We start from the raw sequence: 72089 nt of genomic DNA on the forward strand, positions 1-72089 counted from the left end.
TTCTCCGTACCTAGCGTAACCTCTGAGCTTGAATTGTGACTTTTTCATTATGTGCCAGATGCACCATCGGTGGACAGTATCCGGTAGGACCTTCCTAATAGCACCGGCCATGGCCTTGCACTGGTCAGTGATGATCCCCCTTGGCGCAGTCCCGACGCATTTCACCGATTGAATGAACACCCACTCAAAACTAGGGATCTCCTCGCTCCCAAGTAAAGCACAACTAAGAAGAGCAGACTTTTCATGGTGGTTTACACCGACAAAGGATGCAAACGGTAGACCATGCCTGCGAAAACACCAAGTCACCAACAACAAATGAGAGACAGAAAAACAAATTTAAAAAATAACTGCTTTTGCAATTCACCAATAAGTATACAGACCTGTTTCTTCTGTAAGTGGTGTCGAACGACACCACATCTCCGTAATATTCATACGAAGCCTTGCACCTTGCATCTACCCAGAGTGCGCTCCTAAATTTATTAGCATCATCAACATCTATGGCATAAAAGAAGTTGGGATTGATCTCCTTCATTCAAACGAAATAATTCATCATCCCCTTAAAGTTCGATTGTCATCAGCATATCGGAGTTTCATTATGATGTAATTTCTGACATCTTTTTCTGAAAAACTCAGGTTTGAAGACCCACCAACCTCGTTTTCTAGTGCTAGATATGTCTTGTTGGGTCTTATGCCAGTCTCATGGTCAACTCCCTATACTCATGAGTGGACAGCTTTCTTGGCTGAACAGGGGTGAGAATGCCTCAATTCTAATCTAGACACAACCCAACTATCCTTCTCCTTGTCCAGCATGACATACATCATTGCTCTACATCTTGTGGCTGTAATTCTGTTTGTCCAAGTTGTTGCGTTCACCAGAGACTCTCGATAACCTTCTCGCGTGTAGTGAATAGATTGATTAACCGGTATCTTTGATTCCTTCGGCGTTTTGTCAAAATTCGTGTTCCTGATTTTAGTCACGAACCCAACTTTCTTTGCATAATTTAAATAAAAAGTCTGAGCCAGAGGCAACGAACCAAAACTCATTCCTATGACTGGGATTTCCTCTCCGCTGACCTCACTATGATCCAGCAACTGTAACGTCAATACACAAAACCAAATACAAATTAAAACTAGCATTAACAAAGTCACTATAATGCAATAACAAACAATAAGGAATAATTCAAACCTCGTGTCTCGAGTCCAATTCATCCTTTCTAGTCACAATGACGTCGGTAATTTCGTCGACCTTCAATTAAAGACACCGGAAAAAACTTTCATCAATTTAAGGTCCTTACTATATAATGAATGACTCCAATAAAAAACATCAAAAAAATATTGCAAACATATATGGGAGTCAAGCATACTTTAATAATAGCAATTCTAGGATCAGAACATGTTAGGTAATTCTTTAATCAATAATGCTAAGGAACCACGAGGGTTTCCAGCCAAAAACCTGCCAACTCCAGTTGGGCTGGGACCACGAAGCCCAATCCACTTTAGCAACATCCAAAATTAAACTAGGTAAACATAATTAACCTAACTAAAACCTCTCTTCTATTTTCACCATTTCACTGTATCAGAGTGCCAAAACCATCCACGAAAGTGCCACTGACGAACAGATTTTTGCTAGTAAAGAAATCCACAAATAATATCTCGTTGCAAGTATAGTTTCTAAACCAACAAAGAATTCTTTTATACAAAAACTTTGGTTGTCACTAAAGCAAACCCAATAAAAATTGACCGAACTATTTAAACATCGGGTCGTCTTTCAAGGAATTGCAGGGAGGTGTATTTATTATTGGTTATGGAAGATTATCTTTTTGGGGTTTTTGGATAAGGAATAAGAAAAATAAATTGCAGGAAAGTAAATTAATAATTAAGAAAAACTCTTAGCAAAGTATGAGAACTGGGCGTCCTATCCTAGTTATCCTTATCAATTGTGATGAGAATTGTTCATTGCTCCGACTTGGTTATCCTTTAACTATGAAGGAAGGTCAAGTGGATAAATCAATATGAATCCTCAAGTCCTAGTCAACTCCCAAGGAAAGACTAGAGTTAGTGGAATTCAAGTCAATTAGCAACTCTCAATTATCAATCAACAAAGGAGTTTGATAACTCAAGAGTCTCCAATTACTCAATTCAAGCTAAGAATATAAAAAGCTAAATTAAAATCATAAATATGAAATACCTCAAATTGCATTAAATAAAGAAATCAAATCTAACATGGACTTCATAAACCAAATTGGGGAAATAAATAAACTAGAATGATTGAATAAATAAAAGTAAAGGAGAAACTAAAGTAAAGAAATATTGAACCTGAACCAAAGGAGAAATTGAAAGAAGAAATCCTAAATCCTAAAACCTAGAGAGAGGAGAGAGCCTCTCTCTCTAGAATCTACATCTAAAACCTAAATTGTGAATAATGAGAAGTGTGTGTATGAATGAATGGATTTCTCCACTCTGTAGCCTATAATTTGTATTTTTTAGGCCAAAAACTGGGTCAAAAACAGCTCAGAAATCGCCCCCAGTGATTTTTGATACGTCCAGCACGTGGCTCTGTCACGCGTACGCGTCATCCATGCGTGCGCGTGGATTGAATTTCTCCAAGTCATGCGTACGCGTGATCTACACGTTCGCATCACCTAACAGTGTGGCAACTATAGCAAATTATATATCGTTTTGAAGCCCCGGATGTTAGCTTTCCAATGCAACTGGAACTGCCTCAATTGGACCTCTGTAGCTCAAGTTATAGTTGACTTAGTACCAAGAGGTCAGGCTGGACAGCTTTAGCAATTCCTTCAATTTCTTGTATTCCTTCCACTATTGCATGCTTCCTTTCCATCCTCTAAGCCATTCCTGCCCTATAAACCCTGAAATCCCTTAACACACACATCAAGGCATCGAATGGTAATAAGAGAGGATTAAACATAGCAAATTTAAGGCCAAAGAAGCATGTTTTCAATCATAGCACAGAATTAGAAAGAAAAATGTAAAACATGCGAATTATATGAATAAGTGAGTTTAGTGGATAAAATCCACTCAATTAAGCATAAGATGTACCACGAAATAGTGGTGTATCAAATCTCCCCACACTTAAATATTAGCATATCCTCATGCTAAGCTCAGGAGAACCAAAAGAGTGAAGGTAGAATGGTAGAACTTATGCAATGCATCCTATCTGTATGAATGCAACTAAATGCAAAATGCTCTTACGTACTTGGTTAAAAGTAAGCAAATCTTTCAAGATGAAATATGAATTGGATATCACTAATTCAAATCATAAAATAGAGTACAAGTAAACTTGCAGAAGAAAATAGCTCATGAAAGCCGGGAACAAAGAATCAAGCATCGAACCCTCACCGGAAGTGTATACACTCTAATCACTCAAGTATTTAATGTTCGATTCTCTCAATTCTCTACTAACCTTGCTTTCTAAGACTTGCTCTTCTTCTACCAATCAACAAAAATTTAATGCACAAAATACACATATCAACAGGTCTTTTAAGGGTTGTAATGGGGTTAGGGTCAAGGTAGGATTGTATTTGGTTAAGTGGACTAAAATTTGAATTCTTAATTAACTTAAATTTCCCACCTAACTTAAGACAATCCATGTAATCACAATACAAAATCTAACTACCCATTTACTCTGTTTACCACATATTCATGCATCTTAATTCGAGTATAGTACATATGCATTGCTATCACCATTTACTTGGGGCATTTTGTCCCCTTTTATTATTTGTTCTTTTTTTTCTCTTTTTTTCTTTTTAAATATTTTTTTTTCATTTTTTTCTCAATGCATACTATTAAGATATTGAATGCAAGAATATACTATTAAGGACAATATTATTTTCCACTTAGAGTTAATGATGTGCTAAAGTAAAGAACAAATGGGATAAATAGGCTCAACATTGGTTTACAAAGGAGAATGAAAAGGTTAAGGCCATATGAGTATGTAAGCTCAGTAAAACAAGGCCTCAATCATATAAGTGCATGTATACATTAAATAATGGAAATATAGAATTAAGCAAGACAAAGATCACAATTTTAGAGAGAAAAATACACACTAAAACAGAATATTGGTTGATAAAATGCAACCAATCAAATAGGCTCAAAATCTCACTGGTTTTGTATGTTCGAGCTCTAAACCATGTTCCAAAATAAAATTCTTCAAGCAAGTTTAACAAAAAAAAGTTTTAATTTAAATTAGTGAAATGCTATAAAAAGTTTCTTGAAAAAAAAATTATTACTTCAACCAAGTAGTGGTAAAATATGCACAAAATCAAACAATCATGCAATCAAACATACAAATGCGACAATGAACTAACAAAGAAAATAAAACATTGGTGTTGAGAAGAAAATAACTAACCCACGGAAGTCAGTATCGACCTCCCTACACTTAAAGATTGCACCGTCCTCGGTGCATGCTAAGATGTGCAAGTGGACGGGCTGCTATAACTGATGCTTTTCTTCAAAGATTATGCAGATGGACTTGTCTGTCGCTCCATATAGACCCTTTCCCTTTTCCTTCTTGGTGACCATCCTGAAAGAAGAAGAAAAAGAAGAAAAGTAACCCAGAAATAAAAATAAGAAAACAAATAAGGTATGGGTGGGTTAATGCCAAATAATGAGGGTCTCAATTACATGGTAGTTACAACATGCAAGTAAGAAAACAGTAGAAGCAAATGGCATGTGAATAGTGCAAAAATTGCAACAATGGGGAAGAGATAGTAGCTATAAAAGACAATATAAATTCATGTCAATGTAATTGGGATACAAGTGTCATAAAAATTTAACATTGACTTATGAAAAATATTACCCAACAGTATAAAACAAGTCACGAAGCATCGGAATAATGGAAGAAAAGATGCAACAGTTGAATAAGAACATTTAACACCAAAGGAAAAATAATAAACTTAGAAAAGAGAATAAAAATATGCATAAAATTAAAATGCAGTGAATGAAAATATGCAAATGCAATAGAAAAAATAGAAGGAAAGAGAATAAGGATGAGAAGTTAAAGAAATGAAGAAGAAAGTAAGAAAGGGGAAAGAAAGAAGGTGAAAGGAGAGAAGAAAGAAGAAGAAAATGAAAATCAGGACGCGACGCGCGCGCCCAGGGCACGCGTGCGCGTGAAAACTGCACTAGCCATGCGACGCATACGCGTATGGCATGTGCACACGTGGGTGATCTAAAAGCGAAAGGACGCGCAAGCGTCGATCACGCGTACGCGTGAGAACTTGCGCGGCTCCAGCACCATGGCATCATAACTCTCTGTTCAAGCACCTTTTTACGCCGATTCGCAATCCCACGCGTACGCGTCAGGGACGCTTACGCGTGGATTGGCAAAAACGCAGGGGACGCGTACGCGTGCAGCACGCATACGCGTGGGTTGGCTTGTGCGCCAGGCACGCCTCCCATGTCGTTCCAGCAGAACTCTCTGCCTATTTGCGCATACACATACGACGCGTGCGCGTCAATCCCCCCTCTTTTTTTTCATGAACAGTGCAAAGGTACAGAATGCAGATGAATATGCAGATATTATGAATGAACACTAATAAAAATAAAATAAAATAAAACTAAGAATAAAAATGAAAGATCATACCATAGTGGGTTGTCTCCCACCTAGCACTTTTAGTTAAAGTCCTTAAGTTGGACATTAGGTGAGCTCCTTGTCATGGTGGCTTGTACTTGAACTCATCCAGGAATCTACACCAATGTTTGTAATTCCAATGGCCTCCGGGATCCCAAACTATGCGCAAAGAGCCTTCAAGCAAGTTAAAGCAAGTGACATGGCCCTGAGAGTGTTGATTGCTAGAATGAATTCCAGGGTCCCAAACCTTGCTTTTGCACCCGTCTTCTTGTTAATCATTATTTTTCCAACCGGGTGGCAAGTAATTTGAATTCTTACTGAAGCATCCAAACAACTTCCTAGACCCATTCAATTGAGAATTATACCAACCTTTGTACTTTAATTTGGCGTGTGGAACCATATTGAACCTGGCATGCCAACTCCTACCACTAACCATCTCCCTCTTATTCATAAAGCCACAAGAGCTCTAAGTTGCCCATCCATCTCAAGAAAAGCATATTCAAGTGGGATAATTAAGCTTAGAGATGAAAGATTTACCCACTTGAATGAAGGAATGGATGGTGATGGCTTTGGGGGAGAGGTCTCCAACAATTTTGGCAAGGTGATTTCCAGCTCCATTCTCTTGAGCTCTTCCTTGACAACTTCCACCTCTTTGCAAGATTCTTCAATTTCAACCTCTTCCTCTTGGTAGCTTTCTTCCAATTGAATTTCTTCTTCATTACTTACCAAGGGCATGGGAGGTTGTGCTTCTTCTTCTTTAATCTCCATCTCTTGATCGACCTCTGCATAGTCTTCAATCATGGTATGCCTTGGAGGTTGTACACCCTCCTCAACATCAACTTCAAACTTCTTAGAAAGAGGCTCTATGACTCAAGGTTCCCATGGAGGTTCAGCATCTCCTAAGTCTGCAACTACTTCCACATCTTCTCTGGCAAGCGTAGCTTCTTCCAATTGTTCCAATACAAAATCTTGCCTCTCACTGTCCACCGGAGTTTCTGGTGTCTCCTTCCTGCAACGTTCTTCATTAGATTCTCCACATGAAGCCATGGGGGTTCCTTGAGTGTCCAAACATTGGGAAGCTAATCGGTTTATCGCTTACTCCAATTGATGAACAGTTGCATGAAATTGATCCAATGTTTTCTTAAGATGATTCTTTGATTCTTTTTGTGCTCAGATTGCATGATTAGGATCATATGGCTCTTAGATGGATGGATATGGACATGGTGTAGTTGGGTTGGAAGTGGGGTGGCTCTATGTATGGTTCATATGGCTCATAGGGTGGTTGGTATGGTGGATAAGGATTAGGGTTATATGGGGGTGTTTGGTGGTAAGAGGCTTATGGGTATGGTGGTTCAAAGTTATGTTGAAGAGGGGGTTTATAAGCATATGGTGGGGCTTGTTGGTAACTACAAGGGGGTCCACCATATTCATCATCTTGGTACGCACCCTGGAATGGCTCTTGACCATAGTAATTTAGTGGAGGTTGGTTGTCACGAGGAGGTCCACCATAACTATTGTCTTGGTATGCATCATAGAATGGTTGTTGGTTATAACGCATTGGAGGGGGTTGTTGCCGAAAGGGTTGATCAGATCCTCGTGGCTCCTCCCATGTTTGATTATTCCGACCTCGATGCATGTTCTCATTATAGCGTCCATTCCCTGCAACATAATTTGAACTAAACTCATAGCAATAGGGGTGAGAATTCATAGTAGCAAGTAAAAACAAAAACTAATAAAAATTAATGAAAATAAACTCCTAAAACTAGAAACACTAACAAAGAGACGAAAAAACAAATATTTACAATAACCAATAATAAGGCACACGTTTGCAAGTCCCCGGCAACGGCTCCATTTTGACGAACGGATTTTTGCTAGTAAAGAAATCCACAAATAATATCTCGTTGCAAGTATAGTTTCTAAACCAACAAAGAATCCTTTCGTACAAAAACTTTGGTTGTCACTAAAGCAAACACAATAAAAATTAACCGAAGTATTTAAATATCGGGTCGTCTCTCAAGAAATTGCAGGGAGGTGTATTTATTATTGGTTATGGAAGATTATCTTTTTGGGGTTTTTGGATAAGGAATAAGAAAAATAAATTGTAGGAAAGTAATTTAATAACTAAGAAAAACTCTTAGCAAAGTATGAGAACTGGGCGTCCTATCCTAGTTATCCTTATCAATTGTGATGAGAATTATTCATTGCTCCCACTTGGTTATCCTCTAACTATGAAGGAAGGTCAAGTGGATAAATCAGTATAAATCCTCAAGTCCTAGTCAACTTTCAAGGAAAGACTAGAGTTAGTGGAATTCAAGTCAATTAGCAACTCTCAATTATCAATCAACAAAGGAGTTTGATAACTCAAGAGTCTCCAATTACTCAATTCAAGCTAAGAATATAAAAAGCTAAATTAAAATCATAAATATGAAATACCTCAAATTTCATTAAATAAAGAAATCAAATCTAACATGGAGTTCATAAACCAAATTGGGGAAATAAATAAACTAGAATGATAGAATAAATAAAAGTAAAGGAGAAACTAAAGTAAAGGAACATTGAACCTGAACCAAAGGAGAAATTGAAAGAAGAAATCCTAAATCCTAAAACCTAGAGAGATGAGAGAGACTCTCTCTCTAGAATCTACATCTAAAACCTAAATTTTAAATAATGAGAAGTGTGTGTATGAATGAATGGATTTCCCCACTCTGTAGCCTCTAATCTGTGTTTTCTGGGCCAAAAACTAGGTCAAAAATAGCCCAGAAATCTCCCCTCAGTGATTTCTGATACGTCCAGCACATGACTCTGTCACGCGTACGTGTCATCCACGCGTGCGCATGGATTGAATTTTCTCCAAGTCACACGTACGCGTGATCCATGCGTGCGCATCGCCTAACAACGTGGCAACTATGGCAAATTATATATCATTTCGAAACCCTGGATGTTAGCTTTCTAATGCAACTGAAACCGCCTCATTTTGACCTCTGTAGCTCAAGTTATGATCGATTTAGTACCAAGAGGTCAGGCTGGACAGCTTTAGCAATTCCTTCAATTTCTTGTATTCCTTCCACTTTTGTATGCTTCCTTTCTATTCTCTAAGCCATTCCTGCCCTATAAACCCTGAAATCCCTTAACACACACATCAAGGCATCGAATAGTAATAAGAGAGGATTAAACATAGCAAATTTAAGGCCAAAGAAGCATGTTTTCAATCATAGCACAGAATTAGGAAGGAAAATGTAAAACTTGCGAATTATATGAATAAGTGTGAGTTTAGTGGATAAAATCCACTCAATTAAGCATAAAATGTACCATGAAATAGTGGTGCATCAAATCTCTCCACACTTAAATATTAGCATGTCCTCATGCTAAGCTCAGGAGAACCAAAAGAGTGAAGGTAGAATGGTAGAACTTATGCAATGCATCCTATCTATATGAATACAACTAAATGCAAAATACTCTTACGTACTTGGTTAAAAGTAAGCAAATCTTTCAAGATAAAATATGAATTGGATATCACTAATTCAAATCATAAGTACAAGTAAACTTGCAGAAGAAAATAGCTCATGAAAGCCGGGAACAAAGAATCGAGCATCGAACCCTCACCGGAAGTGTATACACTCTAATCACTCAAGTATTTAATGTTCGATTCTCTCAATTCTCTACTAACCTTGCTTTCTAAGACTTGCTCTTCTTTTACCAATCAACAAAAATTTAATGCACAAAATACATATATCAACAGGTCTTTTAAGGGTTGTAATGGGGTTAGGGTCAAGGTAGGATTGTATTTGGTTAAGTGGACTAAAATTTGAATCCTTAATTAACTTAAATTTCCCACCAAACTTAAGATAATCCATGTAATCACAATACAAAATCTAACTACCCATTTACTCTGTTTACCACATATTCATGCATCTTAATTCGAGTATAGTACATATGCATTGCTATCACCATTTACTTGGGGCATTTTGTCCCCTTTTATTATTTGCTCTTTTTTTTTCTTTTCTTTTTTTTCTCTTTTTTTCTTTTTAAATATTTTTTTTCATTTTTTTTCTCAATGCATACTATTAAGATATTGAATGCAAGAATATATGCTTAACTATTATTTTGCACATTTTCACAAGAATATACAACACCCAATTCTGAAACCAAATGTTTCCAAACCTAACTTTCCCACACTTAAATCACAAACACTCTCACTAGTCTAAGCTAACCAAGGATTCAAATTAAGGACAATATTGTTTTCCGCTTAGAGTTAACGATGTTCTAAAGTAAAGAACAAATGGGATAAGTAGGCTCAACATTGGTTTACAAAGGAGAATGAAAAGGTTAAGGCCATATGGGTATGTAAGCTCAGTGAAACAAGACCTCAATCATATAAGTGCATGTATACATTAAATAATGGAAATATAGAATTAAGCGAGACAAAGATCACAATTTTAGAGAGAAAAATACACACTAAAACAGAATATTGGTTGATAAAATGCAACCAATCAAATAGGCTCAAAATCTCACTGGTTTTGTATGTTCGAGCTCTAAATCATGTTCCAAAATAAAATTCTTCAAGCAAGTTTAACAAAAAAAATTTTAATTTAAATTAGTGAATGCTACAAAAAGTTTCTTGAAAAAGAAATTATTACTTCAACCAAGTAGTGGTAAAATATGCACAAAATCAAACAATCATGCAATCAAACATACAAATGCGACAATGAACTAACAAAGAAAATAAAACATTGGTGTTGAGAAGAAAATAACTAACCCACGGAAGTCGGTATCGACCTCCCCACACTTAAATATTGCACTGTCCTCGGTGCATACTAAGATGTGCAAGTGGACAGGCTGTTACAACTGATGCTTTTCTCCAAAGATTGTGCAGATGGACTTGTCTGTCACTCCATATAGACGCTTTCCCTTTTCCTTCTTGGTGGCTATCCTGAAAGAAGAAGAAAAAGAAGAAAAGTAACCCAGAAATAAAGATAAGAAAACAAATAAGATATGGGTGGGTTAATGCCAAATAATGAGGGTCTCAATTACATGGTAGCTACAACATGCAAGTGAGAAAACAGTAGAAGCAAATGGTATATGAATAGTGCAAAAATTGCAACAAATGGGAAGAGATAGTAGGTAATGAAAGACAATATAAATTCATGTCAATGTAATTGGGATACAAGTGTCATAAAAATTTAACATTGACCTATGAAAAATTACCCAACAGTATAAAATAAGTCATGAAGCATCGGAATAATAGAAGAAAAGATGCAACAGTTGAATAAGAACATTTAACACCAAAGGAAAAATAATAAACTTAGAAAAGAGAATAAAAATATGCACAAAATTAAAATGTAGTGAATGAAAATATGCAAATGCAATAGGAAAAATAGAAGGAAAGAGAATAAGGATGAGAAGTTAAAGAAATAAAGAAGAAAGTAAGAAAGGGGAAAGAAAGAAGGAGAAAGGAGAGAAGAAAGAAGAAGAAAATGAAAATCAGGGCGCGACGCTCGCGCACAGGGTTTAATTTTGTTTGCTTATCTATACCAAGGTTCAGGAACTGTGGTTGTAGTCGATGTAATTTATCCTTGCTAAATTGTTGGATGTTGTTGAATTGCTGTAACTAGAGATTGGATATTGCTGAAATTAGAGAGCGAAAGATGCTGTTATTAGGAGTTGGATTTTGCTTAATTGCATGTGATTAGAGCTTGAATGTTGCTATTCTGTTAATAGTGGTATGGAATTTTGATGACGAATTTATATTAAATTTAGTCTAATTTTGGTCGAATTTAATTTTGATCTTAATCATGGTCCGAGAGTCATTTTATTTGGAGCTCTGAAATCGATTCTCCTTCTCTTCTTTTATCTTACTACTTGTTAAGTCATTGTTTCTATATGCCAAATTTACCTGGTTGCTTTCCAACCTTGCACAATCCTGAACCCATATCTAATTCAAACTGTTTAACTTAAGAATCTCTTCATGCTATTTTTTCTTCATGTTGGACATATGCTCTAATTTTGGAAGTGATTCAAAATGAACATCTTGCAATTTGATAGATGTTGCTTCTAATTTGGGTTTTATATGGTATTAATTGATATGGGTTTTGTATAGCAGCATCAACAATGTTTAATTGAGAACTCTTTTGATGTTGGTTCTGATTTCATATGCAGTTTTACTTAAAGGATTTGGGCCTGTTTCTTATGAACGCACACCAGGATTGTGTTGCAGAAAAGCCAATTAAGATGGGAAAAAAGGTACAATGATATTTACCGTTATCGACCTGTCATTGCACATGATCCTATTTGTGACTTACAGCTACTGTTACCATTGCCAAAAATTGTTATAGTCGCGATGCTCGCCCAGCTACATTCATGACATGATGAGCACGCTAACTAAAACAACTCCATTGAGAAACTTGCGGAGATTGATGAAATCGGATTCAGATTCTTGAGGCTTGTTCCGAATTGGTCAGTGAAGCAGGCCATCATGGTTCACCTGGCCGAGTCGTATGAGGTTAAGCCAAGAACTTTTATACTCGACGTTGGCAACATCTGCCTCAATGCCGAGTTAATCGGGCGGGTTTTCAACATTCCGTCTAGTGTTAAGTTCCACTTTCTGAATTACTTAGTGTGTCATAGGCATATTCGCACAAATATCATTGGGTATATATATTTTACCTTGCACTGACGCATTGACATGATGTAGGTGATCCATTCCTATCCCTGGATGATCATAATCCGTCCCACGTGGCCATCAAAAAGAGGTTCCATAGACGGACAACAAATGAACTCCGAGATTTAGTTTACAACTGTCCAATTGCAACATAATCAGATAGGATGGATTTCAGGATATATTTCATACTGGTGGTAATGAAAATGTTCCTGTGCCCTACAACACAACAGGTAATTTCGCCATGGCACATTTATCCCGTCTAGGATGTTTTAGATCCCAAAAGATTCAACTAGCCATTGCAAACTCTAAAGTGGTTCGACACGGCAATCGAGAAGTATAAGCTCAAAGGGAATAAAACTTCTGAGGGCTGCATGTTCGTCATGCTGGTAGGACGCATTCAATGACTATTAATAAATTGAGAATGTCATTTTTGTTGTAGAGTATAACTTGTCACCTTCTTATGTCCAGGTACTCTATTTTCAGCGGTTGCAATACGATTAGCTTGGCAACTGTCATGAACCTGAGCCATAGCTCGCTACGTGGACCTCAGAAAGTCTAGAAAAAAGGAACAATATATTATTTCCGAGGTATTCACTTCTTTATAGAAAGCGGTTACTTTATGCCAGTATGTCAGTGGATGATGCTTTTGAGAGGCAGCATGATGTTTCTTTTCTGTGCTGAATGGTTATTTCTACATATCTTTTCTGATTTCAGATGTGTTAGGTAGTTGGGGATGACTTCATTTTTTTAAGATGTCCAGGGTTCTTTTGTTGCGTTTTTGGTTTTTGTGTTAGTGATACATGGGCATGTGATTTTGATACCTGGATCTCTTCATTTCTTAAATCAGGGGCGCCTCTTGACTAGAAAGGGAAAAAGTGAAGACGTAGAAGGCAGATCAACTGAAACTGAAAGGAGAAAGATAGCTAAAAAAACACAACGAAAGCGTGCACGAAAAGCTTCGGTTGCACAAAGGGTAAGCACGTATTCACGACTCAGCATGTTAATAAATTGACTTATGTTATGCCTATTTGATTCATGCTATTTCTACAAACAGGGAAGCTCAGTCGGTAGACAGAGGGAGCAGGAAGCAATGGAAAGACGACCTACTGGAAGCACAACAAATCCACCTCCAAAAAGCAAACGCTCACAGCGCGCGGATAGGTTGAAAACTAGCCCGAAAGTGAGTTTACATTCATGGTTGTGGGCCGGGTTAAATTCTGTACTAGCTTAAGTATTTTCAGAAGGTTGATTTCAATGTTGGATGTTTCTTTAAGTAACATATCCGATGGGCATAATACAGATAAGCAGGTCAGTTACCAAGAAAAATGAGGGGGTTAAAAAGGACCGACCACGTAGGTCCACCCCGAATTCACCTGAAGAAAAAGATCTCCCACTATGCATAGATGATGACGAGGATAATGAGCCCCTTGCTAAGAGGAGGCTCCGATTTTTTAACTAGGGAGGTTTCCCACAGAAAACAAGTTCGGAGACCCCTGACGACAACCTCAGTCAGGAAAACACACCCCATGAAACAACTGACTCCAAAGCTCTCGATGCAGGCCCACTCTCCGTAGCACTAGTGCAGCATCAAGAATGGGAATTCGACGGGCAAGTTTCCTATGCAACACTCTTTTTTTTGTCTATTTTAGTCGTCAGGAAATTAGGAAATATAAACATAAAAAATTTACTTTTCTCTAACATGGATTGATTTTGACGCAGTAACCCAGATTTCTTGTCGATGTGAGACCCGGAGAGCAAAAGAATATGGGAATACCTTGAGCAACCACAGTACATGGAGCCCCTGCAGACCGTTATGCCAACCACTCCATCTTGCAAGGCACCTAGTCCACCGAGCAACTAGAATTCACCCAGAATGACTCAGATGAAAAAGAACCCTACCCAGTGTACTCCTATAAAGGTGAATCCGTTGCTAAATGGGCAAAAGCTCGATGAGGATGATGAGGATGGAGTGCGTTGATGGGCTGTCAATACGTCGTTAGGGGAAGAGCAGGCCGTGGCGTCGTATGAAGGAAGGCCACATCTAGTACTGCTCCGAGAGGACCTGTGCACACAGCGACCCTGTTGTTAGGTGAACAGCAACATAAGTAGAACATACTAACACCTTGTTAGAATGAACGGAGTTCTTAATAAGTATAATCTCTCATAAAGATGTCCCTAACCATTTAAATTTAACATTGCAGATCGTTTAGTGGATGTGTTTCACTTTTAATGACTCGGAATCATCACGGTTTAAGGATGACTTCTACTGCATTCCTCTAGGAATTTCGGTATGAATGATTTTGTCGATGTTTAGTGTTTAAGATTTGTGTACTGAAACTAAATAGGGTTATTTTTACAGGAAACGGTGTTGTAAAAGAGGAAGCTGGATTCTTTCAGGGAGGTCCCGAGCTTGAGTTATGTAGGGCTGGGTCCTCAATTCAGTGCTGATTCTAGATACTTTCACAAAGTAGCAGCATCTAGGAGAAAATGGGTAAGTCATGCGCTAGATGAGTGGAAACCGTATGGTTCTTGCATCTTATTCTTCGACAATAGGAACTAACTAAGCCTACATGCTATTGATTAGATACGGTTGTTTACAACGCTGTGGTTTCTACTTGGATGTTGCTTATGATAGACATTAGGATGTTTCTTTCGTTGCCAATTCGATGGTTCTGTATATGTTTCTGAGTTTTCATGTCTTATGCACTTGCAATTACATGTACTTAATTGAGATATGATTTGCTTTTGTTTCCTTAGATATTCCGCAATAGGTTCTAGGTGTTAAGAATTTTGCAACTATCTATATCTAGTGATGAAATTGTGGATGTCTCTGGTTGATTAAGCATTGCATTTTCTTATTATACTAAATATTGTATGGTTCTTACCTTTTATACTAGGTGTTTGATGCCACTGAATGCACTAATGCTTGCGTGTTACTATTTTGATTATTTTGTTTACAACGCAGTGGTTTTTACTCGGATGTTACTTATGATAGGTATTAGGATGTTTCTTTTCATTGCCAATTGGATGGTTTTGTATATTTTTCTGAGTTTTCATGTATTAGGCACTTGCGACTACATGTACTTAATTGAGATATGATTTGCTTTTATTTCCTTAGATATTCCGCAACAGGTTCCATGTGTTAAGAATTTTGCGAGTATCTGTATTTAGTGAGGAAGTTGTGGTTGTCTCTAGTTTATTAAGCATTGCATTGACTTATTATAATAAACACTGTATGGTTCTTGCCTGTAATTCTAGGTGTTTGATACCGTGAACAGACTAATGCTTGCATGTTAATGTTTTTATAATTTTGTTTACAACGCAGTGATTTTTCCCCGTCTGTATCGATCGTCATTGGTAGCTGCCTTTGAGATTCCTCAAAAAAGGTTGTGGGTACTGCATAGTATGCATTCTGGAGAGCATAATGATGAAAGGTCAAAAATACATGCTTATGCAGTAAGCATATATCACCCAATTATTGCAACAACATCCTTAGTCGTTAAAAATGTAGTATTGTTAAAGTGTAGTTGCTTTATAGGGGAGAATTATTGAAGACATAGCTAAAGTGTCGATACCCGCATACGAGCCCACGGATAAGGGCCTGACTCGTTTCTATCCCAGCATCCCAAAACAACATAACGGGTCAGTTGAAAATGCCGCCTATTAATAAGTTTACTAGCAATTCACTTAATAATGATACCTAGTCCCATGGTTAAAAGTAATATTTCTATTTATACATGTAGCTGTGATTGTGGTGTATACGTGATCAAGTTCATGCAGTATTGGAGTCTAGATAAACCCTTGCAATTTTGGGACAAGGTGAATTTAAAAATCCTATCACAATTAAGTTACACCTCTTTCTGATCTATTTCTTTCATGCTACCAAAATTTCCCTCTCACACACGATTTTGCCATTCAGAGCATTCTGCAGGAATTTCAGAAGGAAATTATACTAGACATAGTGATGGGTTCGCATAATTCAGTCATAGGAAAGGCTCTAGATGCATTTGACAGCCATCTTGTGTACCGCAACCAACAAAGAAACAAGACTAAGGCAGTGAGATCATCCTTCACAGCACCAAGCACGAAGACCATGCTGCAGCTTGTGGGGTTACCCATGAGAAAGCCAAGCAAGGGGGAAGACAATGGAAGAAGATAGATGCCAAGGTAAAAATCATGAAAACGTGTACTTGCCGTACTATTTATATAGTTTCCCTGTTTTAGATTTGTGGACATTTATATGGCATTTTTTGCCTTATATCAGTTCCGTGTGAGCCTGAGAAATCCTGTTCCACTGCAGTTTTTGATTTTCTATTGCTGAAATTGTGAAGTTGTTGGTGACTTTATCCAAACTTTTACGTGAATGGTGCTTCTAATATGCATTAGGATGTTTCTTTTCTTTGAGAATTGGATGGTTCTTGATATGTTTTCCGAGTTATCACGTGCAACGCATTTGCGGATGCGTGTACTTCACTTAGAAGCGAATGGCTTTTGTTTTCTTAGCTATTACTCAGCAGGTTTCATGTGTTAAGAATTTGCGATTGTCAAGTAATTTGTTCTCAAATTGTGGATTTCTCTAGTTCATTAAGCAATGCATTGCCTTATTATACTAGTTAGTCTACTCTGATCGGTGTATATACCCCATTTGTTTATGACTACATATAAGTGGCACTTCTTTCCATTAAGTAGCATGGTGTTAACTAAATGAAAGTTTATTTATTTTTTTATCCTTGTTTTCTATTGCTAAAATTGTGAAGTTGCCGGTACTTTAAGCATTGCACGGCCTTCTGTCGTAATCAGAAGACTCGGCAGGTTCGTTTGTGTTGGCACCGGTGACTTTAACCAAGTTTTTAAGTGGATGGTGCTTCTGATAGGCATTGTGATATTTTTTTCATTGCGAATTGGATGGTTTAGGGAACGGTTTCTTTGTTTCCTGTGTTAAGCATTCGTGAATGCGTGTACCTCATTGAAAAGTGAATGCCTTTTGTTTTTTTAGATATTTTGTTCTTCAGCAGGTTTCATGACGGATGTAATCTATTTGTATTTTGCCAACAAATAAGTGACACTTTGTGATCTTAAAACAATAACAGTCTTGTCACTATAATAATTAATAATTAGATAAAAGATAACCACAGTTGTGCTATTATTTCTTTTACTGAATACGTCATAACAGTATCAATGCAAGTGACAAAGCAAAAATAGTCAGAGTTTATTCAGTTGTGTCTAAAGAACCACGAAATCTATCTAAGTATGAAAAATCACCCACACCAAAAAATGAACAACCAAAACGAAAAGATAACTATCTATGCCTAAAAGAGTTCAACAGGGACATGAATCCGCAACCATCTGATGCATTCCAAGTAGTAGAATCCTCAAATCTTTTAGTTACAGAACCATCATGATCATTATCTGTATGAAGGTCAACAACATCCTACAAAATGCACAACACAAAAAACAAAACAGCATAGATGAATCAACAACACCATTCCAACAAAAAAAATTGAAATATACCTCACTTCTAGCACATACCGGATGCGATTTTCTCTTCCTTTTTGCATCTATTTCTTAATTGACTTGTCCAACTCTGCTCCAAGTCTCTTACTCTTCGGCCGTCCTTTAGTCTTAACTCTTGAGGGTCCCTGTATGTCATGTACAACAACACCGCCTGCGCTCTGTGTGGGATGGTATTCTGAGTCGCAGCAAAAGTAGTGGAACGCATGCTGGCACGGTAATCAGTCATCTTGGACTTTGCGTCCCAAAGGGCAGACCACAAGATGGCTGCTTCCTCATCACAAGCAACAAACTCCTGAGCAACGTTATAGAACTCTGAACACAAACGCCTGAACAGGTTGTGGCTTTCATCGGTCCGAGCCACATCATGGATACTCTTAATATAAGTGTGCTTGCGGATGACGTTCTTACTCCATCGAGGAAGAACATAGCAGCTCGGTACTGTGCCAACTCTATAGTATGACCACACAGCAAAGGTGTGGCAACATAATATACCAGGGGATTCAAACTTGTTGCACTCACACCGAACCTTTTGACCCAATGGGTCAAACTCTACTGTGAAAGTGTGGTAGACAGCCTTCTCCCAAAATACCTTCTGCTCGTCCACTTTAACAGAAATTGAATCACCCTGTTGTTCTGTTGACCGAACCACGCAATCGGTTTTTTTTTCTTACCTCTAGCTGAAGGATCCTGAACATATTACTGGTGTATTTCTGCTGAAACTCTCTCTCAATGCATGTGCTCCCTATGCATGGGATGACTCCTTTCAAGTCCGCAACATCATCTTCCAGCTCCTTTTGCTCATTGTTTCCAAGCACATTGTCGTATTCATTCACAAACTGAACCAACCCACTCTTGCAATGCAGAAACCCACCGTAAAATACGTGCATACTTTCACTCCGCTGTGTACTCCACATACTGGCCCAAAATTCACTCTTGAAGAATATTGGAACCCACTTCCTTTGATTCGCATACAAGTCTACATAAGAAAACAAAGCATAAGAGTGTCGCTTAGACACAACATGATGACCACTTCTAAAGGACTGATACAACAAATAAAAAAACATCCAACTTTACTATGAGAAAGACCATCTATTTGTGTATTGAAAAGAACATCCACTGACTAGGTAAAATAGAAAAATCGACTACACTTCTAAAAAAACACAACAACCGAATCAAATCTAAAGAACTACCAACAGTGAATAAATAGGCAATATGCAACCAATAGATGGGAGTTAAGTTAACGATAACGGACTTGCTAACCATTTGTTCTGGCCTAGGTCAAATTCTTTGATGAATACAGCCCAATCAACTTCAAAAGAGTCAACAGAAGGAGAATTCCACACAATGTGATTCATCTTAGCAATCAATTCTCCGTACCTAGTATAACCTCCGAGCTTGAATTGTAACTTCTTCATTATGTGCTAGATGCACCATAAGTGGACAGTATCCGGTAGGACCTTCCTAATAGTACCGGCCATGGCTTTGCACTAGTTAGTGATGATCCCCCTTGGCGTAGTCCCGATGAATCTCACCCATTGTGTGAACACCCACTCAAAATTACCGGTCTCCTCGCTCCCAAGTAAAGCACAACCAAGAAGAGTAGACTTCCCATGGTGGTTTACACCGACAAAGGATGCAAACGGTAGACCATGCCTGCGAAAACACCAACAACAAATGAGAGACAGAAAAACAAATTTAAAAGATAACTACTTTTGCAATTCACCAATAAGTATACAGACCTGTTTCTTATGTAAGTGGTGTCGAACGACACCACATCTCCGTAATATTCATACGAAGCCCTGCACCTTGCATCTACCCAAAGTGTGCTCCTGAATTTATTAGCATCGTCAACATCTATGGCATAAAAGAAGTTGGGATTGATCTCCTTCATTCGAACGAAATAATTCATCATCCCCTTAAAGTCTAATTGTCATCAGCACATCGGAGTTTGCTTGTGATATAATTTCTGACATCCTTTTCTGAAAAACTCAAGTTTGAAGACCCACCAACCTTGTTTGCCAGTGCTAGATATGTCTTGTTGGGTCTTATGCCAGCCTCATTGTTATCCGTAATGACGCACTTAGCATGCATGGTCAACTCCTTGTACTCATGATAGTGGACAGCTTTCTTGGCCGAACAGGGGTGAGAATGCCTCAATTCTAATCTAGACATAACCCAACTTTCCTTCTCCTTGTCCAGCATGATATACATCCTTTCTTTGCATCTCGTACCTGTAATTATGTTTGCCTGAGTTGTTGCTTTCACTAGAGACTCTCAATAACCTTCTAACGTGTAGTGAATAGATTGATTAATCGGTATCTTTGATTCCTTCCACATTTTGTCAAAATTTGTGTTTCTGATTTTAGTCACGAACCCAACTTTTTTTGCATAATTTGCATGAAGAGTCTGAGCCAGAAGTAACGAACTAAAACTCATTCCTATGACTGGGATTTCTTCTTCACTGACCGTACTATGATCTGGCAACTGTAACGTCAATACACAAAACCAAATACAAATTAAAACTAGCATTAACACAGTCACTATAACACGATAACAAACAATAAGGAATAATTCAAATCTCGTGTCTCGAGTCCAACTCATCCTTTCTAGTCACAATGACATCGGTAATTTCGTCGACCTTCAATTAAAGACATCGGAAAAAACTTTTATCAACTTAAGATCCTTACTATATAATGAATGACTCCAATAAAAAATATCAAAAAAATATTGCAAACACATATGAGAGTCAAGCATACTTTAATAATAGCAATTCTTAGGATCAGAACATGCTGGGTAATTCTTTAATAGCAATTCCTAGCATACTTTAATAATATCTCAACTAAATATATCAGTGTACCAGAATTTTCCAAATAAATAAACTTAAAAAATATCTAATTAGCATGAATAAGAAACATTCACATAACACATTGTCATAAAATTACCTACAATGCAAGACCAGCCTATGAAACATACCTTAGACCCTTTTTGCTCTTGAATAACAACTTTACCCACACTCAATTCTTCATCGCCTTGGGTTGAATTGATCAATGTGCTATTCGATCCGCCTTCCGGGATTGAAAACTCCATGGACGATGCTCTCTTCTGGAAGCCTTGCACCGCGACAGCAGCTTCTTTATGAAGGAAACACTTGGTGTGATAGTCTTTTGGGAGTTCCGGTTATCGAGTCAGGAACACAACTTGAACCACGATCACGAATGTCACCGTCAATGGTGGCACACACCGGGAAGAAGCAACGAGGGAGATTTAAAGTGAATGATTTGATGGAGAGAATGGTGGCAATCGATGAGCAGAAGATGAAAAGGTTACACCGCAATCGAAAACAACATGCACGACGGTCAAACGTAACACCGCTAATGGCGGCACAGATCGAGGAGTACCGAGAAGGGAGCGCCGCTTGGATGGTTGGATGGAGGAGGTTGGCACCTTTGATACTAGGAAGAGAGAACCGATGCACCGTAGCCGCCGAGAAGGAGAGAGGGTGAAGAATCGGGAGCCTTGATTCACTTCCGTGATCCCCGTCGCAGATTTTGGAACGTATCATTCAAAAATTTATTTTGGCATAAAAAATAATTAATAACAAATATTTTGAATTAAAAAAGAATAAAAGTAATTAAGAAATTATAATTAATTAAGTTATTCAATTATTGACTGGTTAAGAGTTGGTCCATATACTTTTCCTATGTAATGGTTATGGGAGCAATTAAATGTTACTCGTAATAGTTAATTGACGCGAACACTTTTTTTATTTAGGTTTAGCTCATTTGTATTCTAAAAGTACATGCTAAAATTATAAATTAAATTTTTTTATTAAAAATTGTAGAGGATAATAAACAAACCAAGATCAAAGATTATTGAATGATAATTCTTGTTCTTGTAAGAGTCTTGATTAGTTAGTATTGTTATTACTGCTGATTAGTTAGTTTAGGGGTGAGCACGGGTCGGTTTGGTTTGGGTTTATGGTAAAATTAGAACCAAATTGATCAAAATGTAATTGGTTTGGTTTGGTTCGGATTTGCATTTTTTTTGTATATATACCCAAACCAAACCAAACCGATTAAGAACAGATTGGTTCGATTCGGGTAATTGGGTACCCGATGACTTTGAAATTCATTAAAAAAAAATCAGATTTTTATCTTAAAAATTCAATAAGTACAATAAACACGTAACGTCAATAGAAATAATCCAAACATGTTAAACACCAAATACATTAAAAACTAAACTCATTAAAATCCAAACATATTAATAATGAATAATCATTGTCTAATGGAAAAGCCATATATATTTTTTTATTTTTTTATTTAATTAATATATGATCGGGTTCGTGGGTTGGTTCGGATTCTGCACCTCCAAAATCGATACCCGAACCAATCACTAACAAAAACCATCAATTTAGTTTCAGAACCGATTTAATTGGTTCGGTTCGGATTCGGACGGGTAATTGAGTACCCGCTACCCGTGCTCACCCCTAAGTTAGTTAGCTAAGATCCTTGGATAGCTTCTGCAGTAGTATATATTAAGTGTGCATTGAATAGAGTAGAAGCTAGCTATGTACATTTCATAATTCTCCTACAATATAATTCCTTGAGTTGCAAGTTTTCCTTTTCATTCTTCACTCAAATTTTTCCTATATGCACACTTTCTCTTTTCTATTCTAATTCATAGAACACTAATTCATGGTCTTACCTCGAGTTTTCTTAAAATAAATTATCATATGTCTTGAGAATATATTTTAAAAAAATTAAAATTTTTTACTAATAATAATTTTATATTATCACACTTCTTGAGAATATATATTAACTAAACTTTTTTCAATTCATTGTGATCAATTTAATATTTATAATTAGTTCATGTGATTTGATTGGTGTCTAACAATTTTGATTTAACTAAGTCTAATGAATTATTTTCCGACGCCTACTATATGATCATCACAATTTGAAGGTGTCAACAACATCAAGCAGTAAAAATACCACTTAAATACTCATATTATCATTAGTTTATTACACAAATAAATAACAGTTGTGAATAGAAGTTTGTGCAAGAACTAATAGAATTCCTGCTTTTAATTGAAAGTGAGAACTTAACTAGTCATTGTAAAAAGGCAAATTAAAGAACAAACTGACTGATAAAATAAAATTCAAAAAATAAAGTTAACATTATATATATATATATATATATATATATATATATATATATATATATATTACCATCAAAAATATTTGATAACCAAAAAAAATTAGTTAAAAATGGTTATAACTTGTCTTATTTAATATTTATTAATTGTTGCGACAATTAATAAATATTAAATAAAACAAGTTCTGATTTTTTTTGTCTCCCTAACATCACTGTAATACCACATACAGGCCCGCATATATAGGGACTAATGTAACTCCCAATTATCAATCGTCAATGGAAGCTTCTGGTACATGATTAGAAATGTAAAAGTTGTTAGCAGGTTTGGGTCTCCACTTAGTCCTTCCCCTCAATCTCAACACCATCTTCAAATCGAAGCACATGATTGTACTCAACATCATCATCATTATTGTTATTGTTGTTGTCGTCGTCGACATCACTACAAATCGCAACTAGAGACTGTAGTTTACTGTCTATGCCACACTCCTTCTTGAATTTCAAAGTCATGCAAGATAACTCATAATTCATTAACATTAATCGTGGAATACTCTTGCATCATTGAAAGAAAATCAATAAATTAATTAAAAAATCCCATGTATGTAATTGTATCAAATGAACCCAATTAATTGATATAATATGCATGCTTGTGATCGTAAAGGGGAATAAATTACCTCCAAAATCCAACCAATGTACTTCACGTTATTGACATGAAGATTTACATCAATATCACTCCATCTTGGCTAAATATTTATTAATATAGACACGTTATTAATTAGTCACTTCATATAATATTTAATTAACTAGAAAATCGATAATTAATTATGAATAAGAAGAGTTACATACTTTTAGACTACTACAAATATAATCTGCTGTAGTATCATCAAGTTTAGGTAAGATTTTGTAGCCATCTTCTAGAATTAGAGTGGAATTTACAAAACAGATCTCTCGTCGAACTTCTTCTGGTATTCTTGACAATTTTCTTGTCAATTTGTTCATGATGACACAAACACTATAGAGGCATTATCAAAATCAAAAGATAATTTTGGATAGTTCTTATTCCTGACTTTCAAATGTTTAAATTTTAGAGATTTCGAGTGTTTTTTTAAGAATGTATAATTAAAAGTAAATGAAAATAAACTATTGAAAACGAAGGCATTATTTTGATACCTAGGTTTCGGATGTTTAAATTTTAGAGGTCAAATTTTTTTTTTGGGAATGTACTTTAAAAAATAAATGAAAACAAACAATACTTTTTTAGATTTTAGATGTTTAAATTTTAGAGATTTCAAATATTTTTTATAATATTTTCCAAAACATAAGAAAAAAATATCCAAAAAATGGCAAAAATTAAGAAAAAAAGTCTAAAACTATTAAAAAGAATCATACAAACCTAAAAAGAAGAAACATTTAAAACATAAAAAAAAAAATATCCAAAACTTATAAAAAAAACACACCCGAAACTTAGGAAAAAAACATATAAATTAAAACTATTAAAAAATTACTCAAAACCTAAAAAAAAAAAGCCATCATTATTAAAAAGAATAATTCAAAATTGGCAAACCTGAAAATGTTATATGGATCTCCCAAATGCACATTTCTATATAAATTGAATGAGTGTCATTCGATTTGCCAATTTATGTAGTACATCGAAGTTGCCCAATTCGAATTGCCAAGAAAAATGCAAATCGTTGTAGCATGTGTCGATTTATGCATGCATGTCACGTCCCCTAATAAATCGAATCACATTTATTCCAATGTAATTCTATTTATGCATGCATGTAACGTCCCTAGTAATTCGAAACAAACTATTTTGATTTACTCCTAGTTTTGTTTCTATATAATTCGAATGGAACTGATTCAAATTATACACAATGGTGCCCATGGTATTTCGACTTGAGTTGAGTCGATTTACTTGTGTTTTCCCTATAAAAAAAGAGTTCAAGTTGAGCTTATTCGAACTACATTTCACAAATTCTAACCCACTAAATTCCAGAGAAACCTCAACCCAAACATTCCAACATTCAGATACGCTGCTAATGGAGGATAACCCGAATCGTTTTATCGTTTGGACGGAGTTGCCCATATTGCTAGTGTCATCAATGAAGAGGTTAGTGCATACATTTTTTTAAGAAAATAAGATTAGATGTTTAATTTTCTTTTTTTTTTTTTGTTTCTTAGAACGCTAGTCATAATTTACAATTTTTAAACTAGATAGAGTGGTTAGATTAATGACTTATTAGTTTCTAGAGGTTTGACGAGACAAGTTTTAATTTAAATAGTGATTACAAATAATTAGAAGAATATGAATAGTGAAGATAATAGATAGTGAAACTTAGTTAGAGTGAAAGTAGTGATTGAAGTCTATGTTGGGGTTTGGATTGTTATTATTAAAACCATTAGTAGTGAACTGCTATGTTTTAGTCAGAAATCATGTGACGACAATATTGCACCCAATGAACTTGTTTGTGATCCAACATTGTGCGATCTTGAATATTAAATCAATTTTTTTATTAATAATAAACTTATTTTATTAGGCCCAGTTTAATGAATATATGATGTTATTTTGTGTTTGAACCCGTAATCTTATTTGGTTGCATTTATGACATTCTTCGCATTAACATATGCATTACTTAATATTGTTATAGAAATATTTTTTGATGTGATTATAATACACAATTTGTTATTTTGTTTATACAGCTCTACCGATGTATCACGAGCATGAGACGGCAGCAGGATATGCGCTTGGACGAGAAGATCATTCCGTACTTGCAAATGACCGGTTTATACCATCTTACGAGGCTGAACGAGACTTGGTTTAGGTGGGATGAGCCGTTGGTGAGTGCATTCGTGGAGCGATGGCGTCCAGAGACACACACGTTTCATATGTCGTTTGAGTAATGCACGATTACACTGGAGGACGTGATGTACCAGTTAGGACTGCCAATCGTTGGACATTACGTCAGTGGATGCCTGACAGAGTTTGAGTGATACATCGAGGGTGGTCGCCCAGCATGGGGGAGATGCAGTTGGATGTAGGACCCATTCGGAGAGCTTCCTGATGGCGCCGATGGCATCACTATTAGGAGGTATGCCCGGGCCTATATCATGATACTTTTGGGGACTCAATTATTTGGCGACAAGTCCGATACTCGCCTTCACATTCGGTGATGATGACGATGACAATGGAACAGAACTTGCAAATCATCATCACTCCCTATGACAAACGAATCGTATTTCACATCATCCCGCAAAACTAAAATCGGAATTTATAGAATAACTTCTCAATCCGTTTCACGCCTTGCAACCCCAATGTCTGGATTATAGAATTCAGGAACTCAGCAAAACTCGTTGAACGTTTCAGGAAAACACTAAGGGGATCCTTATCAGTAAACTTATTTTCAAAACATGTTTTTTTTCTTAATGGGCCTTCTATAGTGCACCAAAACTAAAAAACTATTCTCACTAGTCATTGTGTTTCATTCTCATAAGGAATTCACATTCATATCATATTTATATAGGTTGACCTCACACTAAATCGAATTTGCATAGTTTGATTTATGAATGCATAGTAATTCAAATCAGCCCCATTCGAATTATATAGGAACAAAACTAAGGGTAAATCGAAACAGTTTGTTTCAAATTACTAGGAGCATTACATCCATGAATAAATCGAATCAATGTGATTCAATTTACTAAGGGACGTGACATGCATACATAAATCGACTCAAGCTGCTTTAATTTGCAATTTCTTGATATTTGAATTGGACAACTTCGATTTATTATGAAAATTGGTAAATCGAATGACACTCATTCGATTTATATAGAAACGTGCATTTGGGAGATTCATGTAACGTTTTTAAGTTTGGTTGAATTGTATAATATTAAATTAGATTTAGTTTAATCGTACATTTTACCCTATTTCATATGTTACAGACTTTTTAATTTTGTGTGTGTAAACCATGTGTAAAATGGAACTTAAGAAAATTCCAACAAGTAACTATATGTACATGCACATTCGAATGTACATATATAAGAGTAAGAGTTAGGACTCTGTTGCACAAGACACAAAGCATATCTAATAAAAGATGAATTTTATGGTGTAGAAAAAGAGAATCTTCTGCACATGTATTAATGTGTTGTCAAAATATATTATTGACAAGTATCTAGAATGAAAAAGACTGAAAATAATTTCTGGACATGATCAGCAAACTATAGTATTTGTTGTTTCCTTATGCACGTGCCCTACTTAATTTATAAACTTGATGGAACTATATTTCATTAGTGCTAATGTGACATTAGGCTGGACCTTAGTTAAGGATGATTTTTTTGTATTTTGTAAAATCGTATAAATTATGGGTCAAACCAGTTGAATTTGATTAGGCTTCTCGTATTCTTGTTTTAAACAAGAATGAGGCCCTATTTATAAATTTTATTGTATGTACAGAAATTTTTTATTTTAGACTATGAGATATATAGATAATGGTCTTTGGATTTTTTGTTATGTATTGTAAAAATCCTTTTTCAGTATCAATGGAGTTATTTGTCCATTGTTGCGTTAGAGGTGGCAGTAAAAATGAAAACGGATTAGGAGATTGGTTAGATCTGTCGGGTCAGATCCAATTTGTGGAGCTTAACCCTATTCCAAAAAAAAAAATACAAAAAAAGTTTGACCCAAAAACTAATAAAAAAAAGTTAAAACCCCCAAAATAAATACAAAGAAATATATTTGAAGATAATTTATGGGTAGTGTTACAATATTTTAATATATGATGTTAACGTATAATAATAATAATAATAATAATAATAATAATAATAATAATAATAATAATAATAATTTATTTATAATGATAATAATAGTAATAATAATAATCATCGGTCATAATAATTTATTTACGGTATATGTTTGTTTATTTTCATAATAATAAATATTAATAAAATTAAAAAATTAGCAATAATATTTACCTTTTTTATCAACCTCTAATTAAACTTTTAAAATTCAACCCTAAACGTTAAATGATTTATCTTTGTTCACCAATCTTTAATTAAACTCTAAAACTCAACCCTAAAATCTAAACACTAAGTTATAAGTCATAAATAATAAAATATATATTACAAAGATTAACTCTTAAATCTTAAACTATAAATAAAAAATTTTTAACTCTAAATATACTGTGTATATCCTATTCTATTATATACCGTTAATCTTATTTCATTATCAAACAACTCTAAACTAATAAAAAAGCACTAAATAATTAATGCGGGAGTACGTGATGAATGAATTTTTGACGGTTTAGAATTTCACAAATGAAATCTCGTTGCAAGTATAGTTTCTAAACCAATCACTAATCCTTTCATACAAAAAGTTGTTTGTCACTAAAACAAACCCCTAAAATTTATAAACCGAAGTATTGGACCTCGGGTCGTTCTCCCTAGGAATTACAATAAAGTGTCTTGTTATTGGTTATGAATTATATTTGGGGTTTTTAAGCTTTTGGACAAGAAATATAAATGGCAAAGAAAATAAACTAACAACTAACAAAGCTCTTGGCAAGATATGAGAACTAGAAGTCCTATCCTAGTTATCCTTCTCAATTGTGATGAGAATTGTTCATTGCTACCACTTAGTTAACCCTTACTAAAGAAAGGAAAGTCAAGTGGATGAATTGACTTGAGCCACAAGTCCTAGCCAACTCCCAAGGAAAGACTAGCTTTAGTGCACTCCAAACCAATTAGCAATCTCTCCAATTATCAATCAACAAAGGAATTAGATAACTCAAGTGTCACTAATTACTCTACCTAGGCCAAGAGGAACAAAATCTAACTAATAGCTATAAGAGACATTTCATCAAAAACATAGAGTGCAATACAAGTGAACACATAAATTTGCAAGAATTAAAGAGAGATCTAACTACAAAGGCAAGAGGTCCACAATAGAAAACTAAATCAATCATGAAACAACAAAGAACTTACCAATTGCATTGAAGGAGAAATGTAGATCTACAAAAGAGAATTCACAAACTACAAACAAAGGAATTACATTAGAAGAAGAATCCTACAAGTGCAATAGAGGAGAGGAACGAAAATTAGAAGAGAGAATAAGAGGAAATAGATCTAGATCTAAGAACTAATCTAATCCTAATCCTAGAGAGAAGAGAGAGCTTCTCTCTCTAGAAACTAACTACAAAGCTAAACTAAACTAATTGGTAACTAACACATGTTTCCCTCTTCACTCCTTGGGTTAAATAGCATCAGAAATGAGTTGGATTGGGCCCACAAGGCTTTAGAATTCGTTGGCCACGTTTTGCTTTAAGTGAACTAGGTGGCAGCAACGGCGCATGCGCGTACTTTGCGCGTGCGCGCCACCATACGTGTAGCAACTATGGCAAATCTTATATCGTTTCGAAGCCCCGGATGTTAGCTTTCCAACCCAACTGGAACCGCATCATTTGGACCTCTGTAGCTCAAGTTATGGTCGATTAAGTGCGAAGAGATCGGCTTGACAGCTTTCCGGTTCTTCCATTTCTTCATGAGTTCTCCAACTTTTCATGCTTTCTTTCTTCATTCCCTTGATCCAATCTTTGCCTCCTAAACCTTAAATCACTTAACAACATATCAAGGCATCTAATAGAATCAAGGTGAATTAAATTTAGCTATTTTGAGTCCTAAAAAGCATGTTTTCACATTCAAGCACAATTAAAGGAGAATATACAAAACCATGCTATTTCTTGAATAAATATGGGTAAAAGGTGATAAAATCCCCAAAAATCAATACAAGATAAACCCTACAAATGGGGTTTGTCAACCTCCCCACACTTAAACCAAGCATGTCCTCATGCTTAAACCAAGAATGAAGTAAGGGTATGGCATTTATTCAATGGAAACTAACTAAATGCAATCTACCTATATGCAACTATCTAAATGAATGCAAGTGCTTGGTCAAAATAAATCAATTCCCAAGAAACATATATGCACAAGGGCTAAGGACTAGCAAGTCTAATCCACAATTGAATTGAGTTATTAAATATTTTTACAAACTTGCATGAAGAATGATGATCATAGGTGAAAACATGTAATTGAGCATCAAACCCTCACCGGATGTGTTTGCACTCTATTCGCTCAAGTGTTTAGGGTTGATTCACTCAATTCTCCTCTATTTCATGCTTTCCAAGATTTGTTTTTCTTCTAACAATCAACATTTATTTCATGCATGCATACAAGTATCATGAGGTCTTTTCATTGGTTGTAATGGGGCTAGGGTCAAGGTAGGATGCATATTTGGTCAAGTGAGCTTGAAATTTGAATCTTTGATAAGCTTAAACTTCCCACCTAACCTATGACATCCTATACAATTAAGTTCTAACCTAACTACCCATTTTCTCACTTTTTCACATACTCATGCATTTTCTTTTCATTTCACAACTCATATGCATTGATCTTATTGAGCTTCACCTTGGGACATTTTGTCCCCTTTTTTATTTCTTTCTTTTTCGTTTTCTTTCTTTTTCCATTTTTTTTATACTTTTCATATATTTTTTTTTTGTTTTTCTTATTTTTTCTTTCTTTCAAACTATATACAAGAGTACCAATGCATAAGGTTTATACATTTAATCAATACATGAGCATGTACCCAATTCTCAATATTTCCAATAACATTACAAAACTACCCTTTTATTCACCCAATGTCCCAAGGTTCCCACACTTGAATGATACTCACACACACTAGCCTAAGCTAATCAAAGATCCAAATTAAGGACATTTATTGTTTTTCGCTTTAAGGCTAGTAATGTGCTAAATTAAAGAATAAATGGGTTAAGCGTAGGCTCAAATTTGGCTAACAAAGGAAGATAAAAGGTAGGCTATTTGGGTAAGTGAGCTAAATGAAATGATGGCCTCAATCACATAAATGCATGAATACACAAAATAATGGACATAAAGAATCAAGCAAATCAAAGATTACAATCATAGAAAGAGAATAATGCACACAAGAAGGAAAAATAAGTGGTTATAAGATGTAACCACACCGTTAGGCTCAAATCTCACAAGCTTGTGTTCTTGGCTCATAAATCATGTTCCACAAAATATATAATTCAAGCAAGTTCTATGAAAAGTTTTCCACTCAAATCAATTGGTGCCCTATAGATAGAAATCCTTGGAAAATTTCATTATTTTGACTAAGCTTATTGTGTATATATATGCAAAAATAAGAAAATGCAACAAAAATCCAAAAAACCTAAAATGAAATGCAAAAGTGTTGGGATTAGAAATTTGTCACCCAAAATCGCCGACCGGTCGGACGACCTCCCCACACTTAAAAGTTTGCACCGTCCTCGGTGCACTCAAAGATGAGCAAGGGGGTACGGCGACTCTCCGGATTGCTATGTGTTCTTTCTTCCGCTTCCATGGTTGCTTGTGGTGCATTCGTTATGAAAAACAAAAATATAACACCATAAGATGAGAAGATATAAAAGTAGGGAAGTATACATTGTTGGAATGAGGTAAATCACTAGAATGAGGTGAGTGAATTAGTGTGACATTAAGAAATATTAGGTGTGTGAATTCTAAATTGCGCGGTTTAGAATACACATTAGCATAAAAGCTATGTCACAAAAGAAGCATGCACTTCACTTATCCTAGTGTGCTTGAGATGCTTTAAGTAAGCTTGTAAGGTAAGACAAGCATTAGAGAAGCATGAAAGCATTCAAGTCAAACATATGGATGGATATAATCATGAAATACAATGCATTAAGGTAAATGCTCAACATTATCCATCAAGAGATTGCCTAATCAAGGGAAAAGGATCCAAATCACATGGTGGCTAGCTACAACATGCAATTCAAAAGAGTTATAAGCTCGAAGACAATTCTCATCACTTGGTATTTTTCAAAAGGTAAGCATGAAGAACTCAAAACCAAGTAACAAAATATAACCTCAATCATAGAATCCAAAAAAGATTATCTAAAAACATTCATGCTAAAATAGCATTTAGGCAATAAGGGATATAGCAATGTATAGTAAACAAAGTCAATACTCCAACACTTATAATGAAAAGAGAGAAAATAAAATGAAAACTAAACTAAAACTAGCTAATCAACTAACCAACTAACTAATTAACTAACTAAAATAAATGGTTATCCATGGTGTTTGGAAGTGTTGGATGAGGGGTAGGAGAAGGGAAGAAGAAAGGAGAAGGAAAGAATTGGAAAGAGGAGAAGAAAAGAAAAGTGGATGGGAGAAAGAAATCCGCGCGTACGCACACATGGCGCGCGCGCGTCGTTGGCTTATTTCGAGAGTGGCGCGTACGCGTCATGTGCGCGTGTGCGCAAGTAGGGTTTGTGCCAGAGGCACAACGTTGGCGCGGCGCAGGCACAACTCTCTGGAAAATGTATGGAGGTTGGAACTTCTCAATCCGCGCGTGCGCACGCATGGCGCGCGCGCGTGGATGGTCGAAAATGCTGGAAGTGCGCGTACGCGCCATGTACGCGCGCGCGCGGATGGTGCTCTGTTTTTCAAAAAATTTTTCTATGTTTTTGCACCAATCCAAGCATTCCAAACCTCCAAACAGCTACCAAAACACCATAAAACCTTATTTAACATACTTAAACTACCAAACATACTTAACTAACTAAACAAAATATGAAATTAAACTAATTCTACCAATATATACAAAAGAGAAAATGAAAGGATTTTACCATGGTGGGTTGTCTCCCACCTAGCACTTTTGTTTATTGTCCTTAAGTTGGACTTATGGGGAGCTCCTCTCAAGGTGGCTTGTGCTTAAAGCTATCCTTGAACATCCACCAATGCTTGAATCTCCAATAAGCTCCATTCTTCAATTTTAATATCTTCAAGCCTTGATGGAGTTCTTCACAAACCATGGGCTCCCAAAATTGATCCTCATATATTCCCGGATCCCATATCTTATTTCCACACCCGTCTTCAAGTTGATTATCATTATTCCATTTGGGTGGCATGACCTTAGAATTCTCAATAAAGTGACCAAACATTCTCCTAGACCCAAACAATCTAGCTCTATACCAAACCGTGCAATTAAGCTTTGAACATGCAACCATAATGAGCCTAGAATAATGTTTCCAACCACTAGCCATTTCCTTTTTGCTTTTAAAGCCACAAATATGTCTAAGTTGACCATCCGTCTCAAGCAAACCATATTCAAGGGGAATAATAAAGCTTGAGTATAAGGAATTTACCCACTTGAATGAAAGAATGGATGGTGGTGGCTTGGGGAGAGGTATCTCCAACGTGCTAGCAAGCTTTACTCCCTTGTGTTCTTCCTTATTAATCTCCACCTCTTCATAAGCTTCTTCACTTCCAATCCTTTGTTCATCAATTTCATCTAACTCTTCCTCATCACTCAAATCATAAATGGGAGGTTGAGAGAAATCTACCTCCACATTGCTTTCTATCTCATTGGGAGAAGGTTCTTCAAATTCAAAGGATTCACCACCAAGATGGTTGGATGCATGATCTTCATCACCAAGGGAACTCAATTCTTGCTTCATTCTTTCCAAGTCTTCATTCAAAAATTGTTTTGGAGGTTGTGCACTTTCCTCCTCGACATCAAATTCAATCTTCTTGGATGGATTTTCTATGATTTTAGCTTCCCATGGAGGTTCCGCATCTCCTAGGTCTTCAACCACTTCTTCCTCTTCTTTAATGATCATAGGCTCCTCCAATTGTTCTAATACAAAGTGGCATTCCTCCTTTTCCACCGGAGTTTTCAATCTCTCCTTCATGCTATGCTCTTCTTGAGCCATGGGAGTTCCTTGAGTGTCCAAAAGTTGGGATGCTAACCGGTTTACCACCGCATCCAAGGCGGTCATGAATTGTTGCACATCCCTTGTCATCTCCTCATGTCCTTGAAGAAGAACACCAAGGGTTCCATCCATTAGAGGTTGGAGTGGATAAGAAGGTTCATTGTCTTGGAGAAAGGGTTCATTATAGGAAGGTGGTTCTTCTTGGTGAGGTGGTGGTGTGTATTGAAGTGGTTCTTGGGAGTAGTAATCTTGGAATTGTGGTTCCATGTATGGCTCATATGGTTCAAAAGGAGGTTGGTATGGTAGGTAAGGATCATGGTCATATGGAGGTGTTTGTTGAAAATAGGCTTGTGAGTGTGGTTGAGGTTCATGTTGAGGATATGACTCATAGGCATATGGTGGTGGTTCTTGAAAGTCACAAGGAGATTCACCATAGCCATTGGATTGATATGCATCATAGAATGGCTCTTCTTCATAGTGCATTAGTGGAGGTTGTTGCCAAGAGGATTGATCATAAGCATATGGCTCCTCCCACCTTTGGTTATCCCATCCTTGACACACATCTTCATTGTAGCTCCCATCACCTACAACATAATTGTAATCACACTCATAGCCAAAATGAGAATTCATGGTGAAAAGAGAAAACAAAAATCAAAAGCTAACAGAAAATAAGGGAAACAAAATTCTACAAATAGTAAACAAAGCAAAAAAACAAGACATTCACACTATTCACATATGTATAATAACCAATAACATAACACCATTGCAATTCCCCGGCAACGGCGCCATTTTGATGAATGGATTTTTGACGGTTTAGAATTTCACAAATGAAATCTCGTTGTAAGTATAGTTTATAAACCAATCACTAATCCTTTCATACAAAAAGTTGTTTGTCACTAAAACAAACCCCTAAAATTTATAAACCGAAGTATTGGACCTCGGGTCGTTCTCCCTAGGAATTACAATAAAGTGTCTTGTTATTGGTTGTGAATTATATTTGGGGTTTTTAAGCTTTTGGACAAGAAATATAAATGGCAAAGAAAATAAACTAACAACTAACAAAGCTCTTGGCAAGATATGAGAACTAGAAGTCCTATCCTAGTTATCCTTCTCAATTGTGATGAGAATTGTTCATTGCTACCACTTAGTTAACCCTTACTAAAGAAAGGAAAGTCAAGTGGATGAATTGACTTGAGCCACAAGTCCTAGCCAACTCCCAAGGAAAGACTAGCTTTAGTGCACTCCAAACCAATTAGCAATCTCTCCAATTATCAATCAACAAAGGAATTAGATAACTCAAGTGTCACTAATTACTCTACCTAGGCCAAGAGGAACAAAATCTAACTAATAGCTATAAGAGACATTTCATCAAAAACATAGAGTGCAATACAAGTGAACACATAAATTTGCAAGAATTAAAGAGAGATCTAACTACAAAGGCAAGAGGTCCACAATAGAAAACTAAATCAATCATGAAACAACAAAGAACTTACCAATTGCATTGAAGGAGAAATGTAGATCTACAAAAGAGAATTCACAAACTACAAACAAAGGAATTACATTAGAAGAAGAATCCTACAAGTGCAATAGAGGAGAGGAACGAAAATTAGAAGAGAGAATAAGAGGAAATAGATCTAGATCTAAGAACTAATCTAATCCTAATCCTAGAGAGAAGAGAGAGCTTCTCTCTCTAGAAACTAACTACAAAGCTAAACTAAACTAATTGGTAACTAACACATGTTTCCCTCTTCACTCCTTGGTTTAAATAGCATCAGAAATGAGTTGGATTGGGCCCACAAGGCTTTAGAATTCGTTGGCCACGTTTTGCTTTAAGTGAACTAGGTGGCAGCAACGGCGCATGCGCGTACTTTGCGCGTGCGCGCCACCATACGTGTAGCAACTATGGCAAATCTTATATCGTTTCGAAGCCCCGGATGTTAGCTTTCCAACCCAACTGGAACCGCATCATTTGGACCTCTGTAGCTCAAGTTATGGTCGATTAAGTGCGAAGAGATCGGCTTGACAGCTTTCCGGTTCTTCCATTTCTTCATGAGTTCTCCAACTTTTCATGCTTTCTTTCTTCATTCCCTTGATCCAATCTTTGCCTCCTAAACCTTAAATCACTTAACAACATATCAAGGCATCTAATAGAATCAAGGTGAATTAAATTTAGCTATTTTGAGTCCTAAAAAGCATGTTTTCACATTCAAGCACAATTAAAGGAGAATATACAAAACCATGCTATTTCTTGAATAAATATGGGTAAAAGGTGATAAAATCCCCAAAAATCAATACAAGATAAACCCTACAAATGGGGTTTGTCAGTACGTACTCCTCATCTAGCGCCTTATGAGTTTGTTCACGCTTTGTTAGGGTTTTACTACATCGCCTCCATGGTTACACCTTTCTTTGTCTTTTCTTTGTCAAAGTCTGTTCCATCTTCTTCTAATTTCTTCTCTTAATTTCTTTCCCACTTAGTTTCCTAATTTTCGTTTTCTCTCCCAATTCATTCCTCTTTTAATTTATTCTGTTTTCTAATTCACTCATTCCATATATCTTATTTCTCTCTGGAATCATTAAATACCAATTCTGATTTTCTCTACACCATGAGCAACAAATCAGAGACTCAGAACCCTCAAGTGGCACCCAAAGAAATATGAAACTGCTCTCATAGAATTGTCGGGGTTTGGGGAGACCCCTGACAATCCACAATCTTAAAGGGATTTGCAAATCCTACTCCCCCGAGGTTGGTTTTATTTGTGAAACAAAAAATCAATCTCGACAAGTTGAAGGAAAACTAAGATCTTGTAGTTTCAAGGAATGGTTTATTGTGGATCAGGATGGATTATCAGGGGTTTGGCAATGGAATGGAGGGATGGTTGCACTGTTCAGATTTAACAGCATGGTAGATTCTTCATTGCGGCATCAATTCTGACAGCTGGTTCTAATGATCCCTATGGTGTTCTAGGTGTTTATCTCATTTCAAATGATCAACATAGAATGGCTCAGTTTGCTGAATTAACTTCAGTCACCCAACAGTTCGATGGTAAGGTTGTGTTAATGGGTGATTTTAATGTCATTTCTAATCAATTAGAGAAAGCAGGTGAGGGTACTAAATCTCCTTCTTCTATTGAAACCTTTAACAGTTTTACTGATGATAATTCTCTGATTGATATTGGTATGGTCGGAAGACCATTCACTTGGTCGAATAGACAAAGGGGTGATGAGTTGATACAGGAAAGATTGGACCGATTCCTGGTAGGAGTTTATTGGCGGCAACTCTATCCCAATGCAACGGTTCTTAGACTGTCAGAATAAGGGTCAAATCACTCCCCTCTTCTCTTAGACTCTAATCCGAGAACTGAGAGATCTAAACGTCGATTCAAATTCCAAGAAAGATGGTGTTCCAATGATGAAATAAGGCAGATTGTTAGAGAGGTTTGGCACGAATAGATTGATGGTTTAGCCATGTATATCCTAACTCAAAAAATAAAGCGTTGTCGGCATAAGATTGTCAGATGGCAGCAAGAACACAAATCTAATTCGAAGGTGGAGATTGATTTACTACAGGCTGAATTAGAGGAACTTCGTTTAGCAGGAATTCATGGAGGCGAAATCATTTCAGAAATAGAGGACAAACTTGAAAGAGCATTGCAAAATGAGGAATCTTATTGGAAAGATAAGTCTAGAGTCAAATGGCTCAAATCCGGTTATCAGAATACAGCTTTCTTCCATCAGAAATTTAGAAATCGAACCCGAAGGAATAAAATTTGGCAACTAACTGGCAGTGATGGTGAAGTGGCTACTTCAAATGCTGGTATTGCTTCTGTGGCTGAATTTTATTTCAAGGACATCTTTTCCTCCACTTGTCATGAGAACCTTGAACCTCTGTTTACTGATTTTGAACCTAAGGTTACAGCTCACATGAACCGTAGGCTTCAAAGACCAGTGACTATGGAGGAAGTGAAACGTGCAACATTTAGCATTCACCCTCAAAGTGCTCCAGGAGATTATGGTATGACAGCAAAATTTTTTCAAAGCTTCTGGAACATACTTAGTGGTGATGTGTTTCGAGCAGTTAAGAGCTTCTTTTCAGGGGGGCAGAATTTTGAAGGGTTTTAACCACACTCAGATCTGTCTTATTCCCAAGATTTCTAATGCTAAAGATATGACTCAAGTAAGACCAATAAGCCTATCCTCAGTCTTTTACAAGATTATCTCTAAAGTATTTGTACATAGACTTCAGGGTATGATGAATAGGCTAATTAGCCCTACGCAAAGTGCTTTTATTAAAGGCAGATTAATCTCTGATAATATCCTAATTGCTCACGAGTGTATGCATTACTTGAAGAACAAAAAAAGGGGACTCGAAATGAAATGGCGCTAAAATTAGATATGAGTAAGGCATATGATAGGGTGGAATGGCACTTTCTTTGGTTTATATTGGAGAAGTTTGGTTTTGACTCCCGGTGGATCATGTGGATTTGAGAATTAGTGACAACTGTTTCTTATTCTGTTATTGTAGAAGGACAACCCTATGGTTTCTTCAAACCAAATAGAGGTATTCGACAAGGAGATCCTTTATCTCCCTATCTTTTTCTTTTCTGTGCAAAAGGTCTCTCCTTCTTGCTACACAAGATAGAACAAAACAGACTAATTCAGGGTCTTCAGATACATAGGCAATGTCCCAAGGTCAACCACCTCCTCTTTGCTGATGATTCCATCTTATTCTGTAAAGCTAATCTTGAAGCATGTTCAAATATCCTGCATTTATTGAATTCTTATGAAAACATCAGTGGCCAGAGGATAAATCTTAATAAATCTGCTGTATTCTTTAGCCACAACACTCCTCCACTACTCGTACACTACTGGCTAACTCTATGAATATTGATCATATTGGGCTCAGGATAAATACCTTGGTTTGTCGTCTACAGTCTCTAAATCGAAAAAAGCTACTTTTAGTATGATCAAAGAAAAGGTTTGGAAAAAAAATCCAAGGGTGGAAGTGCAATCTTCTATCGTCAGGTGGTAGACACGTATTGCTTAAGGCAGTGGGAGAAGCTATTCCTATTTATACATTGTCTTGCTTCAAGTTGCCTGATGGTTTAATTTCGGAAATTCACTATCTACTTTCTCAGTTCTGGTGGGGACAAAAAGGTTCTGAAAGGCGGATGACTTGGATTAGCTGGGACACTATGACTCGCCCACGAAGAGAAGGAGGCCTTGGATTTAAAGATCTCAGAATCCAAAATCTGGCGCTTTTAGGCAAACAGTTTTGGCGACTCGTAATACAGCCTACTTCCCTATTATCCAAAATCCTAAGAGGTAAATACTTTAGCAATGGTAATGCTATAACGGCAGAAATTGGAGTCTTACCTTCTTGGGGATGGAGGAGCATACTGGAAGGCCGAAAGATTGTTGAAAAAGGTCTTAATTGGGCTGTGGGTACTGGAGAGAATATCCGAACCTTTGAGGATCCTTGGCTACCTCCTCCGTATCCTTTAATGATTTCTGACATGCCAAATAGACAGGATATTTCTGAGTTAGTTCCAAGAGTTAAAGATCTAATTACTGAAGACAGGAATTGGAATCAGAATTTCATTCAACAATTATTTCCCCAAGACGTTGCAAACAGGATTTTGTCAGTTAAAATTCAGCAGAGTAGGAACAAATTGCAATGGGATTTGAACAAATCCAAGCAATATGATACAGCTTCATGTTACAGAATTGGCTATTTATTTTACCATCCGCCTCTGGAGCTTTGCCCTAATTATATGCAGCAGAAAAAGCCGTGGATTGATCTATGGAAGTTGAACTTGCCTCATAAAATTAAGCTATTTATCTGGAAAGCTCTCCATGACCGACTTCCGGTGCTTGCTCAGATTCATCACCGCATCCCATCTATATCACTAATATTCCCCTGCTGTGATGAAGCAACAGAAACAGTCACTCATTGTTTGATCGATTGCTCTAGAATTAAAGATGTATGGTCTCAGAGTTATCTTCGTGACTGTCTTCCCCCTCAGAGTCCTAATGACTTTTGGACATGGTGGACTGCATCAACAGAGATGCTTAACCCGTTGAAGAATGCTGACCGTAATCCTCAATTGCTTGCCATCATTTACTGGAACTGCTGGAAAGCTCGCAACTAGTTAATTTTTGAAGGTTCTACTTCAATGCCGTCTGCCATTGTAGCAAGCTCTGTCAAGTTACTCCGTGAAATCCAAAGAACTCCCAGTTTAGGTCGTCACCTCCATGAGGCAAACTCTTAGTTCCATTCAATTTGATTTATCATTCTTTTTTCTTTAAGATTTTTCTTCGTTTTTCGACCACGCATCGTTGAATGAATGCCTTCAATGTAGTGTTATTGGAAAATCCCCACCTTTTATTACGCTGTCCTACTTTTGGACATCTTTATATTTTATTTTTTAATAATTAATGAAATATAACCTACTATCTTCGAGAAAAAGAAAATAACTCTAAACTATTTACTTTAACTCCTAAATATTAAAGCTCAAACACTTAGATTAAGTACCTTAAATCATAACATATATATCGTAACATTATAAATTATATAAACAATTAATTCTATATTCTAATCCTACATTAAACTATAACTCATAAACTTTATACCTTTGACTAGTAGTAGTAATAGTTGTTGGTAATTTACTATAATTATTATTTTTGTTATATTATTCTTACTGCTATTATTATTATTATCTTCTAACATTATTATTATCCATATTATTTTTATTATTTTAAATATTATTGTTAATTTTTTAATTTTATTCCTATTTATTATTATAAAAATAAATAAACATATGCCGTAAATAAAATTATCATGACCGATGATTATTATTATTATTACTATTATTATTATACACTAAAATATTGTAACACTATTCATAAATTATTTTGGAATATGTTTTTTTGTATTTTTTTTTTTTTTTGGGAATAGGATCAAGGTCCACAAATTACATCCGATCGGACAAACTTAACCAATTTTCTAATTCATTCTTACTCCTGCTGTCACTTCTAACGCTAACAATGGACAAATAACTCCATTGATGCTGAGAAAGGATTCTTACATTACATAACAAAAAATTCAAAGACCATTACCCTATATGTCTCATAGTCTAAAATAAAAAATTTCTGTACATACAAATATACAATAATATTCATAGAAAGTTTCACTCTAGTCCAAAATAAGAATACAAGAAGCCCAGTCAAACTCAACTGGCCTGACCCATAATCTGCACAATTCTACAAAAACAAAAAAAATCATCCTTAATCAAGGTCCAACTTGATGTCACATTAGCACTAATGAAATATAGTTTAATGAGGTTTATAAATTTAGCAGGGTAAAACGCGTGCATAAGGGAACAACAAATACTGTAGTTTGCTGATCATGCTCAGAAATTATCTTCAGTCTTTCTCACTTTAGACACTTGTCAATAATATATTTTGACAACATATTAATACATGTGTAAAAGATTTTCTTTTTTTACACCATAGAATTCATTATAATAAAATGAATAAAACACATAATCAAAGCATTTAATTTCTAATATTTATTATATATTCATTTGAAAGAATGCTAGATGATTATTATAATTTATTATTTTTTATTATAAATTAATTATTAATATTTAAAAATATAAACTAAAAAAATTTAAATTAATAGCTAAAAATAATAATAGAAAATAATAAATTCTAGTATTTCTCTATTTATTTGAGTTGCTTATTATTGTTGGAAGCAGAACAAGCTAGCTAAGTGAGGAAGAAAATATATTTAAATTAAAAAAGATGGAATTATATTGTACCTGGAAGCCTTGATCAAGACTTCATTTGTTCTGAAATCTCGTAAAATCCAATTGAAGCGCACAGGATTCTTTCCTGCTGGAGATAACCAAGCTTCCACTTCAACTACATCATCCCTGCATCATTTTCATTTTCAATAGTTAAATAATATAATTTAACATTAATTAAATTATTGAAAAATAATATTTTAAATGAAAAAGAATTTTATGAACGCAAACTCTAAATTAAAAGAATAATAAAACTATAAAAGCCAAGACTTACTAATGCTATGCTTATATAAGTTTTATTTCGTTAATTTTTTAATTTAAAAAAGCTTACCAAAAAACAAATATATAGCGAGACTTACCAAGTAGGATAACGATAAGTCACAACCTGCATCTCAATAGTAACCCATATTAAGTTTCTTTTGATCATTTCTTTTGTGGAACCAAAGACATCATAGATGGTTCCAACTGTCTTGAAGATATTAACCACAGCACTCTATGAAACAAATAATTGAGAGTATAAAATAACAATATTATTGTGCAATAAAGAAAATTGGATTTGAGAAATGTGTATGCAGAACTTGTGAGATTTGAAAGGAAAAAAATATTCTAAGCTAAGAGAGTTAATATTTGGTAGTTAATTAATTTAAACCAACTTTTTTTTTTAAATATTCTCTAATCTCTATATCCATAATCTCTTTTCTCTTACATCTTTATTCTTTTTCCTTCTAACATCTCTAATGGCCTGTCACCGCTAGTAGTTACGTTTTGACAACTACCATCGTGCATAGATTATTTTTAAATTTGAATTCTGAATTCTAAATTTTAAATTTTAAATTTTTTAAATTTAAATTCTAAACTTTCCAAAAAGTAAGGCTTAAAAAGAAAATTTTGACTATTAAAAAAATTGGTTGACGTGGATTAATATAAAAGTTGGCCGTATGCGTTTTTGGTAAAGAATTTTAAAAAATAAATAATAAGTTGAAATTAACTAAGATAGTAAATATGTTATACTAAAATAAGAAAAATCATAGTTTTAACCCTTAGAGTTAATAAAATATTTTTTTATATGATAAATAATATTTTAAAAAAAATTATATACAAATTTTCTCGTATTTTAGGCTGTATTTATTTACAGAGACAGGACACTGAGACAGAAACACAGAGATACAAAATTGTGTTTGACGGAGACATAGACAGAGATAATGTGTCCTGAATTAGTGTATTTTATGTCCATCCTGACAGCAAAGACATGAAGACACTAACAAAGAATACAACTTATTTTTCATTTTTTCTTTTATTATTCTTGTTAATTTTTTATAATTATAATTTCCGTCTCAAATTTTTTGACTAAAAAAATGAAAATACATTAGATTTTTATAATTTGTTCTAGTTTATCATCAAATAAATAGGATATAAGAACACAAAATTTTGTGTCTCTATTCTTTATATTTTATTTTCAGTGTCTTATCTTGTCATATTCTCAAAAACAAACACAACCTTATTATGTATGAGAATTTAGAAGTATATATGTACCCAAAAGGTAGAAAAGAAAGAGTAGTGTAGGGAAGAACAATATTTATGTACAAGCCTTTAATTTGGCTCTAAGCTACCACTCTACTATTAAGATTGGATGTCAATATATTTGAGTAAATCTATTAATGTAGATTTTACACGAATTATATATTTTTTATTTATGTGCTTTGTAAAATAATATAATAACAAAGATTACGAGTTTCAGGAATATAGAATTGAGATCAAATTTGTTTACTTTATTAACCATGCCTTAATTTATTTTCAAGAAGTCGGTTAAGAATAATAGTGATGAGTAAGTTCAAACCTGAAAATAGTTCATCAAAGTCTCAATAGATGCGATTCCATTAGCATCAAGTTCATATGATCTGATGGTAAAGTTTTGACGAACAGAAGATGTGCTAACAGCTTTGGAAATCTTATCATCAGCATTATAATTTTGGGCATTTGCCTTAATTTGTAAGCCACCACAACAAGCACAACGCTTCACTCCAAGTCCTTGTCCTTGTCCTAGGCTAGTGTCACGTTTGATGCCTTTTATACCATAGTTTTGTGATAGTAACATAACATTATTGTAAAAGGAACACGCTGAAGCAGCAGTAACCAGTGCTGCCATAATGATTTCTACAAATAAACATATATGTAATGTATTAATGCATGTTAAGCAAAAGATAATCAAGAATTCATTAATATAAACACGTTTTGCGCATAAATCTAACTAAATATTACTATATCAGCAAAGATAATTCTCTACTCACAAAATGTAAATAATCATCCTAAAAAAATTTAATTAAATGACAACGTACAAAATATTTTGTACAATTAAATCATCAAAATTAAATATTTGTTGTAAACAATAAAACACACAAAAATAATAGTAGTCAGGGAAACGGTGTCTTTTTTTTTTTTTTTTTTTGGAATTATGAAAGTAGATAAATTAAAAATCTAATGCTATACTAATCCATACATGTTTAGACACTTCTAAAACTGCAGAAGAAAAGGAGCAAAGTTCAAGAATATAAATGTGCCCTTATATAGGACTTTCTCTGTAATTGTAAATGCACTTTCCTGGAAAAATGAAAGAGAGTTAGGATCAACAACTTATCAAATAGGGGGCTATACGGAGAAAAATGGACCTTTTGCTGTAAATGAAATTTATTGTTGCTGGCCATGGAAATTATTTGTAATGTTGGTTGCACATAGTTGTGTGTATTTAGGAGAACGGCTACCATAGTTATTAGATTCATAGTTATTAAATAAGGTTCGATCTGATCGGTGGAACTAAAAATTCGATCATTAATCAATAATTTAAAATGGATATCTAATTGAAAATAAAATTCAAAAAAATTAAAAAAAAAAAAAGTCATCTAAAGCTATAAATATGTAATAATAATATTAAAAATAATATATTATTTATTCAAACTTAAATAACTATCATAATTTAAAAGACTTTAAGATTAAGAAATAAATTTGTATATATATTATTAAATTTTATTTTTTTAATTAATATTAAACTAATTGAGTTAGTTCGAATTTTGTAATTTTATAACCAATATTCAAACCAATTAAAATTGGATTTAACTTGATTGTATTCTATTATCCATCGAGTCCAGAACCAATATAATTAAATTGGATCGATTTTAAATAAGTAATCGGATTATCTATATCCATAAACACTTTTATAGATTACAACGCAACTTTGTAGTTATTTTTTGAAAAGAAAAAAATTTGATCATTGGTGGAACTTAAATAAAAGTGAATTTGACTAACAAATATGCTGAAAAAAAGTTTCCAAAATAAAAACTAATACATTCACCAAGTAAAACTTTGTAACTTCAATTTTTTCCCTTTAAAAATCTTACCAATTAGTGGGCAATTTTCTCAAATAAATAAAATGGTCCTCGTATTTACCTGATTACACATTTTCAGAAATCTAGACGCAATTGCATTTTTTTGCCAATCTATAGAAACCGCTACTGCCAGCAGCGGATTAGAGTATAATGTAAACCGTTACTGGTAGCCGCGATTTACGAGCAAGGGCGTTTTAACAGAAATCGCTATAGGCAGTAGCGGTTTTTGTGCAGTAGTGTTTGACCATAAACCGCTACAGGCAGTAGCGGTTTACGTGGAGGCAGTAGCGGTTTACGTGGAGAGGGCGTCGAGACTGGTTGCCTATAAATACCCCTGAAATACATTGTTGAGTTGAGAAGAGTCTCATTCCTCACAAATGGATGGGAAGGAGTGTTTTGTTGCTTTGGTGCATTGTTTTGGAAAAATAAAAAAAAAAAGTAATAGGCACGGGGTTAAATTCACAGATAGGGAACCCCTTAGTGTTTTTATTCGGTCGTCGAGTACGTTGGCAGAAATAAAACAAAGCATATTATAGAAGCTTGGTGTGTGCGGGACCAAGTGGATTAAGAAATTGTTCTACAAGATTCCCATTACCGTTGTGGCTGCCGGGGTGAAGTATAAGACGTTTGTCATAGGGTCCGATGAAGACTTGCAGGTCTTGTTTCACTGTCGGCGGAGTTTTTCGGAGGTCAGAATACCGGAGTTATTTGCAAAGTTGGAGGATGGCATCGACAGCTCTGGGGCATCTGTGCCAAATCCTCAGTCGACGATGATGGGTGGTGCCTCCACGTCAATGCCAGTGGTAGCACCTTCCGGTCCGATCTAGGATCCTGTATGTGTTGTGATTGGTACTGCTGTTGTGCCTGTTGGTGTCCCAGATTTTGACTATGAGGTTGGACCAGATCGTGTTGAAAATGCCATGCGAGATGATGATTCAGCGGATGAACCGGTCGATATTGTTGGGGACAGTGAGGAGGATATTCTGAGCATGACACATACACCTAGAGATGGCAGTACTACCCGTACCCGCGGGTACCTGCCCCGCCCTGCCCCTACCCGGTCGGGGCGGGTTTAAACCTGACCCAGAGCGGGGCGGGTCTGAATCGTGGCGGGTTAATGAGCGGGGCAGGGCGGGGTCGTGGTTATATATATATATAATTTTAGAAATTAGGGTTAGTTGGTTTTCACTTCTCACTGTCACTCCCATAGTCCCATTTAGTTCTCAACCCTCTTTGTCACTTCTTCAGCTCTTCTCCAAGGACCATAGCCTCGGTTCAGCTACACCAGACCACCAGTCAGTCTCCGGCTCGCCATCACAGTTCATTCCGTCGCAGTAAGCCGGTCGGCGTTGTCACAGCCGCCATCGCTCACCAACCCAAGGAATTAGGGCTCAGATCCTCACCAGATCCCCACGTCGGCGTCGCTCCCGCTTCTCGTCGTCACTGTCCTCGCCTCTCCGATCTATGGTTTCTTGTCTTTGTTGTCCCTCCTTCATCCCTCATCGTCTCTCTGGTGACTGGTAAGCACTAAGCACTCCTCGCTCACTACTTACTGCTTCTGTGGTTCTTCAATTTTTCTTTTTAAGTTAATTTCTATTATTTAAGTTTTATGTTAAAATAGTTAAGCAAAAACTAAAATTAATTTTGATGCTCAAAATATCCTTTAAAATTTAGTGCATGGAATCTTTTGAGTGGGCAGATTCTTGCTTTAATTTGGAAATTATGTGATAGAGTTGTTTCTCTTAGGGTTCATGGAAACTCCTTCTATGAGCATGTTTCAGAACCTGCATGGCTGCATTGCCTAACTCTTCTTCTTGTAAGAGTCTTAGTTTCTTGATTTGGGTGATAACAGATTCTTTGGGGAGTTTCCTGAGTTTGTTACTAACTTTAGTGGGTTGAAACAGCTTGATTCAGGGAACAATATGTTTATTGGTTCAATTTCTGAGACTTAGTTGGAAAAAAGTTTGAAAAATTGAAGTTGTTTTGGCTTCTTTGTTGATTGATTATATGCAGAAGTTGTTTTGGCTTCTTTATCATTCTTATGCATTCTGAATTTTGATTGGTTTATGAAAGGAAATATGCTCATGGTGTTCTAATTATAGAGAGAATCACAAATTGTTCTGTTTCCTTTGTTAAGAATAAAGACCAAAGCAATAATTTTCTGTTCTATTCTATATATCTTCTTATGTCCTAATTAACTTCCTTAATCCTAACCTGTATATAACTATATCGTTATATAGTTCATCATTTTGGTAAACAACTTTAACTTTTATCTACATTTCTGAATAATTATCGAGGGCATATAATATAAATAAATAATTGTTGTGCATTTCAGTATGAACTATGAAGAACCTTAGCAAATAATTCTCTCTTTGTTTTCATATATTTAGCTGAAAAAGGAATTAAGATCCCTAGCTAGCTACTTGGGTGTCGTTTTACTAAGTGATAACTGATAACTAATAAGATACTAATGAAAAGACATCACAAATGGTGATGTGTATGTTCATAATATGAAAATTTTGTTGATTCAAAATTTAAATTGTGGGGTAAATGGAAGGTATGTGTTCGTTACCTGGGTTCTTGGGTTATCGGTAGGTGATGACTAGGAGAGAGAGAGGGAGGTCCCGAGCAGGCATGGAGCGCGTGCGGGCAACGTCGGAGGACGGACGGAGCAGGGGTGGCCACCTGCAAGGACACTCCAACGATCAAGTCAGAGTCCGTACTGGGGGTGGCAGAATTAGGTGAGGGTGTGACGTACCTTGGGGGAGAGCTGTTGATAAACCCATATTTTATGACATATTTTGTGCTCAAATTGAGTGATTTATTCAATCCTTCACCCACATATTCATATTAATTGCATGGTTTTACTTTCCCTTTCTTATTATATGATGTATGTGAAAAACATGTTTCCTAGGCTTAAAAATAATTATTTTAATTACCCTTTATTTCCATTCGAAGTCTGATTAGTGTGTTGAGTAGTTTCAGATCTTCTAAGGCAGGAATGACTTAAAGGATGGAAAGGAAACATACAAAAATGGAAGAAAAGCACAAAACGGAGTTTTTGAAGAAACTGGCATCCACGCGATCGCATGGGCGACGCGGCCGTATGCCAGCGCAAATCAACAGCGACGCGACCGCGTGACCCATGCGGACGCGTGACAGAGGCCACGCCCCAGAAATTATAGAAAACGCTCCCAGCGATTTCTGAAGCCCTTTTTGGCCCAAATCCAAGTCCGGAAGGCATAGACCAGAGGTTATGAAGTGGGAGAATGCATCCATTCAGGAGGAGAGTCTCCAATTAGTTAGTTTTCCATGATTTAGATTTAGTTTTGAGAGAGGTTCTCTCCTCTCTCTTTAGGATTAGGATTTAGAATTAGGATTTTGTTCGCTTTCAGGATTATCTCTTTACCAGGTTCAATATTCCTTTTTATTATTTTCTCAATTTTATTTATGAATTCTTCCATGTTACAGATTACTCTTTGAATTAATGTTATTTGAGGTATTTCAGTTTACAATTGCTTTCTTTTATTTACGTTACTTTTATCCCCAATCTGAAGGTATTTTTATTCCGGTAGATTTACTTTTTCCCTTTTTGGTCTTCGTTAAGAATTCAGTAACTCAGGAGTTATCAAACTCAAACATGATTAATAATTGTTATCTTTGCTAATTGAATTGAACTTCAATAATCCCAATCTTTCCTTAGGGATTAACTAGGATTTGAAGATCAAACTAATTAGTCACTTGACTTTTCTTTACTTTAAGTAAAGACTAACTGAGTGGAATTAAGATTCAATCTTCATCATTGATAAGGATAACTAGGATAGGACTTCTAATTTCTCATACCTTGCCAAAAAGTTTATTTTACAGTCATTTATTTACTTTACAGTCTTTCACTTATTTCAATTTCAATTTAAATTACTTGTTCTTCATCTTAAAAACCCCAATTTACAATCTTCATAACCAATAATAAGAACATACTTCCCTGCAGTTCCTTGAGAAGACGACCTGAGGTTTAAATACTTCGGTTATCAATTTTTTTAGGGGTTTGTTATTTGTGACAACCAAAACTTTTGTAAGAAAGGTTGATTGCTTGGTTTCGTAACTATACTTGCAACGAGAATTTACTATAACTTCTAAACCATCAATCTTCAGTTCTTCAAAATGGCGCCGTTGTCGGGGAACTGCAACTGTGTGCCTTATTATTGGTTATTGTAAATATTTTCTTTTACTCGTCTATTTGTTTTTATTTTTCCCTTTTATTTTTATTAGTCACTATGAATTCTTACCCTCTCACTTTGAGTTTGGTTCTAATATTGTTGAAAGGAATGAAAGTTATAACAGGAACATGCATCAAGGTCAGAGCAATCAAAGATGGATGGAGCCAAGAGGATCTGATCAACCCTTTATGCAGCAACACCTTCCAAGATATCATGGACAAAGACCATTCTACAATGCATACCAAGGCAATGGACATGGTGGACAACCTCGTAGTTACCAACAAGCCCACCCTATGCTTATAGGCCATCCTCTCAACACAACTTTGAACCACCATACTCACAAGCTCCTTTTCACCATTCACTACCATATGATCCTCATTTACCCCGATTCCAATCCAATTACTCCCAAACACCACCACTTCCCAATGTACCACGTCCAAATCCATCACCCCGAGAATCAGAAGTTCGCCTCAAGGGAACAGTAGATCAACTTCAAACAACCCTTCATCAACTGCAGCAAGCAATAAGTCAATTATCTTCTAGACGTTCGAACATTCAAGGGTTTTCCATAGCCCCATGTGGATAATCTAATGAAGGGCGTAGCATGAAGGAGATATTAGAAACTCCAGTGGACAAGACAGAGCATGACTTCATATTAGAACAAGTAGAGGAAGCTGTCATTATACAAGAAGAAGAGTTGGTTGAAGACTTAGGAGACACTGAACTTCCATGGGAACCCAGAGTTGTGGAGAATTCTGTCAAGGCCGTTACAATTGATGCTAAAGAGGATAGTGTACAACCCCCAAAGCAAGTCTCTTATGAAGAACTAGATGGAATGATCCAAGAAGCAAATTTTCTTGATGATGATAGTCACAAGTCAAGTTCTCCTAGAAATGAACTTGCATCCGCAAGTGAATTCTCTGAGATCGAAGAATCTTCCCCAAGTGAATACGAAGATGACGCGGAGGTAGATTTCTCTCAACCTCCCGTTTATGACTTAAGTGACGAGGAGGACATAGAAGGATTTGATCAGGACATGGATGCATTTGAAGAAGTCTGCATGGAAGTGGAGAAATTCACAGAAGAGCACAAGGGAGTAGAGCTCACAGAACCACAGAAAACACCTATCCCAAGGCCATTACCACCCAATACAAGCTTCAAGTGGGTACAATCCTTAACCTTTAGCTTTATTTTTCCACTTGAATATGGTTTGCTTGAAACAGATGGTCAGCTTAGAGCTCTCTGCGGCTTTAAGAGTAAAAGGGAAATGGCTCGTGCTCAGAGCTGGTGCACAAAGTTCCATAAGGTTCCACGCTTCAACTTGAAGTGTGCGGATTGGCATCATGATCTATCAAATGGATCTCGGAAAACGTTTGGTTATCTTGGTGAGAATCTAATTTCTAAACCGCTCGGATGGAAAAATATAGATCAAGACGAAGGCGGATTTAAAAGCCAAGTTTGGGATCCTGGAATCTATTCTGACATTCGTCACCCCGGGAACCTGAGAATCTATTTGAAGCTGCTCAGAAGCTTTACATGCCTAGTTTGGGACCCCGAAGGCTATTGGCATTCCAAGCATTGGTGGAGATTCCTGGATGAGTTCAAGCACAAGCCACCATAACAGGAAGCTCATCCAATGTCCAACTTAAGGACTTTAACTAAAAGTGCTAGGTGGAAGACAACACACCATGGTATGATCGTTCCTTTTTCAATTTTAATTTTATTTCGTTTTGTTTATTTTTTAGTTTTATTTTATTTTATTTCATTGAACCTGGAATTATTCATGCGATCACGTCAAGTTGCGAAAACACTCTCCACGCATCCGCGTCATTCACGCGGCCGCGTGATCTAGAGATCGGCGTAAACATCCAATGACCAGAAAGTTAGGCTGGAATCGTGTGGCCATTGTGCGTTTTGCACAAAACGCCCACGCGGTCGCGTCCCTGACGCGATCGCGTCACTTGCATAACGTCAATCCCACGCGACAGCGTGAGCGACGCGATCGCGTCGCATGGATTACACAACAACCCAAAAGGAGACAGAGAGTTGCGCTGAAACGACGCTGGAATCGTGCGTTTAGCACAATTTCCAGCGACGCGATCGCATGCCCCAGGCGATCGCGTCATTCGCTCCCTAATCCATTCCATGCGATCGCGTGTCCCACGCGATCGCGTCAACCACCATTTCAGCCCAACCACGCGAACGCGTGCCCCACGCAATCACGTGGATTCAAATTTCATAACCCCCCAGTCACGCGAACCCTACCATTTGCGCCCCCCCAAACCCTTCTCCTTCCTCTCTTCTTCTCCAACCACCTAACCACCACCCAGCCACCATCACCGACCGCCGCCACCCCGCCGACCACCCAGACCCCGTCGCCACGCCACCCCCCTTCCTCCTTCCCTTTCTTTCTTCTTTTTCCTTCTCCTTCCTCCCTCCATCGCCACTGCCCCCCTCCGCGATCACCATCCCACCGCGCCGCCGTCACCGCCGCGTCCCCATCCACCACCCACCCTTTCTCCCCCTACCCCCATTACCCTTCCCGAAGCCCCTGCCCCTGAACAACAGCCACCGCCTCCGCCACCATCCCCCAGCCACCTCTCTACCCCACTCTCCTTAATTCGCCTACCAGGTTCCGACGAACGCCACCCTTCTATCCATTCGTAGTTAATTCATATTTTTCTGTTTATGTTCATATTTAGGCTTGTTAGATATGCATGTTGTAGTGGATTTTAGGTTGTTAGGTAGCCTAGGATGTGGTTAGTGGAATTAGGCCTGTTTAATTGCGTTGTTCGTGTTTCTTGTTTTATCAATTCGCAATTCTGCTATTGTTGTGATGTTCGTATTGTTCATATGCTGAAATTTACTGTTTCATGCTGCTCTTTACACTGCTTTTTCATGTTCATATTCCCTATATGTAATTACAGCTGTATTTTTAATTCATATGAACTATTCTGATTGCTGTTTATTTTCCGGGACAATCCAATTTTAGCCGGAATGCTGCCCAAATTTTTATAAACTGTTTTTGACTTTCATTCATGTTTTGGTTTTGGCTATTTAACTCTGCTTTACTCTGCTTTTACCAAAACAATTAATGAATGCCAGGGCAAGCTTTCCTATTCTCTTTGATTTTCTGGTTCATAATCTACATTTTTTATGATTAGATTCCAATTTTTGCTATTTCTAATCTATCTGAATCATCATCAACCTAATTTCCTTGTTTGGATATAAGTTACCTATATCTTCTCATTGTGAATGCCTGTTACTTGGAATATGATCATTATGCCACTTTCCTTAAACCACTTTTTACTAACTCCCTTATTTTAACTTCCTAAACTCTTTTTCAATTCTAACCAACCTAACCTTTCACAACATCTCTTCTATTTTTTTTTTCACTTTCTTTTAACCTTCTAACCAAGGCATAATGTTAATTTTCCTAATTAACATGACTTCCATTACATTTTGGATTGTGAATTCTTCTTTTCGGACTTTTAACTCCTATACAATCCTTAATGCACATTTACTTAACTCATTTTCATTATCCTATTGCTCCTTTTCCACTTTGTGTTTCTTTTGATTATTTGCCTATTTGTTTTCCCTATTTTTATTATATCCTGATTTTCTATTTTTTAGGATGTCTGCCAGCCAAAGAAAAGGAAAAGCAAAGGCTACTACTGGCAAACGTAAAAGAGGAGAATCCTCTATGTCCATCATGGATATCATGCACGATGACTCCTAGCGGGAGAAAAACTTTACCCCGCAGGAGAAGGCCGACCAGCTACTCCCTGCTACTGATCCAGCAAAGTTTGCAAACCGATACTGTGAGCTAAAGTATCCGGTGTTTGCAACCTCCAGGAACCTGTACCTAGAGAGGACTTTGAAAATCCCAGAAGAACTCCAGTAATACACCTCTGAGCAAATCAAACAAAGAGGCTGGTTCTTCCTGGAAAGAAACCTGACTGAGATCAATGCATCTTGGGTAAGGGAATTCTACTGCAATTACTTCAAAACTTCCCTAGATGCAGTGAACCTAAGAGGGAAGCAGATTCTGGTCACTGAAGAGGCCATAGAGGATGTTCTGAAGCTTCTGCTTAAATCTGATCAGCTGGATGGTTATCAAAAAGCTGAGGAGGATATGCGCTTCATGAATTTTGATTGGGATGCAGTCAAGGCCAGGATAGCCCTTGACCCGACCGTTCCATGGATCATGGATCAGAACACCACCATGCCAAAGGGAATCAAGCGGATTTACTTAAATGATGAGGCTCGGCTATGGCACCAGATCCTGAGCAATTTTGTCATGCCGAGTACCCATGAGACAGAGATACCTGCCGCTATGATCACCCTCCTATGGTGTGTGATGGAGGGTAAGGACCTGTACCTGCCACGTTTTATCCGGTACCACATGGCCAGGGTCCACGTCCGAGGCACTCTTCCCTTTCCTTATCTGATTACACAACTAGGCCGTCGAGCTGACGTGCCTTGGGAGGATGCTGATGAAAAGCCACCTGCTGCAGAATGCAAGAAGATTATCCCTCACAGCAGGAACTTTTTGGCTTTGGGCTACAGACCTCCATTCCTTACTGCTACTGATGAGACAGCCACACCATCTGCCGGCCCCTCTTCTTCCACAGCTACCCCTGCCACCACCACTGCACCTCCACCTGCCTCAGAGCCATTTTATCACCTAGTGCACCGCCTGTTTCGGTAGCTTGACCAGATGGAGCGTCGCAACAAGCGACGCTATGAGCACCTGAAGCTGATGATACGATCTGGCGACATCCCCTTCGAGCCTGACACACCATCCGAGGCATCTGAGGAGGAGGCGGATGATCACGAGGCAGAGACCCATCCACAGAGCGAGGCTGCGCCGGCAGGCATAGAGCAGGCCACATCACATCAGGAGGCTCTGCCTCAGATTCAGGTTGTAGACCCCGAGATCCCTATCCAATCAGCACCTCCTCTGCAACAGGCAGATCCTCAGACCACCACCACAGAGACTCCAGCTACCCACCCTTCCAGTGATGACACCCCTTCACACCCTGCTTGAGTGAGCATCAGGGACGATGCTTCATTTTAAGTGTGGGGAGGTCGCTATCTCTGGCGTATTCTTTTGGTGAACCACTATAGACTCTTTCATTTTATTTTGCTATTTTTCTGTATTTTTTTCTTTATTTTTATTTTTATTTTTCCAATACTTATACATTGCTATTTTCATGTATTTATACTCTATTTTCTGCATTTCGCACTTTAGTTCATATTTTAGCCATTTAGTTTAGTTGCAATTCTAACTTATTAGTTATAAAAATTGTGGATTAATTAGTATAGTTTACCCTTTTTAGCATAAGATAGCCTAGTTTATATTGAAAATATAAAAAGAAAGTAAACTAGGAACTTGAACATAATACAAACAATCCACACACCTTGTGTATATAGCATTACATGTTAGTTAGTTAACAACATTTCATCAAGGAGAAACACTAGAACTTTAAAGCCACCTTAAGTTTTACATTGAGAATAATGGGAGCTTTTAATTTTACTTGCATGACATACATAATTGATAAATGATTTTTGAGCTAGAGAATACACAGCCTGTGAGTTTTGAGCTTAATTGTATGGTTACATTCAAACCATAAATTTTATTCCTGTGTGTTCCGCCCTTCTTATTTATTCTGGTGTTCTTTACTTTGTTTTAATCTATATATCCGATTATAGAATAGAAATACATACCAAGAGAGTGATTGAGGCCATTGTTTAATTTTAGCTCACTTATCCCAAATTAGCCTACCTTTTACATCACCCTTGTTAACCCCCTTGAGCCTTTAAATCCCCTCTTATTCTATAAGCCATATTACTAGCCTTAAACAGAAAAACGAAATAAAAATCCCAAGTTGAATCCTTGGTTAGCTTAAGATAAAAAGTGTGTAATTGTTTAAGTGTGGGAAGCCTATTGGGAACATGGATGATAACAAAAAAACAAAAAAAAAAAAAACAAAGGGTAGAAAGTTGAAAAGAATAAAATAATTCAAAATAAAAATTTTTGGGAAGCATGCTCATGTGAAATCAAAATAATTGAATTACCATGTGCATTAAAAAAAAGAAGAAAAATATTTATTTTTCAGTATCTAAATAAAGGGGATACAAAAGAATTCCCCACATGCAAAATAAAGCAATGCACATGGGACAAGATAAAAATTAAAATATGAGCATGTATCAAAAGTGGGAAAAATATGGGAAAATAGGTAAAGAAGCTCTGCTTTACAAAGTATGTATGTTAGGTGAGATCTTAGACTAATCAAGGATTCGCTTAATTAGCTCACTTAGCCTTATACATATACCCTTACCTTTACCTTGGCCCCATTACAACCTTAATTAAAGACCTCATGACTTTGGTATGTCTATATTCTATAATTGTTGATTGGTTAGATGAAGAACAAAGTTATAGAAAGTAAGAATAAAAAAAAAGAAGAATAGAGTGTTTAACCCAATAAACACTGAGTGACTAGAGAGTAAACACAAAATCCAGTGAGGGTTCAATAGCTCATTAACATATACCTCTGCTTAAATTATAAATTGTCTTGCAAGTTTATAAAATGTTTTTCTCTCCCATCTCAATTGTAAAGGCACTTTATCACTATCTAAGGCTTGGCTATATATATGATTCCTTGAGAATGTGAATTAATTCAACTACATGTAAGCTTTATATACAAGTGAATAAAAATTTAGAATTGCATGATTCATTTAGGTAGTTGCATTTAGATTAGATTGCATTGCATGACATTCCACCACTTTAACCTAACATTACTCTTGGATTTAGCATGAGGACATGCTATTGTTTAAGTGTGGGGAGGTTGATAAACCCATATTTTATGATATATTTTGTGCTCAAATTGAGTGATTTATTCAATCCTTCACCCACTTATTCATATTAATTGCATGGTTTTACTTTCCCTTCCTTATTATGTGATGTATGTGAAAAACATGTTTCCTATGCTTAAAAATAATTATTTTAATTACCCTTTATTTCCATTCGATGCCGTGATTAGTGTGTTGAGTAGTTTTAGATCTTCTAAGGCAGGAATGACTTAAAGGATGGAAAGAAAATATACAAAAATGGAAGGAAAGCACAAAACGGAGTTTTTGAAGAAACTGGCATCCACGCGATCGCATGGGCAACGCGGCCCATGCCAGCGCAAATCAACAGCGACGCAACCGCGTGACTGACGCGATCGCGCGCCACAAGTAGAACGCACATGACGCGGCCGCATGACTGACGCGACCACGTGACCCATGCGGACGCGTGACAGAGGCACGCACCAGAAATTACAGAAAACGCTCCCAGCGATTTCTGAAGTCCTTTTTGGCCCAAATCCAAGTCCGGAAGGCATAGACCAGAGGTTATGAAGTGGGAGAATGCATCCATTCAGGAGGAGAGTCTCCAATTAGTTAGTTTTCCATGATTTAGATTTAGTTTTGAGAGAGGTTCTCTCCTCTCTCTTTAGGATTAGGATTTAGAATTAGGATTTTGTTCGCTTTCAGGATTATCTCTTTACCAGGTTCAATATTCCTTTTTATTATTTTCTCAATTTTATTTATGAATTCTTCCATGTTACAGATTACTCTTTGAATTAATGTTATTTGAGGTATTTCAGTTTACAATTGCTTTCTTTTATTTACGTTACTTTTATCCACAATCTGAAGGTATTTTTATTCCGGTAGATTTACTTTTTCCCTTTTTGGTCTTGGTTAAGAATTCAGTAACTCAGGAGTTATCAAACTCAAACATGATTGATAATTGTTATCTTTGCTAATTGAATTAAACTTCAATAATCCCAATCTTTCCTTAGGGATTAACTAGGATTTGAAGATCAAACTAATTAATCACTTGACTTTTCTTTACTTTAAGTAAAGACTAACTAAGTGGAATTAAGATTCAATCTTCATCATCATTGATAAGGATAACTAGGATAGGACTTCTAATTTCTCATACCTTGCCAAAAAGTTTATTTTATAGTCATTTATTTACTTTACAATCTTTCACTTATTTCAATTGCAATTTAAATTACTTGTTCCTCATCTTAAAAACCCCAATTTACAATCTTCATAACCAATAATAAGAATATACTTCCCTGCAGTTCCTTGGGAAGACGACCCGAGGTTTAAATACTTCGGTTATCAATTTTTTTAGGGGTTTGTTATTTGTGACAACCAAAACTTTTGTAAGAAAGGTTGATTGCTTGGTTTAGTAACTATACTTGCAACGAGAGTTTACTATAACTTCTAAACCATCAATCTTCAGTTCTTCAGCTGTCCTCTCCCCTTATATACCGTGCTGGGTGGGCCTGGTGGTGGCCTAGCCCATTAGTTGAGGTGTCGAGCTGTCTCCTTCCACGTGTGCGGGTCGTCCGTACTTAAGGTCGGTACTCCGGGTACCAACCCTGGGGATTCCGACCCGAATGGTGGCAGGCTCAGCGTGGTTAGTTAGATCTCCGGGTCGGGCGTGACCAACCGACCCGTAGGGATTTGTTACAATTTTTGGGCCTCGGTGGGGCGGTGTCCTGACCCGATGACTTCTTGGGCTGGGCTAACAGCCCGTAACAGTGCCCCCAAACGCGCCGGCCTCGAGGTCTAGGCCTCGTGGCTGGGCGTGTTTGTCTTACTGAGGTGGTGGGTCTTCTTCTTTCTCGGTGGCTTGTTGGTGTCGTTTTGCCTTCCTTGTGTTTGGTCGCTTCAATTTCCGTGTTGCTTTCTTGGTTTTGGCGCCGGGCATTAAATGTCCATAATTTCATTGATTTGAGATTTTGGACAAAATGGCAAATATACCCCTGTCTTTTGGCGCTCTTCCTCGGCGGTTACGCTTTCTTCCCTTTATTTTCATTTCGTAACCCCCTCTTTTTTACTTTTTCCTTTCCTTCTTCCTTACTTTCTTACGTTGCTACTGCTCCTGCTTTTACTGCTGCTGGTGCTTCAAGCATTCTTGCTCCCTGTTCATCCTTGCAAATTCTGTTTCTCCTGGTAAGCTTTCATGGCTTTCCTCTCATTTTGGTTGTTATTTTTTATCTTTCGTGTATTTGCTTTGCGTGTGCTTGGGTCTTTTTGTTTTTGCTTTTAGAGGGGGTACCACTGGGTTTTATGTTTCTGGGTTTTTCCTGCGTTTTTGCTCATGTTTCTGGGCTAGTACAGGGAGGTTAGGGGGAGATTCGTATTTTCTTTTTGCTTTCCTGTTTTGATGGTTCCCGACTTCTCGTGTTGACTAAGTGGTGCCCCCGCTGTAGGTATGGCCGAGTGTCTTGCTTCCTCGAGTCAGGCTCAGCACCCTTTGGCTAACTTCATCGACCACTATGCTTGGGTCTCCTCCGACGTGAGGGATACTCCTTCTAAGATGACCAAGGAGGGGCTCCAGAAGTTACGACAATCTGGGCTCTTATGCGGAGGGGGTCCCGAGGAGGTGCTTTATCAGGTTTATGTCCCTGCTGGTCGAGAGCGTGTCTGCCAAAAGAACTTGGCTTCTCCCACGGTTGTTGATTGGCTGTGGGTTTACGAGCATATGTTCACGACTTTGAGGCTTCGTCTACCCTTTTCTTCTTTTGTTATGAGCTTATTGAGTCGCTGCGATGTTGCGCCGTCGCAGCTTCATCCGAATAGTTGGGCCTCCATCCGTTGCTTTGAGATGGTCTGCGAGTACCTCGAGCTACCGCTCTCAGTGAATGTCTTTCTCTATCTCTTCCTTCTTACGAACCCTTCTGGTCAGGGGAAGGCTAAGAAGGGTTATATGTCTTTTAAGGCCCAACAGGGGCGCAGAATTTTTGGCCTCTTTGAGGATTCTTTCCATGGTTTTAAGTCTACCTTTTTTAAGGTTAGACCGACCGAAGGTCATCAGCCTTTTTGGCTCACGACTGAGGGGGCTCGGCGGATCCCGACCTACTGGAGTTTTGGTGCGGGGTCTGATTATCTTATAAAGGTATCTTATGACTGGCTGAGCTCGGAAGATCGCAACATCACTGATATTCTGTTGGCCATTTTTGGCGAAAAGAACCTTAATTCTCGTCTGTTGATAGGGGACCGGGAGGCCAATCGAATGTATGTTGGTGGGTTACCTTCTCTTTGAGCTTTTTATGTTTTCTTTTTTCTATTGTTGATACCTTTCTCTTTCCTTTTGCTTGCAGTTTCTATGGCTAGCGGGAAGAGGACTTTGGCTGACTTGATGGGCCTCATCAAGGGGAATGAAGAGGGTGAGGGTGATTCTCCGCCGACTCCTTCGGCAAGCCAGGAGCAAGGGGAAGCTGGGGAGGCTAGTGGTCGGGTGGATGGGGCTGACCCGGTTTATCGGGAAAGCACTGTTTCTGCCGAGAAAGTTGAGAGGTCTGCTAGCGTGGAGGAAGAGATTTTTGAGGAAGATTTTGGTGATGATGAACTGAGGGTTGTGGGTAATCCTAAGAAGAGGAAGCGGGATACCGGCAAGGCCTTCTCGGTTATGAAGAAAAATTTTGATGCTGGGGGCTTTATCGAGTCCCAGCTGCTCCCTGACACCGAGGAATTTTTCCACGAGGCCGATCTCTCTGGGCAGGCCACGTGGATTTATCGCAGTCTTCTTCGTGCTACTGCTATTGCCAAAAAGGTGGAGCCTATTTTGGCCAACTATCATGCCATGGAGGTGAAGCTTCAGAACTCCCAAAAAGACTTGACGGACTCACGATCTCGGGAGGAGTCTCTGAAGGCGAAGTTGTCCGATCATGAGAAGAATGCTGAAGAGGACACCAAAGAGATTAACAGGCTGTTGGATCGGGATATAGCTTTAATGAATGATCTTAATACCACCCGAGGTGAGACTGTGGCCATGAAGAAAAGGGTTGAGGAGTTGGAGGAGAAGCTGAAGCTGGCAGAAAGCTCGGCGGAGGCGATTTCTCGGGAGATGTCTGCTCTAAAGAAAAGGAACAAAGATCTTGCGAAGGGGGCTCGCGATGCCGTTAAGCTGACTGAGGAAGGGATAGAGCTTCAGGTGGCTGTGTTGGCTCCCGATCTTGACCTCTCTCAAGTTGGCGTGATGAAGACTGTGGAGGGTGGAAAGATTGTTGATATTCTTTGAGCGTTTGGAAATTTCCTGACTTTCTCTTGCTTTCCTTTTGTAATTTGTTTTTGGGGCTTACTAGTAGGCGCCCTTTGGTTGTATTTGAACACTCTTTTTTGCTTTTGCTTAAGCGTTTATTTTGGTTATTGTTGATTTTTATTCGGGCCGTCGTGGCCTTGCTTTTATTTTTCGCTTGCTCGGGCCGCCGCGACCTTTTGTTTAACCGTTTATCATGGTGCTTACTATTTGAGTCGATTTGTTTTCACTTGGTCCCTTATGGTTCCCGGGGTGATCAGTCCCGAGTTACCGTTAGCTCGACCGTTTGCCTTTTTTGCCGCGCTTTTATTTGAGACTTGCAGAGAGAAAACTTGCAAAAAGTAAAGCTTACTATTTTGTTAGACAAGGAAATAATGTAACGTGTAAATAAATGAAGGGTAAAAGGATAATGATTTGTATAAGACATAAAAGGAGGACGTGGGGGTGGAACCCGGGGGGGTTGGGGTCGCGTGATCGCCCCTTTTTACAAGTAGAATCTCTTCTTACGAGTAGAACCTCCTGAGATTTGCCATGTTCCATGTTCTCGGTACCTCGTTCCCATCCAGTTTTTCTAGCTTGTAGCCTCCTTTGCCAAGGACTTCTTTTACTCTGTAGGGTCCTTTCCAGTTTGCGGCTAGCTTGCCTTCTCCCGGTGTTGGTGGTCCTGTGTCGTTACGTTGTAGAACCAAGTCACCTTCTCCCAAGCTCCTTTTCAATATTTTGCCATTGTATCTGAGGGCTACTCTCTGCTTTATTGCTACTTCCGCTAGGTGTGCCATTTGCCTTGTCTCGCCGGCTAGGTCTTTCTCGATCGCCTCACTTCCTCCTCCGAGGAGTATCCTCAGGCTTGGCTCCCCGACTTCGACTGGGATGACTGCATCGACTCCGTATGTAAGTTGGAAGGGGGTTTCGCCGGTGGATGATTGGGGGTGGTCCTATATGACCATAGTACTGAGGCTAGCTCGTCTGCCTATGAGCCTTTCTTCCCTTCGAGTCGCTTTTTTAGCCCCTTTAGGATGACTTTGTTGGCTGCTTCGACCTGGCCGTTGGTTTGGGGGTGTTCGACTGAGGAGAACTTCTGTTTGATCCTTAGTCCCTCTAGAAACCCTTTAAACTTTTTATCGGTGAATTGTGTCCCGTTGTCCGATATGACGGATTCCGGGATCCTAAACCTCGTGATCACCTGTTTCCACATGAACTTTTGGCAATTTACTACGGATATGCTGGCTAGTGGCTCTGCTTCTACCCATTTGGTGTAATAATCTATGGCCACTATCAGGTACTTCACTTGCCTGGGTCCTGGTGGGAATGGTCCCAAGAGGTCGACCCCCCATTGGGCAAAAGGTCGGGGAGCCATCATTAGACTGAGCTCCTCGGGAGGTGCTTTGTGGAAGTTGGCATTCTCCTGGCACTTTTTACATTTTCTCACAAATTCCTGGGCGTCTGACATCATTGTGGGCCAGTAGTATCCTGCCCTGATGATCTTTCTTGCTAAAGATCTTCCCCTGATGTGGTGACAACAACATCCTTCGTGTACCTCCCTTAGGACATAGTTCGTCTGGTCGGGGCGTAAGCACTTAAGTAGGGGCTGGTGGAGCCCTCGCTTGTATAGCTGTCCTTGTATGATTATGTACTTGGGAGCTTCCCTTTTAACAAATTCCGCTTCCTTTTGGTCGGGGGGTGTTTCTCCATGCTCCAGATATCGGGAGATGGGGTCTATCCATGAGAGCGGGTTTGGTGCTTGAGTCGTGCACATGACAATTGCAGGTTCCGTTGCTAGCCCTTGGATCAAAGATCTGTTCCCTGCGCCAGGTTTGGTGCTTGCGAGCTTGGAGAGGAGGTCGGCTCGGGCATTCCTTTCTCTGGGAACGTATTGTATTGTGACTTCTTTGAAGCTTTTGCATAGCTCTCTTACCTTTTCCAGGTATTTTTGTAGCAGTGTGTCCCTGGCTTGGTAGCTGCCGTTTACTTGGAAGGTGACGATTTGGGAGTCGCTGCTAACTTCTACTCTTGATGCTCCGACTTCTTTGGCTAGCATTAGTCCCCCTATCAAGGCTTCATACTCGGCTTGGTTGTTTGAGACTGGGAATTTGAACTTGATGGATTGTTTGTAGGCTACTCCTGCCGAGTTTTCGAGGATAATTTCGGCTCCTCCGAACGTTTGGTTGGATGCTCCATCAACGTGGAGCTTCCACCGTGTGCTCGGTATGTCGGGGGCTTCTCCTGTGACCTCAACGAGGAAGTCTACCATGGCTTGGGCTTTGATTGCTTGCCTAGGTTCGTACTATAAGTCGTATTGGGATAGCTCCACTGCCCATGCCATCATTCTTCCCGCCAGGTCGGGTTTTTGGAGGACTTGTCGGATGACTTGATCGGTTCTCAAGATGATTGTGTGCCCTTGGAAGTATTGTTTTAGTCTTCTTGACGAAACTAATAGGGCGTAGGCTAGCTTTTCCAACTTGGTGTACCTCGTCTCTGCCCCTTGAAGTGTTTTACTGATGAAGTATATTGGGTGCTGGGTTTTGTCCTCCTCCCTGACTAGGACCGCTGCCATTGCTTGCATGGTCACAGCCAAGTACAAGTATAGGGGCTCTCCTTCTCTAGGCTTGCTAAGTACGGGAGGTTCCGAAAGTATCCTCTTAAAATGGTTGAATGCCTCTTCACATTCCTGGGTCCATTCAAAGGTGATTCCTTTCTTCATTAGGTTAAAGAATGGGGTGGCCCTTTCGGCCGAGGCTCCGAGGAACCGAGATAGGGCTGTGAGCTTCCGGGTGAGCCGTTGTATATCTTTGATGCACCCAGGGCTTGTCATTTTGAGAACGGCTTCGCACTTGTCTGGGTTGGCTTCTACCCCTCTCTGGGTTATCATGAATCAAAAAATTTTCCTGCTTCCATGGCGAATGCGTATTTGAGTGAGTTGAGTCGCATTTTGAATTTCCTTAATGCTCCGAAGACGGCCTGGAGGTCTGATGAGCGGATAATTTATACGCTTTTTGGCATTATTTTTAGTATGTTTTTAGTAGAATCTAGTTACTTTTAGGGATGTTTTCATTAGTTTTTATGTTAAATTCACATTTCTGGACTTTACTATGAGTTTGTGTGTTTTTCTATGATTTCAGGTATTTTCTGGCTGAAATTGAGGGACTTGAGCAAAAATCAGATTCAGAGGTTGAAGAAGGACTGCTGATGTTGTTGGATTCTGACCTCCCTGCACTCAAAATAGATTTTCTGGAGCTACAGAACTCAAAATGGCGTGCTTCCAATTGTATTGGAAATTAGACATCCAGGGCTTTCCAGCAATATATAATAGTCCATACTTTGCCCAGGTTTAGACGACGTAAACTGGCGTTCAACGCCAGCTCTCTGCCCAATTCTGGCGTCCAGCGCCAGAAACAAGTTGCAAAGTGGAGTTCAACGCCCAAACTGGCACAAAATCTGGCGTTCAACTCCAAGAATGACCTCTCCACATGTAGACTTCAAGCTCAGCCCAAGCACACACCAAGTGGGCCCCGGAAGTGGATTTATGCATCAATACTTACTTCTGTAAATCCTAGTGACTAGTTTATTATAAATAGAACTTTTTATCATTGTATTCGGAGTCTTGGTTACTCCGGTTCCCCTCTGGGGCCGAGACCAATGAACTCCATTATCACTTATGTATTTTCAACGGTAGAGTTTCTGCACTCCATAGATTAAGGTGTGGAGCTCTGCTGTTCCTCAAGGATTAATGCAAAGTACTACTGTTTTCTATTCAATTCAACTTATTCAGTTTCTAAGATATTCATTCACACTTCAACCTGAATGTGATGAACATGACAATCATCATCATTCCCTATGAACGCGTGCCTGACAACCACTTCCGTTCTACATTAGATTGAATGAGTATCTCTTAGATCTCTTAATCAGAATCTTCGTGGTATACGCTAGATTGATGGCGGCATTCATGAGAGTCCGGAAAGTCTAAACCTTGTCCGTGGTATTCCGAGTAGGACTCTGGGATTGAATGACTGTGACGAACTCCAAACTCGCGAGTGCTGGGCGTAGTGACAGACGCAAAAGGATAGTAAATTCTATTCCAGTATGATCGAGAACCTCCAAGATGATTAGCCATGCAGTGACAGCGCATCGGACCATTTTCACAGAGAGGAATAGGATGCAACCAACGACAAGGGTGATGCCTCCAGACGATTAGCCGTGCTGTGACAGAGCATTTGGACCATTTTCCCGAGAGGATTTAAAGTAGCCATTGGCACCGGTGACATCCTTACATAAAGCCAGCCATAGAAAAGAGTAAGACGGATTGGATGAGGACAGCAGGAAAGCAGAGGTTCAGAGGAATGAATGCATCTCCATACGCTTATCTGAAATTCTCATCAATGATTTACATAAGTATTTCTATCCTTATTTTAGTATTAATTTCGAAAACTCCATAACTATTTTATACCCGCCTGACTGAGATTTACAAGGTGACCATATCTTGCTTCATACCAACAATCTCCGTGGGATCGAAACCTTACTATTACTTGGACGACCCAGTGCACTTGCTGGTTAGTTATGCAAAGTTGTGAAGATATGTTTAGACCATGGTTATGTGCATCCGTTTTTGGTGCCATCGCCAGGGAATCAATTTCGAACAATAATTCACAACTTGAGTAACAATTTCGCATATCAAGTTTTTGGCGCTGTTGCCGGGGATTGTTCGAGTTTGGACAACTGACGGTTCATCTTGTTGCTCAGATTGGGTAACTTTCTTTTCGTTTTCTTTTCAAAAATTTCTCCTTTGTTTTCGAAAAAAAAAAACTTTTCAAAATAAAAATGTTTTCAAAAATATATTTTTCTTCAAAATTTTTAAGAATGAATTCTAGAGTTTCATGAAGCATGTTGAAGCATGCTGGCTATAAAACCATGTCTAAATTCTTTTGGACAGAGGTTTTGGCTTAAAATTGAATGAATTACACTCATATTTTTACTAAAGCTTGGCTGGCTATTAAGCCATACCTGACCCTTTGATTGGAGCTTTAGACTAAAGAGCATAAGATTCCTGGAAATCATATTAAAAATTTTAGAATCCTTATTTTTCTTTTTCAAAATAATTTTTGAAAAAAAAATTTTAAAAGAAAATACAAAAAAATTATAAAATCATAAAAATCAAAAATATTTTTCATGTTTCTTGTTTGAGTCATGTGTCATGTTATAAGTTTGGTGTCAATTGCATATCCATTTTGCATTTTTCGAAAATTCATGCATTCATAGTGTTCTTCATGATCTTCAAGTTGTTCTTGGTAAGTCTTCTTGTTTGATCTTTGCATTTGCATGTTTTGTGTCTTTTCTTGTTTTTCATATGCATTCCTGAATTCTTTATGTCTAAGCATTAAAGATTTCTAAGTTTGGTGTCTTGCATGTTTTCTTTGCATTAAAAATTTTTCAAAAATGTGTTCTTGATGTTCATCATGATCTTCATAGTGTTCTTGGTGTTCATCTTGACATTCATAGCACTCTTGCATGCATTCATTGTTTTGATCCATAACTTTCATGCATTGCATCATTTTTCTTATTTTTCTCTCTCATCATAAAAATTCAAAAATCAAAAAAATATCTTTCCCTTTTTTCTCTCTTAAAATTTCGAAAATTAGATTTGACTTTTTCAAAAAATTTTAAAAATCTAGTTGTTATTATGAGTCAAATCAAATTTTCAATTTAAAAATCTCATCTTTTTCAAAAATCAAATCTTTTTCATTTTTCTTAGTTATTTTCGAAAATTTTAAAAATATTTTTTTTTCAAAAAATCTTTTTCTTAATTTTACATCATATTTTCGAAAATGACATCATCAATTAATGTTTTGATTCAAAAATTTCAAGTTTGTTACTTACTTGTTAAGAAAGATTCAAACTTTAAGTTCTAGAATCATATCTTGTGATTTCTTGTGAATCAAGTCATTAATTGAGATTTTAAAAATCAAATCTTTTTCAAAAACTAATTTCTATCATATCTTTTCAAAAATATCTTCTTATCTTACCTTTTTCAAAAAAGTGATTGCAAAATATCTTTTCTAACTTCCTAACTTCTTATCTTTTCAAAATTTGTTTCAACTAACTAACTAACTTTTTGTTTGTTTCTTACCTTTTTCAAAACTACCTAACTAACTCTCTCTCTCTAATTTCGAAAATATCTTCCCTCTTTTTCAAAAATTCTTTTTAATTAACTAATTATTTTAATTTTTGATTTTTAATTTTCGAAAATTACTAACCTTTTTCAAAAACTATTTTCAAAAATCACTAACCCTTTTTCAAAAAAATTATTTTCGAAAATTCTCTGCTCCTATCATCACCTTTGTGTTTGGATTCTTCATTCTTCTTCACCCCTATTCCTTTTCTTCTTCTACTAACAATAAGGAACCTCTTTACTGTGACATAGAGGATTCCTCTTCTTTTCTTTTTCTCTTCTCTTTCTTATGAGCAGGGACAAAGAAAAAGGCATTCTTGTTGAAGCTGATCCAGAACCTGAAAGGACTCTGAAGAGAAAACTAAGAGAAGCTAAATTACAACAATCTAGAGACAACCTTATTGAAAATTTCGAACAAGTAAAGGAGATGGCAGCCGAACCCAACAACAATAATGCAAGGAGAATGCTTGGTGACTTTACTGCACCTAATTCCAATTTACATGGAAGAAGCATCTCCATTCCTACCATTGGAGCAAACAATTTTGAGCTGAAACCTCAGCTAGTTTCTCTGATGCAGCAGAACTGCAAGTTTCATGGACTTCCATCTAAAGATCCTTTTCAGTTCTTAACTGAATTCTTGCAGATACTGTTAAGACTAATGGAGTAGATCCTGAAGTCTACAGGCTCATGCTTTTCCCTTTTGCTGTAAGAGATAGAGCTAGAGTGTGGTTGGACTCTCAACCCAAAGACAGCCTGAACTCTTGGGATAAGCTGGTCACAGCTTTCTTAGCCAAGTTCTTTCCTCCTCAAAAGCTGAGCAAGCTTAGAGTGGATGTTCAAACCTTCAGACAGAAAGAAGGTGAATCCCTCTATGAAGCTTGGAAAAGATACAAACAGCTGACCAAAAAGTGTCCTTCTGACATGCTTTCAGAATGGACCATCCTGGATATATTCTATGATGGTTTTTCTGAGCTATCAAAGATGTCATTGGATACTTCTGCAGGTGGATCCATTCACCTAAAGAAAACGCCTGCAGAAGCTCAAGAACTCATTGACATGGTTGCTAACAACCAGTTCATGTATACTTCTGAGAGGAATCCTGTGAGTAATGGGACGCCTCAGAAGAAGGAAGTTCTTGAAATTGATACTCTGAATGCCATATTGGCTCAGAACAAAATATTGACTCAGCAAGTCAATATGATTTCTTTCTGAATGGAATGCAAGCTGCATCCAACAGTACTCAAGAGGCATCTTCTGAAGAAGAAGCTTATGATCTTGAGAACCCTGCAATAGCAGAGGTGAATTACTTAGGTGAACCTTATGGAAACACCTATAACTCATCATGGAGAAATCATCCAAATTTCTCATGGAAGGATCAAAAGCCTCAACAAGGCTTTAATAATGGTGGAAGAAATAGGTTTAATAATAGTAAACCTTTTCCATCATCCACTCAGCAACAGATAGAGAACTCTGAACAAAATACCTCTAATTTAGCAAACTTAGTCTCTGATCTGTCCAAGGCCACTGTAAGTTTCATGAATGAAACAAGGTCTTCCATTAGAAATTTGGAGGCACAAGTGGGCCAGCTGAGTAAGAAGATCACTGAAATCCCTCCCAGTACTCTCCCAAGCAATACAGAAGAAAATCCAAAGAGAGAGTGCAAGGCCATTGATATTACTAAAATGGCCGAACCCAAAGAGGGAGAGGAGGACGTGAATCCCAGTGAGGAAGACCTCCTGGGACGTCCAGTGATCAATAAGGAGTTTCCCTCTGAGGAACCAAAGGAATCTGAGGCTCATTTAGAGACCATAGAGATTCCATTGAACCTCCTTATGCCCTTCATGAGCTCTGATGAGTATTCCTCTTCTGAAGAGAATGAGGATGTTACTGAAGAGCAAGTTACCAAGTACCTTGGTGCAATCATGAAGCTGAATGCCAAATTATTTGGTATTGATACTTGGGAAGATAAACCTCCCTTTTTTCACCAATGAACTAAGTGATCTGGATCAACTGACATTGTCTCAAAAGAAACAGGATCCTGGAAAGTTCATAATACCTTGTACCATAGGCACCATGCTCTTTGAAAAGGCTCTGTGTGACCTTGGTTCAGGAATAAACCTCATGCCCCTCTCTGTAATAGAGAAACTAGGAATCTATGGGGTGCAAGCTGCTAAAATCTCATTAGAGATGACAGACAATTCAAGAAAACAGGCTTATGGACAAGTAGAGAACGTGTTAGTAAAGGTTGAAGGCCTTTACATCCCTGCTGATTTCATAGTCCTGGATACTGGAAAGGAAGAAGATGAATCCATCATCCTTGGAAGACCCTTCCTAGCCACAGCAAGAGCTGTGATTGATGTGGACAGAGGAGAATTAATCCTTCAACTAAATGAGGATAACCTTGTGTTTAAAACTCAAGGTTCTCTCTCTGCAACCATGGAGAGGAAGCATGAAAAGCTTCTCTCACTACAGAGTCAACCAGAGCCCCCACAGTCAAACTCTAAGTTTGGTGTTGGGAGGCCACAACCAAACTCTAAGTTTTGTGTTGGGAAGTCTCAACAAAGCTCTAAACATCTGTGAGGCTCCATGAGAGCCCATTGTCAAGCTATTGACATTAAAGAAGCGCTTGTTGGGAGGCAACCCAATGTTTATTTATCTAATTTTATTTTTGTCTTTCATAGGTTCATGATCATGTGGAGTCACAAAATAAACGAAAAATTTAGAAACAGAATCAAAAACAGCGGAAGAAAAATCACACCCTGGAGGAAGCACCTGTCTGGCGTTCAACGCCAGAACAGAGCATGGTTCTGGCGCTGAACGCCCAAAATGGGCAGTATCTGGGCGCTGAACGCCCAAAATGGGCAGCATCTGGGTGCTGAACGCCAGAATTGCACCCTGGAGAAGAGCTGGCCCACATAGTTATTGGAAGCAACTGAGGATAGAAATACCAAAAATCACTAGGAATCAAGCCACAAAGGCAAGGAAGAGACATAGAAGAGCTCAAGAACATCATTGGTTCCTCAAGAAGGAAACACCATCATCACTAAGGTGGACTCATTCCTTGTTCTTACTTTCTCTGTTTTTCGTTTTCTATGTTAAGTGCTTATCTATGTTTGTGTCTTCATTACATGATCATTAGTAGTTAGTAACTTTGTCTTAAAGTTATGAATGTCCTATGAATCCATCACCTCTCTTAAATGAAAAATGTTTTAATTCAAAAGAACAAGAAGTACATGAGTTTTGAATTTATCCTTGAACTTAGTTTAATTATATTGATGTGGTGACAATGCTTCTTGTTTTCTGAATGTATGCTTAAACAGTGCATATGTCTTTTGAAGTTGTTGTTTAAAAATGTTAAATATGTTGGCTCTTGAAAGAATGATGACTAGGAAACATGTTATTTGATAATCTGAAAAATCATAAAAATGATTCTTGAAGCAAGAAAAAGCAGCAAAGAACAAAGCTTGTAGAAAAAAAAAGGGCGAAAAAAAAATAGAAAGAAAGAGAAAAAGCAAGCAGAAAAAGCCAAAAGCTCTTAAAACCAAGAGGCAAGAGCAAAAAGCCAATAACCCTTAAAACCAAAAGGCAAGGGCAAATAAAAAGGATCCCAAGGCTTTGAGCATCAGTGGATAGGGGGCCTAAAGGAATAAAATCCTGGCCTAAGCGGCTAAACCAAGTTGTCCCTAACCATGTGCTTGTGGCGTGTAGGTGTCAAGTGAAAACTTGAGACTGAGCGGTTAAAGTCAAGGTCCAAAGCAAAAAAAAAAAGAGTGTGCTTAAGAACCCTGGACACCTCTAATTGGGGACTTTAGCAAAGCTGAGTCACAATCTGAAAAGGTTCACCCAATTATGTGTCTGTGGCATTTATGTATCCGGTAGTAATACTGGAAAATAAAGTGCTTAGGGCCACGGCCAAGACTCATAAAATAGCTGTGTTCAAGAATCATCATACTGAACTAGGAGAGTCAATAACACTATCTAAACTCTGAGTTCCTATAGAAGCCAATCATTCTGAACTTCAATGGATAAAGTGAAATGCCAAAACTATTCAAGAGGCAAAAAGCTACAAGTCCCGCTCATCTGATTGGAGCTATGTTTCATTGATAGTTTGGAATTTATAGTATATTCTCTTCTTTTTATCCTATTTGATTTTTAGTTGCTTGGGGACAAGCAACAATTTAAGTTTGGTGTTGTGATGAGCGGATAATTTATACACTTTTTGGCATTATTTTTAGTATGTTTTTAGTAGAATCTAGTTACTTTTAGGGATGTTTTCATTATTTTTTATGTTAAATTCACATTTTTGGACTTTACTATGAGTTTGTGTATTTTTCTGTGATTTCAGGTATTTTCTGGCTGAAATTGAGGGACTTGAGCAAAAATCAGATTCAGAGGTTGAAGAAGGACTGCTGATGCTGTTGGATTCTGACCTCCCTGCACTCAAAATGGATTTTCTGGAGCAATATATAATAGTCCATACTTTGCCCAAGTTTAGACGACGCAAACTGGCGTTCAACGCCATCTCTCTGCCTAATTCTGGCGTCCAGCGCCAGAAACAAGTTGCAAAGTGGAGTTCAACGCCCAAACTGGCACAAAAGCTGGCGTTTAACTCCAAGAATGACCTCTCCACATGTAGACTTCAAGCTCAGCCCAAGCACACACCAAGTGGGCCCCAGAAGTGGATTTATGCATCAATACTTACTTCTATAAACCCTAGTGACTAGTTTATTATAAATAGAACTTTTTATCATTGTATTCGGAGTCTTGGTTACTCCGGTTCCCCTCTGGGGCCGAGACCAATGAACTCCATTATCACTTATGTATTTTCAACGGTAGAGTTTCTGCACTCCATAGATTAAGGTGTGGAGCTCTGCTGTTCCTCAAGGATTAATGCAAAGTACTACTGTTTTCTATTCAATTCAACTTATTCAGTTTCTAAGATATTCATTCGCACTTCAACCTGAATGTGATGAACGTGACAATCATCATCATTCCCTATGAACACGTGCCTGACAACCACTTCCGTTCTACATTATATTGAATGAGTATCTCTTAGATCTCTTAATCAGAATCTTTGTGGTATAAGCTAGATTGATGGCGGCATTCATGAGAGTCCGGAAAGTCTAAACCTTGTCCGTGGTATTCCGAGTAGGACTCTGGGATTGAATGACTGTGACGAACTCCAAACTCGCGAGTGCTGGGCGTAGTGACAGACGCAAAAGGATAGTAAATTCTATTCCAGTATGATCGAGAACCTCCAAGATGATTAGCCATGCAGTGACAGCGCATCGGACCATTTTCACAGAGAGGAATAGGATGCAACCAACGACAAGGGTGATGCCTCCAGACAATTAGCCATGCTGTGACAGAGTATTTGGACCATTTTCCCGAGAGGATTGAAAGTAGCCATTGGCACCGGTGACATCCTTACATAAAGCCAGCCATAGAAAGGAGTAAGACGGATTGGATGAAGACAGCAGGAAAGCAGAGGTTCAGAGGAATGAATGCATCTCCATACGCTTATCTAAAATTCTCACCAATGATTTACATAAGTATTTCTATCCTTATTTTAGTATTAATTTCGAAAACTCCATAACTATTTTATACCCACCTGACTGAGATTTACAAGGTGACCATAGCTTGCTTCATACCAACAATCTCCGTGGGATCGACCCTTACTCACGTAAGGTTTATTACTTGGACGACCCAGTGCACTTGCTGGTTAG

General features: G+C 37.5%; 2 protein-coding genes and 1 pseudogene across 2 annotated transcripts; 1 reads left to right on the plus strand and 2 right to left on the minus strand.

Annotated features, from left to right (window-relative positions):
* Positions 1–17550: 17550 nt before the first annotated feature.
* LOC107633055 (protein FAR1-RELATED SEQUENCE 5-like) lies at positions 17551–19967 on the minus strand. The gene is made up of 6 exons (XM_016336690.1): positions 19776–19967; positions 19505–19650; positions 19327–19418; positions 18437–18741; positions 17854–18390; positions 17551–17682 (listed from the first exon to the last, which is right to left on the minus strand). The coding sequence occupies exons 1-6, from the start codon at positions 19965–19967 to the stop codon at positions 17551–17553; spliced, it is 1404 nt and encodes a 467-aa protein (XP_016192176.1).
* A 3215-nt stretch (positions 19968–23182) lies between these two features.
* LOC107633053 (palmitoyl-acyl carrier protein thioesterase, chloroplastic-like) lies at positions 23183–43645 on the minus strand (annotated as a pseudogene).
* Positions 43646–58373: 14728 nt separating this feature from the next.
* LOC148570485 (uncharacterized) lies at positions 58374–60182 on the plus strand. The gene is made up of 2 exons (XM_088507063.1): positions 58374–59184; positions 59263–60182. Exons 1-2 carry the CDS (start codon positions 58374–58376, stop codon positions 60180–60182), a joined length of 1731 nt encoding a protein of 576 aa, XP_088363189.1.
* The last annotated feature ends 11907 nt before the right edge of the window (positions 60183–72089 follow it).

The sequence above is a fragment of the Arachis ipaensis genome, chromosome B3 (assembly GCF_059453495.1).
Source record: "Arachis ipaensis isolate K30076 ecotype BB chromosome B3, ASM5945349v1, whole genome shotgun sequence".
Taxonomy (NCBI): Eukaryota; Viridiplantae; Streptophyta; class Magnoliopsida; order Fabales; family Fabaceae; genus Arachis; species Arachis ipaensis.

Bases quoted from the DNA above. Each gene is read 5' to 3' on its own strand.
- LOC107633055 (XM_016336690.1), bottom strand. From the start codon at position 19,967: ATGCTGGACAAGGAGAAGGAAAGTTGGGTTATGTCTAGATTAGAATTG. The intron at 18,742-19,326 runs GTAATTTTGAGT...TTTCTTATGTAG, and splicing joins ACTTGGGAGCGAGGAGACCG to ACTTGTATGCGAATCAAAGG. The intron at 18,391-18,436 runs GTAAGAAAAAAA...ACAGAACAACAG, and splicing joins TCAGGATCCTTCAGCTAGAG to GGTGATTCAATTTCTGTTAA.
- LOC148570485 (XM_088507063.1), top strand. From the start codon at position 58,374: ATGGCCGAGTGTCTTGCTTCCTCGAGTCAGGCTCAGCACCCTTTGGCT. The intron at 59,185-59,262 runs GTGGGTTACCTT...TTTTGCTTGCAG, and splicing joins GGCCAATCGAATGTATGTTG to TTTCTATGGCTAGCGGGAAG.